The 72,089-nt window shown below is 39.2% G+C and overlaps 1 long non-coding RNA gene across 1 annotated transcript; it reads right to left on the reverse strand.

Moving 5' to 3' along the window:
* Window positions 1–10,975: 10,975 nt before the first annotated feature.
* Window positions 10,976–47,810, reverse strand: LOC115344207. Its single transcript, XR_003924481.1, has 7 exons — window positions 47,694–47,810; window positions 44,754–44,849; window positions 37,861–37,952; window positions 36,765–36,857; window positions 16,528–16,600; window positions 12,742–12,803; window positions 10,976–12,546 (listed from the first exon to the last, which is right to left on the reverse strand). It is a non-coding gene; the product is annotated as an uncharacterized LOC115344207 (long non-coding RNA).
* Window positions 47,811–72,089: the final 24,279 nt, after the last annotated feature.

A 72,089-nucleotide genomic window follows, 5' to 3' on the forward strand; every position in this document is an offset into this window, starting at 1 on the left:
CAACAAAACAATTTTCCTGGATTTGTTTGTAAACAAGCCTGAGGGACTGAGGGGGGTCATTTCATACCACCGTGTGAAAGCAGGGTAAAGAGGCCCTAAGGCAGAATGCTCCAATATCAAGCCAGTAGCTATGCCTCTAATCACTTCAGAAATCTGTTTTCCCATAAGTAAACCTGTCAGCATCCCTCCACCTATGGGTCTATGTCAGAAAACAGACAATAGGACAGGGGGACCTCAGGCTGGATCAGTATGGCAGCTGTTATGTCCTCCTTCCAAGTGGACAGAAAAGTCAAACTTCCTTTTTCTTTTGATTTGACAAGTTAGATGATGCCTGAGGTCCAAAATGAGACTGAACAGATAATTTTTTCTACATTCGCTTGCACTCCAGCATAGGTTTCACAGGCAATATTCTTACAGGAAAGCCAGTCAGATATTAACACTTTGTACAGTTTGACTTCTGAAACAACAAGCTTAAGATCGAGTATTGCATATTCCTGATTCTAGCCCTGACAGCTCCCCCTCATAGCAATGATTGAAAGAGACTGAAATTAAGTGAATGTGAATGCAAACAGCAAAGTGACAACTGTGGTGGTACCATTTCTGATTAGATACCTGATGAAACACTGAAGGTAGTGGGCCAAGCAATGCCATACATTACTAAGTAACTCCCCAGGCTTTCCCACAAATCATAGTACTAGGTTGTATTTCTGGCAGTTTACAAGATATCATACTATAAATGGCCACTAGTGAAATATACAAGTCAAATATACAATCCCTGCACCAAGGAGGCTAGGATACTTATCATCTGCCATGAATTCTGGACTAGTCAGTATTTGCTTCAGAGCTACTTAACAGCTGTCCATTATCGCACGTCACATTTTGTTACTCTGCACCTAAAGAATCATACTCTGATTAAGAAGGATAGAAAAATAAGTTGTTATTATGAGACACCTAAAGGATCCTGTTCACATCATGAAGCAATGGTTTTGAACTTTCCAAAGCAGTTGACATATAAATCTTCCAACAGGTATAGGAATTCCATTGAAAAAGAGTAACAAGAATGCAAGCAGCACATAGGCATCCAAGAAGACAGAAACTCATTACACTGCCCTTTCAAATAGCCAACTGTGGTTGATTTGGGCTTTGTATTTGTTTTAATTTTATGACTAGCTGTTTATTTGTTTCCCAAATTCCAAGTCAAAATCTGAAGAAATAAGAGGAAAATGATAAATATTAAACCATTAACACTTACGGAAATGCAGTCAGCTTTCCAAATTCACACAAGTTTCTCAAGCTTCAGCTTTGAGTGGATTCCTGTAGGTCAATTATTGACCGGGGGTGGGTGGGGAGGTGGAGAGGAGAAAAAAAAAAAAAAAAAGGAAAAAAGAAAAGAGAGAAAGGAAAGAACAAAGAGAGAAACATAAGCTGAAAAAAAAATCCTCCTTCTCTAGCAGAGGCTGCTGCAGTAGTATGGCATGGAAAGACTAATGGGGACAGCTGAACCAGCGCATGAGATTGTTCTGAAATTAAAAATAATGTGTATTTTGTTTAACACTTTCCATGTTATTTTTTCCTTATGTTAAAAAAAAGGAAAAGAAAAAGAAAAAGAAATAAAAATAGGAAGAAAAATTCCAGCTGGGATGGAACCTACAGAGCCCCTTGAGCAATTTGAATAATTATAGACTCGGATAAATTGTAGTTAAACCATTTGTTTCAAATGTGTTACAACCAATAACTAAACCAGCAACAGCCATCCAGTATAAGAGATCTGTTGCTGGCTTCAGGATAAAGTACAATGAGCTGCAGATAGTCATTGGCCAGCCATACAGCCATACACTATGTAATGAAAAAAAACCTTTCCACCATAAAGGCTGTGATTTCCACATTTCAGATACCAGCAAAAATAATCATATGCATTTGCTTGCCATATGTACTCAGAAAACAGTAAAGGTATTTTCCTGAAATGACAAAGGCATACTTGGTTTTTTTCTGTTAGATGCTTTGATTTCCAGAATGAGAGTTGCCTCAGTAATAAACTAATCCTCATTCTTAAGAAACTATAAAGCAGAGACAGGAAGAAGTCTTATTTTTGTGTTAACAATGGCCAGGACATCCTTCACATTCTTGTTTAAAATTTTGCCTCCTGACCTATTCTTACTGAATTTGCACCAGTTGGTGACAGCAGCTACCATCCCAAATGTTTGAGCCTTTGCCTTTTCCACAGATGTAAGTGGTGATATAAGGCAAAGGTTCATCTTGAGGGTACCATGGGAATTATTGTGAAGTTTGTTTTATCATTCTTATATGGACAAGACTCCTGTAAAAATCCATGATTTTGCACTGAGCTCAGTGCCATGAGATTTCTCTGTCCAGCTAGGTCCTACAGGGCTCAGTGCAGCTCAGTTTTGCCACAGGGTCTGCCAAACACTCCTCTTAGGGAAAGAAGACATGAGGATTTGATCCACTCCAGGGCTGGGAAGAGGCTTGCATGTGCCACATGTGCTAAGGAGACCAAATTGCATAGTTTGGTTAAGCTTAAGGAGACTGGGGGAAAACAATGGTACTTCAGTCAAGCTTGTACACCATGTACTGGCTCCCTGTGCTACAAACAAACCACAGGTATGTTACAGAAATCACATTGCCACAGTTACAAGATGAGCCACAGGTGATCTTCCAACAGTAGTCCCACTTACCTTTGCCACTCACAAGGACAGTGTCCTCACAAGGACACAAGTCATTTATTTTCTTTCTGTGACTCCTTTGCATACACAAACAGAAGCGTGCACACAGCTAATGCATCTAACCAGCGTGTTCAACCCTTTCTCGCTGCACATGCAGTCAATTCGGTATTCGCCTGCGGCTGCCAGGATCATAGCTGAAGTTTGGCTGCCCTCCCTGAAGTCCTGCTGCTTTGGACATCTCCACTGTAGTATGTAAGACAGTTAGGGCAAAGGAACAGATGCTTCTGCAAGGTCCTTTTTTCTAGCAAAACGGAAATGTTGCACTAGTAAATAGGTACCTGTGAGAGCACACTGAAATTGGGACAAAGGTAAAATGCATTTATTTTGAATTTCATAGTGAAATTTCTTCTTCTTTGAGGAAAAAAAAGAATGATTGGGTAAAAATTAAACAGGAACTAATAAAATTAAGAGATTGCGAAACTTGATGGAGGATCTAGTTCGATAGAAGTAGAATGTGCCAGTACAGGAAAAATTTAAACTCCATGCATAGGCTGATGGCTTCTACTGACATCTCAGATTGGACATTTGTATGTCAGTGAGGAACTCTGTTTTGTTTTCAGTAGTGATCAGAACAGCAAAGTCAACTGCTTAAACTGCTTGACTGTAAAAGATGGGTGTTGAGAAGTCTTGTGAGACTAGAGAAAAGCAAAACAGCCTCAGTTCCAGGGTTGGGGGAAGGAGGCTGAACCAGATGATCATAGCACTCCCCATCTTTATTCCTCTCCTGGAAAGATGGATGGCATCCTTACATGCAAAAATGGCAGCAGACCCATGACCTCTAAGTAATGGAGCATTCTGTGACTTTTGCCACAATCCTGAAATGAAGCTGTCAATGAGGCATGGAGAGATTTGCAAAATTTGTAAAAAAAAGGCCAAAAAAACCATAGTAGAAAGAAGGAGAAGTTGTGATGTATTTGAGTTTGAACAGGTTTGGATTTCTTGTGCAGTAGAAGAAGGCTGAGAAGTTTATCGACATCTCAGTAGTAGTATCCAAGCCTCTAAGATGCTAGGAATAACTGAGCTGCTAACAACAGTGTGAACCAGAGGGTAGCTTTGGGTGGGAGCTGGACTAGCGCATGGGGCTTGCCTCCCCTCACCTGAGAGACTGCCATGTCTCCACAGTACCTCAGCAACTGCAAAACTCAGAGACACTAAAGGGAGTAGACATCCATTTGTACACACTTGGTATAGCCAGTGAAAATAACTTCTGGAATTAATTTTCTGCACAGATTTCCCTTGCTCACACTATGCAGGCTTTCACTTGTGCCTCTTTCCCAGGATATACCTAAGGATGATGAGGAAAAGTGCAGTTTATATTATCAGCCTTAAAGCTCTAGTTTACCATGGCAATTCCTCACCTGTTTAAAAGCATGTAATTTTGGATCCAGGCCCAAGTCATTATGTTCAGATCTATATACTATTTATTACCAATAAGATCTATATGTCACTACTATCAATATGATATTGACATATTGGAGGAGCCCAGAAGCTGGACTTTCTGAGAGATATTTTTGACTCTGCTAAAGAGAATCATTTAAGATGATGAGTGTGTAGTATGGTTAAGAAAGGCATAAGGAAGGAAGATTGGAGCAGCAAAACCTGAAGTTTCTTTAATTTTAAGATATGGGGTACAACAAAAAGTAGAGTAGATAAACAGAAGACCAGTAGAAAGAAATAGCATGCCTGTCAATGAAACGTATTTAAATTACAGGCTAATCTCAGAAAGCCTAGACAAAAATATGTAATCTTCGTGAATAAGAATCTGAAACAGAATAAGAATCAATGGCAGCAGCCAGAACAGGTGATTAAACAGACCTCTTCGGTCCTCAACTTCTATGACTCCATGAATACCTTATAATGTTATTAACTGACGGAACTGTCTCATCGTCAGTCCTGAGCATTCCTATTAGGTACACCAGACAGGATGAAGCAGAGTAATACTGACAAAAATCACATACCATAGGCACCTCTGAACGCTCTGTGGGAAGGGAGGAAAAAGTAACAGCTGAGACATCACTGATTATGAACTGAATCTTAGGCATCAGACCAATACACATCTCTCAGCAAGAAATAGACAGCAGAGGCAGAAAAGAAAATAGAAATTAGAGTCAGTGAAAAAGAAAAAGATGGACCACTATCATGCTCCTAAGTGAAATTTTCTTCTCTAAAAGGGATATCATCATAGTGATGAATGAGGTATTAAAATAGAGATTTGATAGTTTTCCAATGTTTTGTCCAATTCACTTTTAATTATTTGAGCTACTTTTTCTTTTGTGAACCTGTTCTTCTCTACCTTTATAGGGCATTTCTACTCATACCCAGCCAGTATTTTCTACTGTGCTTACTTTCATCCTGATATTTCCAGTGATAGCTCTCTGAAAACCCCTAAATAATGTGTCTGTCCTTGCTGTTCACAATCTTAAAGTGTTTATTCATCATGATTTGAGATTTAAGTTGGACAAGCTAGATAAATTTGATTCTTTTAATCTTCTGTCATAAACCAATTCTTCTTGTCTCTTCATGATGCTCCATCTTTGATTTATCTGCATTTCCACTGACTTTATGAGGTTTCCAGAAAACAGTGCATGATTCTATGTATGCTTCTACCCATGCCAAAAGTTGTATGGGGTCTCTGAATAAAGCTGAACACTACAAAAGAATACTGCTGCTTTTCAAGAGGGGGCTACGACAAGGTCCTCTTCTCCTCCAAAAGTCAAAATTTCAATTACTTCCCACGTTTCCAAAGCATAAAAAATATTGCACTTCACTGCAATAATTTATGAGACTTTTGAGCTTCACTGATGGTGCTGACTTGTTTCCCAAGTGTTGGATTTGATACTTCTTGTCCTACATCCAGCAGGTGGTTGCCATATAAGGACAACTTACTAATTAAGGGTAAATCTCCACAAAATTTTCACAGTCTTGCTAGAAACTGGGCCCGTTCCTCACTGGGCACACTGAATTTTCAGGCAGAGCAGTAAGTAGGACTTTCTAATGTTCAATAAATGGAGAGAGCTGGGGCAGAGGCTCCCGCTTCCTCTGTAGACAGCTCTGACTTTTTTTGAAAACCTTCCTCTGCATCGTGTACCTAGGAAAAATTCTCTAACACCTGCTTGGCTTTCAATATGTGAACAGAGTAGTGACTCTGATGGGAAAATCCAGATGCTTACATATGAGTATGTTTTAAAGTGTTTTGTTAAGTCAGCCTAAGGACAAAGGAAACAGTTCAGAAAGTGCATCAACAGTAGAGAGCCATTGCCTATAACCTGAAATGAACTCAAAACATTTTAGCTTGGCTATTTATTTACTTTAATATTCACACATAACTGTCATTCCTGCAGTGAGAATTAGTGCAATGATGTGATAGGCAAGAACAGTCTCATGATACTTTCTGCACTTGTAAAAGTGGAAATCTCACAAGGGAATTTGATCTTGAAAGATCTTTAGCCTGATTTCTAAACGAAAATGCTTTGTTGTGCTTTTGGATTAGCTTCAAAAATTTTTGATACCTCCTTCTGAGGTTCACCAACCAGTGCTAATGCAACAATCACAGTTTCAGTTTTAAGCGTTTACTAAAAAAGAAAAAGAAGAGGACAGAAGACTTTCCTCGGGGGTGGGGACAACAGCAAATCCACTGATTCACCAGCATCAGTTAGTCTGCATCGAGGAAAACTGAATATTTTTCCTGTTGCCCTTAATTTCTCAGCCACCACTGCCATTTCCCTACCACTCCCCATCAGTTTCACACTGAGGATGTGTTATGAGGCTGAGTGGGGACATGCAAATCATGCACACCTCCCTGGAAAAATGCTTGGCAAATCTGGCTTTTCAGTTTTGCATTCACTTGCCAAAAAATATTCCCTCATCCCCCAAGCCTTCCCTCTGCCATGCCTAATTTAATTTCAAAAGTCAGAAGCTTAACAGGGACATAAGCTTCCTAAACATGCTGTCATCTAACAAGGAATGTGAATTAAAAGCTTATAATTATGATTTTCTTTAGGTGCAGAAAAGACTGTGCAATCTTCTAGATATTCTTGTCCACAAGCGCTAATACAATGACAGGCTTCACATGGCTGGTGGGGATTTTTTCCCCCAAAAAAACAGATATCAGGGTTTTTCACAACCCTGCCTTGCCAACGAGACATGAGGCTTTTGTCTCTGATGCCAGCGGTTCTGAGTTGTATAAATATTCCACATTTCAGTGCAACAAGAAGCTGAATGACTCTGTAGAGAGCTCAGGGCAAATGAGAGTTACTGACCTGCTATTTCTATAACTCTGTTATTTTATCTTTCAAAGGGGACTTGCATACACTGAATTTTCAGGTTTTAAGTAAAAATAAATCACTCTGATAGACATGCCCTCTGCACCTTCCTTTTCTTCAAGTCCTTAGGACCTCAAGGACACACAAGAGTGTGAATACATCTTTGCACGTTTGGGAGAGAAAAAGGGAAATGATAGAGATATCATTCATTTGAATCACTAATTTTGAAACAGCTGTTGAGACCGAACTATCTTCTTTAAGCACAACTATTTTGTGCGTTTTTTTAACTCGGGCGAGGAATTCTTGCTTAAAGTGAGACTTAAGTATTTGCCAATAGCCCACAGTAAATACTTTTTTTGTCTTTTTGCACTCCTATGATGACTGGCCTTCTTTCCCCTTCAGTAATCACTGTCTAAAAAAAGAAAACCTCCAGGCGCACTTCACTTCTGTCCCTTCCCCCTGGCAGAATGCCCAGCCCCAGTATGATGCTTTTAAACCCTTCCCCCCACAGACACAAGGTTTCCACCACATGATTATCCTGCCCAGCGGAGGGGGGGGCGGGGCTGGGCGATATGATACCGTTCAAGCAGAGATAGACGGAGACAGCTCTTTAGAGCACCTAACGCTTTCCGTTCTCTGTGTGCGCACGTATCCTTACGCGTAGGCACAGAGGCACACGTACCCGTGCGAGAGAAATCCTCGGGTGTAACGTATTTCATCGTTGTCCTGGTTAAGAGGACTCTGCCACGAGGAAAACGTAATGAATATACAATGAGTTCAGATTGCCAGGCAGCCTAAAGTGCATGTGTATGTGGCATGTGCACATGCAAGTGTGCTGGTTTAATGAAAATTCAGCAGTAGTTCCACCAGGCTGAGAATAACAGCCAAAAAAAAAAAAAAAAAAAGAGAGAGAGCCTTTCTATTGTTGTGCAATGGGCAAGCTCTCAGATAGTCATTGTAGATGTGATATAACATTTTTCACACAAGGAAGCTACTGGGAATTGTGATGATGCAGGACAACTCGGGATCCTATCCTGGATAAACAGGGCTATCATCATCTTAAACAGTGCTGCAGATAGGTGACCAGCAGACAAAGGCTGCATTATTCAAGGCATTTGGATGGAAAAATTAAACTCGGATTTACTGCGAGGAATCCTTTCAGTGCTGTAGCTTTATCAGTCACCCAGAGAATCAATATGTTTTTGCTATATCACTTTTACTGCTGCAGTAAGGCAAAGATCTTTTGTGATAAACTGTAGTTTATTTTTTTCATTCTTGTTCCCAAGTGAGCAGTCCACACAGGTCATTCAAAGCTAAGTGTCTTGCTTGCTTCCTTGCAGCCCAGTTCTAGTTTTCTGGGTATTAGCTCAAAGAAATTGTCCAGAAAAGCTAAGACTGTGTTCTCCTTGAGCTGGTGGTAATAGCATAAAACAATTGAGTGTGATACCTTTATTTTAACTTGCTCATAGCACAGTTTCAATAGAGACCAAAATAAATATAGAGACAAGTGTATCTAACTAGAATTAAGATAACCTGTGAAATGTCACTAGATGAGAAGGTATCGTTCTACTGTTTATCCAGGGAAACACTGAGGCTGTGCTCAATGACACCAAACGTTCAAAAGCAGCACTGGCTTAAACTATCCCTCCCCCCTGCTCCCAGCTGCTTGTTCCTGTTTCCATCACCACAGCCATTTGCAGGGTTGCACCGTGAACAAAATAGGGAAATTGATCCAATTAAAAAAACCCCACCAAACCCAAACCAAAAACCAAACAATAAAACAATAGAGATGGGAGCAGAGAGACAAAATCAACTGCTGAGGCCAGAACTGCCACTAATTATTTTTTATCATCAAATCACAGTCTTAGGCTACATTTCCACGTGACTTTTAAATGCTGTGTAAGATACTGTCATGCTACACAATGGGTCCCCTTCCACGAACAGCTACAACTCCTCCATTTGTGCCACCTCAGCTGTTTGTATGGTTGTACTCTAAGCTGCATCTGAGAAAGGATCTTCCTTGAAAGGTTGGGGTTTTAAGGGTTTGGGTATATTTTTCCTGGAAAGAGGGCGGTGGGTTTGTTTTTTAAGTAGATGATTTGGGATGCCTGGTTGAGTGTGCGGCCGCACCAGTGAAAGGAGTATCTGCTGATGGGGGGAAGGAAAGCGAGCAGTGTGCTGGGGACAAGGTAAGAGAAAGACCTGCCACCAGTGGAAGCTTCCTGAGCATCCCCAGCCCCAACATGCAGTTTCACACACACAAATTCAGCTGCAGGCACTGTGCTCACCCTGAAGTTCAATGCAACCGTTTCACTGCTCAGGCGAGCCAAGCCCTTAGGAGACCTTTTACACAGGCGAATCTACTCCTGAATTCAATTCCCACCTATATTAAGACAAGATCAATAGCAAAACTAAGGCTTGAACTTCAGGAGAGCTGGGATACTGCTTGATGCTGCTTGATGCTGTATAAGGACAGCATTTCCCAAATCTTGGGGCTGAGCCAGGTAGCGAACCAGGTGAAAAACCTGAGCACATCTTTTGCATTTGGAGCTGCCTGCATTCAGACGATTAGCTTGTGTTAGGTAAGGATAGAAAGCTAAATGTTGACACTGCACTCAGTCAATCAAATCTTGCAGCTAAATAAGAAGGATGCCTTGGGCAAGACCTAGTCGACCCAGATTTCAAGACTGTGTAAATACTCTAATCCTGTTTATCTGCTACCTCTCTCAGGGAAAAGCAAATCCTCAGTGGACTCTCAAAGCCCCTCTCCTGTTTGTTAGAGTTACATTTGGCCAGTTAAGGAACAGAGACAGAGCCACTTCTGTGGCCGGTCACCAACAGCTTGAGTCCCAAATATCGAATGCTTGCAGCAAGCTGCTTGCAAAAGGGTATGAGAGAGGAGACTGTGGCAGGTAATTTTAATAATGAATGCATTGGGGGGGGGTAAGAAGGTCTGCTCTCACACGTCCCGAGCACAAAGGAAAAAATAAATTCCCTGTGTCAGTGACCAGAGGGCCCGAAGACGGTGTTAAAAAGCATTTAATGCTAGTTGGAGATCCCATTCCCTCTAAAGCAGATGTAAACCAGCCAGATTACAATTACAGGGACTCAGATGTCCACAGAAGCATCTAGTCACAAGCAGCACCCATGATCCTCACTGTAAATTTAGTATTTATTTAAACATACAGTTTTTCATTATAACTACTACTGCTATTGCAGATCCTAAGCAACTGTGTGGAACAGCATTGACTTAGAGAAAGGAGGGGCTGTGAAATTAAGACCAGCAACAAAATGACCCACATACTAGTAAAATGCAAAAAAGCTGGACCCTTTTGCAAGAGAACTGCATTTAGAACGTGAAATAAAGGTTGTCCCTCATCTGCAGTAAAATTTCGCTCTTGTAGCCTGCCTGCCATGAAGCACCCTGCACGGGGCTGGGGGAGTGAGCCAACAGCTCTCCTCTGGTGGGAAGGAGTGCAGGTTTAGCAGCCCTTCAGGCAAGGAGGGAAGGGAGACAGGAGGCCCAGAAATTCAAGCCAGTTCCTTTCAGTTCAAAATCCCAAGCATTGTCCCCCTCTTCCATAACAAACACTGCTTGTAGCTGCTCCAGTAAAATGCAGATGTCAAATATCCTCTTTTTTTCTTCCAGGACTCGAAAGGGTCCGGCAAACCAGTGTAACACTACCCTGTTTTAGATTGTGCAAAGTATGTTTACCAAGGCTGAAAGGAATTTAGTACGTACTCCCTCCCCCAGGATCTGCAGGGCTTGAGAAGGGCTGAACCAGGCAGGGGAAGAACTAGAGAATTAAGAAAAAGAACTACGAAGCAAGGAATTTTGGTTAACTTATGCCCTTTTATTTATTCTTTAATGCCTCGACTAAAGCACACAAGACACAGCAAAAGCACATTTTTTATTTAAATTAGTTCCCTGGATAGATTGCCGTTGCTGTTTTAAAAACACTTGATTTTGTTAAAATTCTACACCCTCACCCCAAAAGGTACAGGCAGGGAATAGATTTCCCTTTTAACCAGTAGTGGGGGGGGGGGGGGGGCGGTTTGGTTTTTTTTTTTAAACCCAAACAATTTAAGCTACTTGATTAATGCCACAGCCACAAACAGCAACCAAAAGTTGCCGTGAAGTGAGGCAGGGGTGCCAACAAATAGCCGGGAGCAAGAGATAGGAAATGTGTGATTCACAGTCTCCACAGACCAGATGAATCTCCCCTCAGAAGTGCTTGTCTCCATCAATTATAGATGGAGCCTGGCCAATCAGCCAAGCTTAGACACCTGACTCTTTGCTTTCTGGCAGCTGGAAGCAGTAGTGGAGGGTAAGTGATAGTTTTAGGAGGCATTTCAAAATTTTACACACCTAAGGAACATAGCAATTCAGATACAGACATTCTACATGGTGCAAGGCCTTGATCTCACAAGGCATCGTGTCCTTCAAAGTAGTCAGGGAACTGAGCGTCCAGAAAATGTTCTGCATCTCTGCAAAATCAAATCCTAAATCTCAACAGTGGAAAAAAAAGAAAATCTGAATTTACAGCCACACCAAAATTGTTCTTAACTTAATACGAACTTCACAGATGCAACCTTACATTTTTTGCATGGGGAGGGTTAATTCCTGACAGACTGGAATACTATGTTCTGTGTTGTATAAATTTGACTACACATTTGAGCATGATTATGACTGATTCATCAGATGAGCTACTTCTGCTGCAGCTGAAAGAGAATTTGTTCGACAGTCAGACACTATCACTTTGTGTTTGACTATACTGGTGGCAGGGTGCTAAGACATGAACCGTGTTTGCTTGCAGGTGGTCATACTGTTTTTACTACTGGGCCTGCTTGTTACAATGCAATTCAGCCTAGAAGTTCTTCTGTGGAGAGAAATAGGCTCTTCCATCTGCCTTATTTTAGACATCTAAACCCGAGATGAATCACTTCCTGAAAGTGTCTGTATCTCTCCATGGAATGTACAGAGTGTCTTGGACAAGGGTTACATACATAAGTCAGAAGAAAAAAATCCTTTCTCTACCATTGCTTTTTCCTATTGTGGCAAACTATCATGAACAATCCATCTAAATATTTGCATTTATGCAATAACTACAAATTGCTATAACTCATATTACAAACCCATCACAGTTCTCCCAAGTGAATCATCATCATGTCAAGATTAACTTCTGCACCCAAGTCTAGTGGTAATTTGTGCTTTAGCCAAGCAAGACCTTTATCATATTCTCACCAGATTCCTTTCTGCAGGTGCACATTTACCAGCCATAGTTAGTGAGCATCATATATTTAACTATGGAGGAATAAATAATGCATAAAAAGCCTTTTTGTGAATACTCAAGCCACATTTTCAACAGATTTACATAAAGTCACATTCACCTTGTCCTTCTTTCTTCACTTTCAATGTAACATGCATGAAATACTCAAGGGAAGCAAAATTTGAGGTTATACACTGAAATTCCCTCAGATCTTAATTTTGCTGCCTGCTGCAGTTACAGGAATAACGCTGTTGTGAGTTATCTTCATCCAACCTAGAAAACAGAAACAATAACGTATATATGAAGAATTACGGTTGGCAGACCCAAATAAAACACAACACAAGTCACAGACCTTTAAATATGATCAGCTTGAGTCACTTCAGGCCAGCAGGCCCACAAATCACATGTCCAAAAAGTACTTAGCCCAGCAGGACAATAATGTTAGTTGGGATCCCAAGATTCTCTCACCATCTACGAAACACAAATGACAACAACAGCCAGAAGGATGGGAAATTTTGCTGGCAGGTATTCTGTTAATGAAAACCAAGGCATATTATGGGTACAAATTATTTGCTCAGTGCTATTTATAGACTAACACTTTGAGGATCTCCTAAGTCCCCTCATTTTTGAAAATAAAAGCACTTTGTTTCCTTTTAAGTCAATGAATGTTTTCTGGCTCACTATATTACCTTTTAATCTGAAAACTTTTTTCCCAGCCATCACAGCCTAAATGTGCAAAGACAGAAAACAAGTGACTCTTTCGCAATGGTCCTAGAACAACAAACAAAAAACATGAACCAGGGGAGGTTGCCGCCTCAGTAATAACCATGTGCAACCTTTTGTTCTGTTAATAATAGTCAAACATGTAAAACCTGTCAAAAAAAAAGCTGAAGGTCTCTTCTCTGAGACACTCTGAGGTCTTGGAGGTTTGTACTCTTTCTGTTTCAGCATGACATGCATTGTCTTTTTGGCACTGTGATTATCTTTGCCTCATTGTCTGCCTCAGGAAAAGATATCATTTACGGTGCCAGGTGCCACCTTTGTGACTCTTTAGGTGTCAGATAACCTACTTAATGCTGGCTCTCTAGATGTTGAGAAATTTGGACTTCGCTGCCATGTGGGACCTTCATGGCAATGCATCCACTGTCAGAAAGGATTTTTTTTTTCCCTTCCTCTCTCATAGTAGATAAGCTTTATAGAAAAACATGCCAGTAAGACATGAGGCAGGCAAAAGCAGCACAATCACTACTGCACTGTTACTGTTCTTTTTTCCTCTCCCTCTCTCCAGAGATCCCCTGCCTTAGTTTTTCTCCATCATTGCACTAGATTTATTGCTCCAGTAAATTTCTGCAAAAGGAGAAAAAGAAGGTACTTGAAGACCCTGGGGACTACCAGCACGGATCCCCTGGCCCCTCAGCCCTGCATCGCAACAAAAGCATTCCGGAGGGTTCAATTGTTTCGCCAGCCCTAAGCCAGAGCAACTGGGATGAGCAATGGAGGGGGTGGGGGACAGACGAGAAGGAAGAGGCTGCGTGTTTGGAAGAGCAAGATGGAAGAACCCTCTGGAAAGAGATGGGAAGCAGGGCTGGGGATATTCCTGGCCCCAAGGGACATGTGGATAACAGGAGGAGGAGCAAAGGAGGAGTGAGGCAAAGGCTCACATCACTGCTAGTGAACAGTGTGCCCATAAGAGGCCTGCTCACCTTCGGGGAATGAAATGGTGATGCCCTGTCTGTTACATCTTTTGTTTGACTTTGAATTCAAGTGAAACATTATCTCTCTCTTTTCAGATATTATTTAGCTTGGCTGTGTGCTGTAGTGGAATACAGCGCATGACTGTTTTACCTCTTTCACTATAGTAATTTGCACACTGAAAGAAGGAGATGTGTAGCGATCCTGTGAGATGGGCCATGGAAATGTCATACCATGTTCAAAACTTTACTTAGCACCACTGCGTGCTTCGTTTAAAATCTGACAATCCCCATTCTCACATTGCACTTCATTTAGATCTGACTTTCCAGTTACCTGGAGCAAGTGCTTTGATGAAGAGAAACTTGGAGGGTAATCCACCAGGACACATTAAACTGTTACAAGTCATAAAACATCTGCACCCAATGGCAAGCTATAAAGCTGAATGGATAAAGCTATTAAATGCATAGCATTGCTGGGCTGAATTCTTCCCCCTGTGAGCACACTCAGCTGGTTCACACACAAAAGTTTTTCCCATGATTGTATCATGAGCAGCTCATATGATTATAATTTCCAGTAAGGAACATTGCTAGCAAGAGCTGAGTTAGGACAAATTTGCATGCTTCTGGTGAACGCAAAACAGAAAGCATATAAGATTCCTCCAGTATTTACTGAGCATATGATATGAGATGTCTTTTCCCATCACATCTGCTATACATCTTTATAAAATGATGAAAACACCAAGACTAAGCTAAAATGAAATAATACTCAAGGAGAATGGAAAAAGCCACCAATGCAAGAAAACTGTGTATTCGAGAAAGCCATGGTACTTCTGAGTATCAACCCTTTTTATTCCATTCCTACTTCTGTGCACAGAATGAACAGGGGAGAAGTGGTGACACCCGGTTCCAGCTCTGCTCTGAAGCTCAGCAGAGCCACCAGCGACCTGCCTGAGCTCAAGAAAAGCTCCTACACATACCCTGGTTAGCAAAGACCAGGCAGAACACAGCACGAAAGGGTCTTGCCCTCTTTGTATCCAATCACTGTTACTGTCTTTGCTGGCTGAGACTAGAGGTTTGTGTAGGTTTCTGTGTAACAGCCTTACGCAGACATAAGGTCACCCACCCAAGTATGATTCCAAGGGACCATATTTAGTTTTTAGTTTTCAGGAGCTGAAAGCAGTCCTCAAAGGGGAAGGAGCAGAAGTATTATCTCTATGGTCTCATAGAGTCCTGCTGATTTTGTCCAAGCGAGGTGACATTGTCTTCGATCCAGTCATCTCTTCCTAGCACTGCCACCCAACTCAGAATCTACTCAGTAGAAACCACACTCATTAAAATCTGTAATAATCTCTTTCTGGTCCAACAACCACCACCACTTCCATATTTTCCATATATTGACTGCCATTTTCAACACAGGAAACAACTTCTTGTGGGTTCACAGAGTCCAGTCTAGATAAGAATCAGGATTTCTGCTTCATTGGTATGTTCACCATTTTCTTCCACTCAGAAGTAGAATGAAGAAGAAATACATTTCTTGCCAGACAGATTCTCCAAACAAAATCCTGGTGAGTCAATTGAAATTCTGTTCCCATAAATCAAAATTCCTTTCATCTTTACCAGTGACAAATTCTTGACACTGAAGATTAATTTCCTCTACAAAACTTCGCACTTTTTACAAGGTAGCATTTTCCAAAAGTAAAATGTTAAACTGAAAAATGGCCATCCTACTACACCTACCGTATTTCTGGGTAATCTTGTCTACAAAAATTAACTTAGCTACCACCTCTAGCCTGGGTAATCCCTTAAGCAAACATTCATTCAGTTACTATCTCTGAACAGGCAACTGACAAAGCTGTCTTCTTGCTATATGTCTATCTTCTTTAGATCAAGCAGAAATCCAAGGCTCACGTTCACTCAAGCAGTTTCCTTCATGCATACTGGACCACCATTTTGCCTGTATGAGATATTTACACTTTGGATTTTCATCTACCACTCAGACCACCCCTTAGGTTTTCATTTGCAGGGTATATTTAAATTTTGCAGATTCTAGCTGCATACCATCTCCAGGGCAAGTTTTACACTGCAGACATCTGCTCACACAGGTAAAGCAAGCACACGAGATAGATTGTGTGACAGTATTCCTATACTGGAAGCAGTATAGAAATTTAAACAGTATAACATTGCCTAAAGACAGTATTCCCATATTCCTGTCTTTCATTCCTTCCCATACCACAACTAGTAGTATTCATTAAAATGTACATTAAATTCATTACAATGTACATAATAAATGTACATAAATGTACATAAAATTCATTAAAATTTCAAATAAGCATCTTCATGTTTTCTCTCATGTTTTCCTTTCTGTTTGGAAGAAGTTTCTAGTTAACAAATACATTTCATTATTTAAAATTCTTTCTTAGTAACCTCTCTTGCCAATTAGTCTGCAGAAAGATTTGGCAATGGTTTAGGTACCGGTGTGATGAAGCCACTGTCTGTTGTATAGACCTGCCTTACTGCTTCTTTAGATTCTACTATTTGTCTCTAGCAATTTGCTTTCACTTACTTATACTGTAGGCGCTTTGCAGCAAGTCTTCCCTTGGGGTCTGAGTCACACTGCAAAGCAACTGGTACTGCTCCTGAAAAAAGAATTATTATTTGAATAGAGAAGAGAATCAGAACCATTGTATCTGGATATTCCAACACAGCATCACTCTTTTCACACAGACCCGTGATCCCAAGCAATGTTTCTCACACTCCTGTAGTACCATGCAAGCATGATGAAACATTTGTCCTTTGAGCATGGCACAAACTAACTATTCACTTATGAAAGCCCACTCTCTTGGAATGAACATATTTTGGAGAGTCACAGATAATGTCATTCACTGTTAACCCTCCAAGAAAGGAATGCATAGTATGTGTTGCAATGAAGCCATGAGCTTCAGTTACTCTGGGAGCCACAGCAAGAAAGTTCTTCAAATAAAAATAACTTGAACATGTATACCATAAATTTTAAAAAGTATGTACATCATATCTATGAAAAATACCTGCATTTTTTCTAAGATTAAAAAAATTACATTATTATTATTAAAAAGATACACATTTTTTCTATTGCCAGGTCCATCTGATGATACCTGTGCAGTAATTCTAGGCTAGAGAGATATTAGTATATTTTGATTGGTTTCAAATGATTATCCAGACTTAAAGAAGAATGTGACACATAAATCACTCATCCAAAATCAAAAGGTAAGGAACTTGCAGAAAAAAATGTTGGCATTTGGAATACTTACTTTCCTTAACAGTAACATTGTTTTCATAAGATTGCCCTGTTCTATGTACACCTGTCAGACATTTGTCATTTTGTGTAAGGATTATTCTTTTGTACATCAACTTAGGGTGGCATCACAGATCTCTGCAACATATATCTCACTGGAAATTCTATAGCTTAAATTTTCTCAGCAGGTTGGAATAATATATCCTTGATCCCTGAACCTTGATAGCATTTTGCCTAAAAATTGCCTAAGTATACCATATCATTTTAGGGAATAGCATGATTTTACCAGTCTGGAAATCATTTCAAATATTTCTATTAGAGTGTCTGCCAGACAGGGCTAATTTTGTTATACAGTAATCTGGAAAGATGCATTAGGCTCTATTTTACCTTTCTCCCATGCCATTGTATAGTTTAAAGGTATGTTATAAGAAGCATTCCTGTACCTTTTCTATTATCTTTTTCTGCAAAAATAGTAGCCCTCCTTGTAAAACCATCTATTAAAATTATTTTAATGAAATCATGTACCCAGCCTGAACAACGGCTTTACTGGCAAAACTTGACAAAAAAGTGTGATCTGCTATTCTATTAAAGGAAACGGGGTCCATTTTCATGTTCTAGGACCAATGTGATTTTAGCTTCAGCAGACCATTGCTTCAGTTTCCTGAAATGTAAAAGGAGATGAGGTAAACCATCCATTCTAGTGGCTGTGAGTGAATTAAATTTAGCAGCATGTAAAATGTCAGTTTTGCTGGTGTCACAGATCTTTTACTAGATGTGTCCTAATAAGCAAAGATCCAGAAGAGATGACTCAGACCACCTCTAACTCAGTTTGAGACCTTGACATCAGCTTAAAAATTCAGTCTATTTTTATGTGTCCAATGGAAAATCTTTGAATCAATAATTTGCTTTTTGTCTTGGACTAACATTGGTTGGATAATAAAGAAAACTAATTCCTAGTATGGAGTCTAACATGGCTTACCTTTCTTTTATGTCTTTAGGAAGCAAACATATTCCAATACAGGTTTTTAAACAAAAGGCCTCCTTTTCAGGGGTTCTGAGCATGAGTAGTTTCTCGGAATCAGAGACACTGAGCTGGGAAGGGACCTCTGGAGATCACCTAGTCTACACACCCTGCTCAGAGCAGGATCAACAAGCACAGGTTGCCCAAGACTGTGTCCGGCAGGATTTTGAATATCTCAAAGGATGGCACATCCACAGCCTCTCTGGGTTTGTTCCAGTGTTTGACCACCATCACAGTAAAATGTTTTTATGTTGAAATGGAATTTCCTGTATTTCAGTCTATGCCCATTGCCTGCCCTGTCACTGAGCACCACTGAAAAGAGTCTGGCTCCCTCTTCTTCATTCCCCCTCAATCAGGTATTTATATAACTTCATAAGATCTTCAGTTGAAGTAGCTTTATGAATTTAGCAAAATATGTGAAAATGTCATCCATATCCACATTATATGACAAAAAAATTTCACCCATCTATACTAAGTACATCCAGGGAGGTTTTTTATCTATTCCATGTTTGAAACTAACTTGATGTATCCTACCCTTTCCATCCCTGATTCTGAAATTGCTGGGGCCAAAATAAACTTGCCTGTTGGAACACCAGAGTGGAAATTTAGTCTAATTCTAATTTTAATTCTAAATCTTTGTGTACTTTTAAAAAAATCTAAGGTATTAATAATAGTACTCTGATATGCATTTTTCAAAATATATGATCCTGGCAAAGCCCATGGAATCCCTTTTAAATAAGCTTAAATACTAATCAGTATATAGAGTCTGTAAATCTTATGAACCTCCACTTCAATTCATTGTAAATCTTTTTGTTTTCCAATGTACATTTTACAAAAAGGTAATACATCAAGGACCACCACTTTTTTAAAAAAGACTGGCCAAATACATACCTCAAACTAAGCCTAAACTGGTCCCCTTCAATTCTGTCAAAGCCATGGATTTCAGAGAGGCTTTGTCAGAAATAAAAAGGGGATTGAGAATGTGTATAAAGGAGCTTTCAGATGAAGGGCCATATACTTAGCTTCGTTTATAGCTTTACCTTCACTTAGGTTTATATATATCTCCTATCTCTCCCTGTGAAAAATAGGTCCTGCATGTATTTCATTGCACAATCAGTGACAGAATTATTACTTCTGTTAAAATATGAGTACAGTACCTGCAATCTTTATGACGATTTCCTATTCAAATTAATATACTGGAGTTTGCTTGAAGTTCTATTGAGAGGACCAGTTGCACATCCTGAATTACATATGGAAGAATGTGACAAAATAGAAACTACCCAAATGATGCCATCTTGACATCAAATCCTTATGTATTTTTTTAATCTAGCCCTATTTCACACAAGACAGTCCAGACACATAGAGCAAATTAACTAAGAGCTCATATAGATAAGTAAGGGGAAGAACTCGGTGGAAAGGATATTATTCAAACTGGTAGGCTTGTATTTATGGACCAGAGGTGAAAACCAGGGACTTAGTTCTCCCACTTAGCACAATGGAGTTTGTGATGCAAAATCTGGGACCACACCTTCCCTCCCCACTTTTTAGCTTACATTTAGGTCATACCTTCTTGCACATGACTTTGCTCTTCCAGATGCTTAATATATATATAGAAGAAACAAACCAGCTTTTTTGGCTACAACAACCCACAGAAAAAGGAGGTCGCTAGGGAGTAATCTTCCGGTTTAATTTCTATTTTCCTTTGGCCACTTCTTTGTGTAGTGCTATATACTTTCATTGGTGGTACTGAAAGATGTGTCCCCTTTTCACTTCATCTAACTGCAAATAATAATGCAAGTTAGGTCATGAACTACGGTCAAGAAATTTCTCTAGTTGGTGAATGAGCAGGTTGATTATTCACTATTGTTTCTTCAAAGATTTGCAATGGAATAAGATTTTGCTTGGACCACTATTGAAAACCATGGGTATTTGTGTCAAGTCCTTCTGTAGGAAAACTAAGCTTTCCAGTTTTACATACAACACAGACCACAGCTGTTTGAATGCACATCAACTCATTGCAAATAGGTATTGATAAATACAAAGTTGTGCACTTGCTCATTTGCAACACCAGTTACCACTCCTAAGTTAAATATCCCAACAGACTGGGGTTTTTTTCTCGCAACCTATTCAAGCTTTAGAACTTCATTACTCTAGAAGTGTGGTGACATCCCTGAAAGCAGAGACCTTCCAAAAGACCGTAGAGCCTACACTGGATAAGCAACTCCACATGAATCCCAGTGCTCCAGCAAAGCAGTTAATTCAGCTGTTGTATGTATAACCAGAAGAGTAATGCAGAAAAGCAGAGCGGAGTAGTTAAGCTCAATATAGGATACTGATAGGAGTAATGCTTATTTTTCACTTCTGGTGCTCACATTTTATTGTTGATGCATTGGCATGCATTGGTACAAGGAAGAGTCACAGAAATGATCTGAGGACTGAAGAAAATACTTTACAGTAAGAGTTAAAGAGCTCATTCTATTTAGTTCATCAGAAAATATGCCACGAGATTAATTAATCACAGTGTATAAGTACTTTCATAAGAAGGAATCACCAATTACTGAAAGCCTTTAATGTAATAAAGAAAAAAAAATCAGAAGCTGAAAAGAGTTCTCAAGAAAATTCAGGTGAGGAATTAAGCACAGAGATTTGATTGTGAAAGTGATTAACCATACGAACACCCAGCCAAGCGAAGAAGAGGACTCCATCTCTTGATGTCTTCAAATCATGATACCTTTCTGGAATAGGTATCTCCCTCTCTGGAAGATGCAAACTCTAAGATGATAAATTATTAGAACAAATTAGCTAACCCTTTCTCAGATAGTTTGGTGTAACTGTGGCTGAATGTCATCTATGATTTTGTATGTGTCTTTGAAATGGAGGCAGAAAAAAACCAGACTAAGAGAGCAGCAGACAAAGCCAGAACACAAACTGGGAACGCAGCCCACAGCCAAGCCAAGAGAAAGCTGTTGGGATAAGTGCTGATTAGAAAAGAGCTCAGAGCTTTGAGGAAAGATAGCATCTCTCCCCATTTGATATTTGTTGTACTGAAGAAAAGAAGCCTTTGTACATTTTTTAAACAATAAATAGGATTTTAGCATCAATTTCTCTTTCCTACTGACTTAAACAACTCAACAGAATCTGGATTTCTGGCTAACTGCTCAAGTCAGAGAAAGATAACACTGAGTTTTACAGGCTCAGTACAGGGAGTAAGAGGCATATTTCAGAGGCCTGTGATCTGACTAGAAACTTTCATGATCTCCTCAGTCCTTTAGTCCTGTGAATCTATGAGTTCTCTGAATATTTGTTGATATGCCTTTACTGCTTAATATACCAGATCTGAATTGATAGCTACAGTTCTACTGCTTTACATTCCTAATGCTTTTCAGTGGAACTTAACAGTGAGAGCATATTAAAAGTAGCTGGAAGACGTTCATGCGGTCAAAGCTGATACGGAGAAAGGTCTTCCAAGTTAATTTCTTTTCACTTCATCTCTAAGTGCGTATCATCATTTCCCAGGCTAATTTGGAATTTTCTTTTCTTTTTGCTATTTTGGTGGCTCCAGGCAGTTTTGCATTACATTTGACCGGGGTTATCTTGGTTATAGGATCCTTGTTCATCTGTTAAAAGTGTGCACAATTGAGAGGCACCATTAGACTGAGCAGATCAGCATTGTATGTTCCCACCGAACTCATCTCACTTCAGCTCTCTCTCAATAGTCCATGAAGCTTGGCTGTTTTGACACATAACAGGATGACACTAATTCATAAAGGCAGAATTCATTGGGTAATATTCCTATGATTTATTTGATTATTTGTATGTTTTTATGCCTTAAATTATTTGACAAATCATTCTTGACAAGATTTGACAAACTCTGTAAAGCTCACCAAACAGTGTTTGATTTGTAAAACATTGTTTTAGATATTAGTTTACTACCTTTATTAAAATGCATAACTGGGGATTTCCATGTACCAAGCAGTGCATATCAAAAGATTCCTGTTATTACTTCTTACCCACAATGCAGATACAGGAAAAATTTGACTGAAGTACCAGTGCTGGTTTGGAAAACTTAAAAGAAGAGGGTTTCTTCTGAAGTTTCCAGCACTTCTGGTCACAGCAGCACACTACAAGATCAGCCTTTTTTTGCCATATTTCAGGTAATTCTAATTCAGTTTCCCAAATTAAAGTATGTTATTCAAAATCTGCAGATGCCATTCTAACTAGATAACTATATCTAATCTGGTGCTGTGTCATCAAAGCCTCTGAACTTCCAAGTCACATTCATTCTCTCTTGATGCAAAAAAAATATAAAATTTTAAACAGCCAGCTCTGCAAACTTAGCCTTGGTTCCAGCTGTCAGGTGTGTCTTTTGGGGCTCTTGCCTCATAGTCCATTGTAAGACTTTGCAGTCAAATTTTGGTCTCTTACACCTGTGCAAGACTATTGCCTTCCTTGGCAGAGCCAAAAGCCAAAATAAATCCATGTTAATTACTCTCTTCATAGGCTTAACAGCAAATGTTCAGGTCTCTCAGTAATAGTTGCGTTGGCTCTGCAGGGCTAAAGAGAGGAAACAGAAATACAGATTTATTTCTATGCCACTAATGTGAATAAAAATGGTGGACTAAATTCAAGGCTCAAATGGGTTGGATAAGAAAATGCCATTTAAATTGTAAAACAGCTCTTGAGATTCTCCAGAATGGAATGTGTGATTTTTAACCAAAAAAAACCAGAAGGAATGAGGGTGACAATAATATGGTTTCCCACCTCTATCCTTCTGCAATGCTGACTTTCACATCACTGATCATGATGCTAGTAAAGGGGTTGCATGAATGAAGCCTGTAATTACATTGTTTAAGCAGTGTTATATTTTATAATATTTTCCTCCCATAATCTTTAATGGAATATAGATTATAGCTGACTCATGCTAAATCTATGACTATCAATAGGTAGAGCCTGGCACAGTAGATACCTATTTCAGCTATGCTTTAGGACTGCATTACATAACAGTACCCGCAGCCTTTTGTTACTTGTATCATCCTTCCTGTTATGTGGCATCTTTCACACTACTCATATTCACATATTGCACAATCTCAAATGCATCGGAGTCCTCTATATCTTCTACAGCCAACATGTAGCTTAGCATCAGAAAAAAAACATTATTAAACTGATTTGCCAGGGCATGTGATTCATGCATATAGGAAGCATTGTGAGAGCTCTCTGGAGATGGGAATTTCCAAACCTTAGAGAATTTAAAATTTGTTTTGAATGAAATCAGAAAATTTATTCACCAGGATTATCTAAATATTCTTTACATTTCAGACAAATCAGAACTGAAAATAAAATAAATACTGGTTCAATTTGACAACTTCACTTTGTTTTAATAATATATATAATGCACATGTTAAAATAAAGTATTTCAAAGTGAAGAAATTACAGTCTTCATTTTGATGCTGTCAAAAACAAGGCAGTTTGAGTCTGTTACAACTTTACTCTTCCCTTTTTCTTCAAAATGGAATTTCAGCAAAAAAGATTGAGTTGTGTGAAGTGGTTGGATTTATATAAAACTGACATTCTCTGATTATTCAGCCAGAGCTCCTCCAGACAGCCCTAGTTAATATACACAGAAAGGAGCCAACAGAACAGGAAGATGGTTAGTGACTTATCACTAGGCATATTGTACTAAATGGCTTTAACACAAGAAGAAACAAATATTCCTGAGTACCATATTGTATTGATTTAGAGACTGATTGAAGGGTTATCTAGCAGGCTGTTAGGGTCTGCAAAATAGAGACAGATATCTCTTGATAGTATCATTTTGGTCTAGTTTGCTTAAGAGTATTGCATAGCAGTTGCTGGAGTTCAAGAATATATTTTAAAATTGTGCTTAGCACTTGAAGTGACGTCCTGCTCTGAAAACCCAATAGGTGAACGTTACAAACATGCTATTCCTCCCAATAGACAGGATCCTGATTTGTTGACATCATCATTATGTCTTTATACATTCTATGCTCATGTGTAATTCATCTGTTCCAATACAAACAGAATCACAGAATCATATAGGTAGGTTGGAAGGGACCTCTTGAGAGTGTCTAGTCCAACCCCTCTTCTCAAACAGTGCCACTGAGAGCTGGTTGCCCAGGACCATGTCCAGTTGGATTTTGAGTATCTCCACAGATGGAGACTCCACAACCTCTCTGGACAACCTGTTCCTGTGTTTAACAACCTTCACAGTAAAAAAGTGTTTTGCTGTATTCAGATGAAATTCCATGTTTTAATTTGTGCCCATTGCCTCTTGTCCTGAGCATCACTGAAAAGAGCCTCACTCCCTAATCTTCATTTCTTCCCATCAGGTATTTATACACATTGATAAGATCCCCTTCAGCCTTCTCTTCTCCTGACAGAAGAGGCTGAACAGTCCCAGCTCTGTCAGCCTCTTATCGTATGACAGATGCTCCAGTCCCTTAGTCATCTTTGTGAGCCTTCACTGGACTCTCTCCACTATGTCCATATCTTTCTTGTACTGGGGAGCCCAGACTCCAGATGTGTCTCACCAGTGCTGAGTAGAGGGTAAGGATCACCTCCCTCAACTTGCTGGCAACACTACTCCTAATGCAGCCCAGGGTGCTGTAGGTAGAGGAAGCTGTCTGTTGTGACTGGTAGGCAGCAGGACCTCCCGTAAAGAATATGACTACCTGAAAAAGCTTACTTAGATATTAGTGGGTAAAAACACACTACAATAGGGCAGACCTGAGTACACGTGATGAACAAGTCCCAAACCCAGCTCTGGCTATTGAGCCACAGTGGTGTGCAGAGCTTCTGGGGTAATTTACCTGTGTGACCATGCAGAACTCTCTAATGCCAGTAATGAAACTAGCTCCTTCTAAGCCACACCAGTTGTTCCTCCTTCTCATGACAGACTGTATGTGGACAAAGCCATAGAACATACCTGCTTCTACAACTGGTAAAACAACTGTACTTTTGTTTTACACATTAGTGCTACAACAACCAGTTAAGCTTTGACTCATGAGCTAGGTTCTAACTTAACTGATGTATTGCAAGTACTTTTTTTTAATGACTTCTTGGAGGAAAATTACTAGTTAAAGCTAATCTGTGGGCCAAGCACCCTGCTGTCTTATATTACTTCTGTTTATTTAAGTGCCTAATAGGCCTGCAATCTTGATCATGGTACATCTAGAACATTTCAAGGATTTTCAGTGGGGTCTCATTGACTCCAAACTACAATTACTTATCAATCAAGTGAAAAGGTGTGTGGTGGCATACGTCATTTGAAGGTGAGAATGATCCACATTATTCTAAGGGGCTCTTCTTTTACTGCTATTTTTTTAATTGTTGCTATCATTATTATTACCCAGCATTACGCAAAAGTCAGTAGATTCATTCAGTGAAGATTTTTTGCTTTTCTAATCTATCGCCAGGTAACATTCTTGAAAACTAAGTAAACAATAGACTAGGTCAGTAACCAGGGTGTTTGAAGTTACCACAGGTAACAGCACATTATATCAGTTTTGTGACTAACACATACATTGGTTAGGCCCTACCTAAACTGATGAGAGACAGTGTTAGTGGCATCTTTCAGAAAACAAATACACACAGGACACTTTTCAGAACAAAAGAACTCTCCTTGAAGATGAACAATCTTTGGTAAACAACCAGCCTGTATTTACATTATTCACCATTTTCACCCAAGCATTTTTTCATGTAAGATATACAAGATCTGACAGTGGATAAATAACTGGGGAAGAGAAACCCCATTTACACTGAGATTTGGAGCCATTTTATGATTTCAGTAAAAGATAATTTTTGAACATGCCTTGCATAGGAAAGTAGCACTACTGTTTACATGGCCTGATACATATTCTGCCTGCATTTCATTTAGGAAATAAACATGTGCTTCTTTACCACCCAAACTTTAATAAATTTCAGGGGAGAATGGCTCTTTTTTCAACTGTGACTCATTCTTTGCTAATTCAATCAAGCTGGAGCTGACAAAACAACGAAGATTTTGGAGGTATTTTTACCATGTTTGTCACTCCACCAAATGACGGTGCAAAGTTCCCTTGTCTGAATTTCGATCAAATACTTACCAGGAATGCTAAGCCTTTCAGAATCCCATTGTACCTGTTTCATGGCATGTGAGTTATTTGCTTTCATCTCCCCTTTACTGTATAAAAGAGGATCTAAGGCTGTAAAAACTTCAATCCAGAGATTCATGCAGCTGTACATAACAGATCCTTCCTCTCTCGTCATTGCAGCACAACATCAAACCAAACAAAATGTCTCAGAAAGCTACAGTATTTGCAGCAAGGCTGTCACAGATCTCCTTTTTCGCTTTTAAAAAAAGTGGCTGAATGCCCAGCACCTGCCTCCATACTGACATTTTCTGAAACACTAAGGTAGAGAAATCAACGTTTGTCAATATCATCTCAGTGATTTGTTAGAAACAATGAAATGAAAAGCCTCAGCCTCTATCCTTGCTTCTGGAATACAGGATTAAAATAAAAGACACATGATTTTATTGATTTAATGAGGGATGGGGGCTTCAGTGGAGCATCCCTTGTGATTAGAGAACAAGCCATGTTTGCAGGTCTCACAACCAGTTCTTCCCCATTGTCTTGGCTTTCCCCATTTCTTGGGAACTTGTTTATGTATTTGGCTGTTACGATGACCCACAGAGTTCACTCCTGTGCTGCATGAAGCATTCAAATGCCTGCAGTGATTTCAGTCTGTTTCTCTCAACAGGGAAAGAAAGAAAGACTGAAGGGATTGCAGCACAGTTCTGCAAACTAAAGAGATGAAGAAGAGCAGATAGGGAGAGAGAGGAAAAAAACTTTTAAAATGTTAGATGAAACACAGCAACAGGAACAGGAATAACACCTCCTACCTATGAAGTAGGCTGTGTGCAGAATGCATTAATCTCTTAGTATATTTTATCAGATAGGAATCCCTCCCCCCAGCTATGAACTGAGAGGTAAGCTAAAGGAGTTCACTCATAGTGTTTTGTGGTAGATTGATCCATGAACAGCAAGTTAATCTCCTCCCTTAGACCTTTTACCTTTGTTCTTATTTTTCTTAAGGTATTCATATGATATAAAATGACATTTTCATATGGTAATCTCTCCTCCTTGTAGCGTTGCTCTTCAAGATTAGCCAGAGGGATGAAACACAATGAACAGTGCCTTCCCAGGAAAACAACAAAAAAAAAACCAACAAAAAGCAAAACCAAATTGAAAACTAAAATTCATTCCTTATTGTCGATTTGGCTGTGTGATAACAGTAACAGAGTTACCGAGGCTTGATGTATGTAAATATAACACAATGGATGTAAGCTTATGTCATAAACACCTACAGTAATAGTTCTGTGTACATAAATACATATCAGTAAACCAGATATACAGCATCTACTTCGCCCACAGGTTAAACTTTATCAGTTCCCTCCAGTGCTACTGTCTCTGGGGTCCAAAAGTTAGAAAGAGCCAGTCCCTGAGCACGCGGTTTCCAAATCCAGCCCTTCCCCCTCCCTATTTTGGTTTCCCCAAACTGAGCTGCTTTCCCTCCCCCCAACTCCTTTTCTCTCAGTAGGCGAGTGAGTCTGAAACCAGGGGGCAAAATAATTTCTTCCCAATTATCTTAAGCCATGCAAAATAACCTCTCTCTCAAGGGCTGATGCTAAAATATGCACACAGTTCTGATGTCTAGACAGTTATGAAATATAGGTGTAGGGCTCTGCATATGCAGAAGAGAAATGCATCCCAAATGAAGTGCTTTTATTAAAGAAGTATAATCACTGGGATAACTAATTACGTCAATACCACATAGTTAATTAAACCCATTATAGTTACTATTCCCATGGAGGGGAGGTCAGACAAAGCAGCCGTCCCCCTGACTCTGCTGTGCTAACAAAAGAGAGAGAAATTAAATATATTAAACAATACTTCTCGTTCAGGAGTTAGCAGGGCTCATTGAAAGAGCTTTAAACTAGATTTGAAGGGGGAAAGGGATAAAACCAGGCTCACTAAAGATAAGCCTGGGGGCAGCACACCAATGTTTGAGGGACGGTGTGCTAGGGAGGTCCTTCGGTCTGCCATCTCAGTGGAGGCAGGGGATGGAGATCCACGCAGCAGCAAAGATGCAAGGGTTATTGACGTGTTAGAAACCACAGAAGCGCCTGAGAATGGTCATGTAGGATTTAGGGCTTCTCCCCCCAAAAAGGTGGTGGGATCAATAGCCCAGCTGAAGTGCATCTGCACCAATGCACGCAGCATGGGCAACAAACAGGAGGAGCTTGTGCAGCAGGAAAACTGTGACATAGTTGCCATCACGGAAACATGGTGGGATGACTCGCACTACTGGAGTGCTGCAATGGGTAGCTATAAACTCTTCAGAAGGGATAGGCAAGGAAGGAGAGGTGGTGGGGTAGCCCTGTATGTTAGGGAGTGTTTTGATTATCTCATTTAATGATGGTGATGATAGGGTTGAGTGTTTATGGGTAAGAATCAGGGGGAAGGCCAACAAGGCAGATATCATGGTGGGACTCTGTTACAGACCACCTAACCAGGATGAAGAGGCAGGCAAAATATTCTATAAGCAGCTGGGAGAAGTCCCACAATCACTAGCCCTTGTTCTCATGTGGGACTTCAACTTACTTACTGGTGAGAATGGTCTCTGGCATGCTTTTTGCCCAGATCACCCAAAACTCTCCCAATCAATTCCTAGGTATGATTCAGAAGCTAACCCAGGAACTATTCCAGGTATGCAGTTAGACATATCTAACTCTTTCCTCCTTTGGAAACCAGCAAAATTTAATCATATGGGTACAGCCAGACCATGCCAACTGGACACAGGGCCAGAGAAATGGCAATGACACTGTTTATTTTACTATACAAAGGTAATTCCATTTGGATATGACTTAACCATTGGTCCCCAGATAGTCAAACATCATGTCTTGCTACTTTACTAATTTAGCCCTTAATTTCCTGAACTTCCATTATTAATACTTGAAAAGAAACCATTTCTATCATGTCAAAATGTTTCAGAGATGTCAGAACAGTTTTTGAACTCATGATTCCTCCAATTTCTTCTTGCTTTTGCTTAAGGTTTGCTGCCATAAAATCATACCTTCCAGCAAGAAAACTGTGTGATCCAAGGAAATAATAAGCAAGTCCTACACGGTTTGTTTGAATTTTTATTTGGCAGCTAGGCAGAATGGGCATTTAAGGAATGAGTTCTTCACTAAAGCGGATGGAGTAACTTTAAGGTTCAAGTTATTGTTTTTATTCTTCTATGAAGTCTAACCATACACTGTCAGAAAAAAGTGACTCTCTGAATGATTTTTTTACTGTTGTCACATAACAGTTTCCTAATCCCAAATAGGACAGCTGTACTTGTCAAATGTTTTCACGGATACAAGAGTTCAGTTCCAATTCAAACCAAAGGCAGACCTGTGTGGTCTCCCTGTCAGAGTGCTAAGACCAATTAGAGAGAGCACCAGACACCTACCAGAGTCAGAACTCACTGTGGAATTAGTGTTAGTTACTGGTGTTTTTAAAATGCTCTTTTGAGAACCCAGGTACACTAAAACTAAGAAATCTGAAATAAAGAACCTTACTCTAAAACTGTAAGGCATTAGGGAGTACCTTTTGCTAAAAAAAAAATTGATCCCACTGTGTACATTCACAATGCTAAGAATCTTCTTCTAGCTTTCTGCCTTGAGGCACCAGGTAAAGACCTGCCAAGACTGCCTCTTTGGAAAAAAATGACCATCTGACTCATTTGTCCCAGAAGGACTTCACTTGTCAGAGAGCCTGCTTTCAGCATATGAAGCAGGAAGATACTAGCATTGAACTCTGTCGGCCTGTTGCAGGAGCTAATAGAGTGAAATAATGTATATAGAAAGGCTATGTTAATTATTGTAGGCCCTGTTGTTTTTCAATACATGTGGTCATTCCTGTTTAGGAAGGATCACTCACCCCTCCACTTGATCATCCTTCGGAAGTAAGAGGAAATTATGTGCTGTTATCCTCTGCGGAAAGTTCACCTATACATGTCAAGGAGAAGCGGTGATCAGTGATTTCCAGTTGCTGGGAATTATTTATATGAAGAAAAACCTACTAACCTTCTAAGCAGCAGATTGAAATTGTTGTCATCACCGCTGAGCATAGAAGATAGTCCAAAACTCGTTTCCCCTACAGCTCCTTCCAGTTAACAAGACAAAAGAACGCATGCAGAGTAGAAGGTGGCTTCATGCCTCGCTATAGCACGCTAAGGGGGCCCGTCTGTAGCAGTAGCACAAATAGCCAAGCCTTCTTCCTTCAACTTTCTGGTTTTTATTCAGGCTGCATTTTCTCACTGCTGGAAACGCTGCTGACCTCTGAGCAAGCCCAAATGCTACGAATAAAAAACAATTGACATTCCTAAAGGTGAGCTTGGAGACAACCTGTCCAGATTCTTCCGTGTGCACCATCCTTCCTCCTTCAGATACAGACGTCAGCTCTGACAGCCTTAGTGATGAATGGGCTGGGTGTTGACAGCTGAAGATGAGGGGCTCAGACAGAAGGAGAAATTGCCGAGACTGATCAAGTCCTGTGATGCTGACTTTACAGTGGTAATAAGCAGAAGAATAAAATGCAGCTAAACACATTTTCTGTGGCTTTCAAATTCACCTCGAGCAGTCATCCAATTTTCCAAGAGGTTGGTGGTCAATCTGTCTTGCATGTAGACAGGAGCGTGACCACACTGTTGCAATGCTATCATTAAAGGTTAAAATGCAGACAAGATGTTTCTAGTTCTAATCAGCCAATAAACTCATCAGCATTATAGAAAAAAATTAGAAAAAGAAACTGAAAAAAAATCAGCTTTCCTATTCCCATTTTCACTACAAAGACTGCCAGTTTGCCATCAGTTGTGCACAAGGAATCTGCACAATCAGAGACCAGAACTAAGCCAGGTGGAGTCAACAGTAAGGTTTCCACTGGTTTTTGTGAACTTTTCATTGGGACCTACTGCCAATATCATCAAGGATGTGAAGCCCTAAACTCCCACAGACGTGTATCAGGGATTAGGCATGCACATAATGGGGTAGGATTTGGCCTAAATGCTTAAATTAAAACTCAAAATTGTTCATCAAAATTCAAGAAACCTAGTCTTTCCACATCTAGACAGCTAACTGGAGATGCCGTATGGATCATTTATAAAAACCATATTTACCTTGGTTAATTCTTTCTGATTGAGGATCACATGCACAACTTGAATTCAAGACTTGCACAACTGATAATGTCAGAGTAGTTCCTTTATATCAACTTCATATGCTAATGATTTGCCGTTGAAAAATTAAAATATACCTACTTAACAAGATACATTCACTGAAAGATGTTTCATAAAGGTGGTTGTCTAATAGCAGTTTCAAACACATCCATACCACAAAAAAAGAAAGAAAAGTGTGTTACTTTTAAAAGGTCAAACAATAGCATCATCAGCTTAATTAGACACAAATTATAATAATTTCTCTCAAGACATGCAACAGCTAAGAGTCCTGAGCCCTGAAACCATTTAGTCTGTATTTCCTTCTCTAAGAATGGACCAAGGATGGTCTGGATAAACCTTTGCTGGTCAGCCATGGGATACCTGGCTCACAAAAATAATTTCTCCTTCCCTATGACAGTGATACAGTTTTATTCCGCGCCCCTCCCCGGGGTGGGAGGACTTGCACAGACATTGTAAAAAGGTGCTTTCATTTTTGTTAATGTCACTGTGAATAAGCTCATTATCCATAACAATGTCTAAGGTTTTTCTGAAACCTACTGAACTTTTGGCTTCTCCTGATGCCTCAAGATCAGAATCACCAAGATGTGGGCACCACACTGAACATAATTTTTTCCATGCAATTGCCACAGATTTGTGTGGAAATAACTGCATGAACAAATGATCAGTTAGGTCACTAATAGACTGTTTGCACCTGCAAAAACCTAATTTGTTTTCATAACCATGGTAACCACATTTTCATGGAATCTCTTTTATTTTTTTAACAAGGCTTTTATGTGTATTTGGGGGGGAAAGCCCTCCATATTTTGTGATACACCTAACCAGACAGGCAAATTGGATATTATTTGAAAACTGCACTATTCATAAAGTGTTAGACATTGCCACTCAAGGGCAGCTGAGACCAAGCTTTATAAATCCCACCCAATAAGCTTATTTTAATCGAGCATTTCTGTGCACAAGCAAAGTTAGTGAAAGGTGCCAAAGTAGAAGTGCACAAAACCAATGTTCCCTATTTAAAGGAGTGGTACAGCAGCTGTGGAAACTTTCCCTACACTTCCATGCCAATTTGTCTCATCTCCAAGCTCATTGCTAAGCTTAACCATGTTGCTGATCTAACCAAACTGATGCATGTCCAAGTGACAATTTGCATGTGCAACTAAGGGATGTGTACACAACCTGCATGGAGTTTCATGTTCATTCATGCACAAGCTTAATTTGAAAAAAAAAAAAAAATTAAACCATTTATTGCAGCCAGTGGGGACCAAGCTTTTAAGTGGTGATTCATCGAGTTCCCATTTAGTTTTATGGGCCTGCATATATTTCCTTTTCATTTGACTATGCTAGGGTTCTGTGTGCCATGGCAAATATTTGACAGCTTGCTCAGCAGGCTCTGTGCTCTGCAGAGCTTGCACAGTGCTACCTATTATTAATTGGTTTCAAAATGCATTGTCCTGTAACCCAAACTAAGATGTGACTATTATACCTGTCATCCCAAAGTATGCAGAAATAAAATATTTGCAATTAGTTCATGAAATCTTTGTAAGTTTGACTGCTTAAGGCTTCCAAGTTTTAAATAAATTGTGTAAAAATACTTATCCATGTAAAAGCAAACCTGATTGTCCCAAGGCACCTGCATGTTATATTCACTTCATTTGCCTAATATAGAGTGGTCTAGAGACTTCTGGAGCACGGTGACAGAATGTTTAGTAGAAAGAACACTTTATGTCTATGCTACTATAAAGAACCCTTTTAACCCATTAATCTTAAGGCATTTTACAAGTACATGTTAAGCTTCACAACTCTCCTAACAAGGAGAAGCCCAAAGGAAGAAGAAAATCAATTCATGCAAGCAACACCAATGGACAATTCTTTCTGATGAAGGTGTCTGAAATGATTGATGGCAATCACTGATGGTGTTAGCTGAATGATCTCATGATGAGGAAATTCAGAGAAGTTGCTTCTGGAAAGCAAATGACTGAGCTCTTGTCAAAAGCATGCATCCAAGCTTTGCACACACAAAAGAACTGGAAGAGGCACAGCTGCCACTAAACTGAGAAGGGAAATCCATGCAAGAAGAGACTTCAGCAAGCTTTGTCCAGATGTTTGACCCAAAATTTGCTGCTATACTCTATAGCCACTGGTAGTAGCCAGCCCTATGCCTGTTATTGAAGAGGTCTTTGTTGAAGATCTGTTTCCAGACTAGAAAATAAAACATTCATCATGCTTTCACTTTATTGGTCATTTAAATACTCATCTAAGGCTTCAAGCTATAACCCATTTTTGAAGTTATTACAATCAGAGCTTCTTTACTAAAGGGCATTTTAGAAAATGAATGTCCAACATGTCTGTGCGACAGAGGCAGTTAAGTGTCATTGTTTATTACATTTAATTCTCAGGTGCACTTTCTTTGGGAATTCCAAAGAATTGCTTTTAAAATGCTTTAGAACATTAAAAATCTGATGTAAGTAACTTCTCCACTGTTCATTTAGTAAAAAAGACAACTGATCTTGACATTTTTTCTTTACAGAGTTTTATAAAGTAGATATTCTTAAAAAAAAAAAAAAGTAATATAGTTCAGTAAATCACTTCTTATTTATAAATACAACCATATGTATGGTCACCCTTTAAAATTTTGCCAGCTGCCTTAGATAACTAACTTAATCACAGTATTTGTGAATTGTAAATAGTCCCTGTAGTAAGTTTGGAGCTATTTAAGAAACACTGCAACTAGGCAGAGATCCAAAGCATACTGAACTCTGTGGGATCCTTTCCACTGAATTCAGGAGAGTTTGCATTGGGCCCGTATTGAATTAGCTCTTTTCCCAAGGCAATGTTTGCAGGTTTCAAACATAGCTCCAAAAGCTTCTTCCCCTGTCCTCAATGCCTGTATTTAAAACCTGACCTCTACCGAAAATCACTGAGTGCACCGTATCAGAATCAGTGGATATTTCAGTGCATTATTCAGCCAAGCTTCCTGAAGACTTGTGAATGGACAGAAGACACCTGATAACACCAGATACTGCACTATGTACATATGTATATGTATATAGTGAGGTAGCTTTACCACTACTGAAGATGTTCCCATTGCATGTTACAGCAAGGTGCATGTTCTAATAGGTAATTCCAGTGGGAGCCAAGCTCTGCAGCTTTGTGTCACAGTTAGCCAATTTATTACTTAATACACAGAAAGAAAGTGAAAGGCAGAGCAAATGAACTGTGTATTTACTATTTTTCATTTTCAGGGCCGGAGAAGAGGAAGACACAGCCAGCAGCACTTGGTGACAAAGGGTGATATTCTGGCGCTGGATATTCTGGGCAAACCCTACTCTGCTCACAGCTCACTGCAAAGTGAACTGTTGCAGTTCCCATGAAGTATATTTAATTTGGTCATGCAGCCCACTGACCTTGCTACCAGTGAGAAAAACAACAGTGCTGTCAGTCATGCTTCAGGCAAGTAAAACAGCTAACACATTCCTAGTTTCTCAATATGTCCCAGTATGGGCACACATACACGTACCCGCACATACTTCAACGTAGCCTGAACCAATACCGTTAAAAGTTCACAAGTCAGTATGTAGTAAATGTGGGTATATAAATATATTTATACACACACACACACACACATGCACATAAAAATTTTTGAAAAGTTAACTGTGCTACTGTAAATATGGAAATACATGTTCATTCCCCCTTCAGACTATTTCCACCAAAAATGCTTTTAAAGAACAAAAATCTGAAAAAGTAAATACTGTTGATTTTTACTGCCATTTTCCTCCTACCAATCATACTGTCTTAACTTCAGCCTATTCTTTTCAGTATCTAGACTCAAATAAAAAAAGATTATAATTATTAAACTTACTTTGGCTGGAGAAATAAAATGAAAAAGACTCTTCAAAACTGAAAAATCAAACAGTGAATTAGATTTAATATTTAAGTTTAACCCTCACTATACTAATGCTTTGCAGACCACCAAGCTAACAACTGCTTCTGAGAACCTTCAGAGAGAGGGAAATAATAATGAGACTTTGCAAGGGTATTACTGGCTAAACTGGGGCTGCAGGGGACCCATCAGAAATCAACATGGAGAAAATCCCCCATGGACATCCCCTCTCATCAGGCTGCACAGTGGTAGTAAAGTAATTGCTATAGAAGCCTATAGGTTCTATAGAAGCCACAGAGAGAGCAAGCTCTGCTTTGTCTGTACCCACCAGTGAGAAACTGCCTGTGTGAACCACATTTGAAGCCAGGTCAATAGCTACGTGCCTATAGAGGCACCCTCAATTAGAGGTCAGGGAACAACCTGTCCTGGCCATGGGAATACACAAGCAAGATGTGAGGTTTCAGCAATTGCAGCAGACCAGGAGGAGGACAGTCAAATTCTGATCTCTGGTAGATTTCTGTGCCAAATCTAACTGGGTTTGTGAGGTTGGGTATGTGTTGATTATGGTCTCCAGACTCCCCACAAATGTCCAAATTAATACCTGAATTTGTGGCTTCATGTGCTGCTTGAGCATTTTATTCGACCTCAGTCAACCTCATTTTCCTCTTTCTCCTACTCCCAGAAAAGAGATTATCATATTCCCTGGGACTCTCAGGTACCTCTGAGTCACAGACATTTCGGTACAATGGTCCTGAAGCCTAGGAGCTGTGAAGTTTTATATGAATACAAAGTTTGTTCCACACAGAAATCCCAAATATCACTGAAGCTGGTAATTGCTACTGCTGGGAAAATGTGGGAAAAGCGTCAGGCTGACATGCTTTACATACTTCATCCTCAAACATACCTGTTTCACCAAATTTGCACTCACAGACGCCCAGGCAAGGGAACAAATTGGGATTAACTGCCGGCTGTGGGTTGTGTTTAATTGCTGCCATTGCTGGTGGTGGCCAGACACAGTTTAGTAAGTTATCAGGTCTCCACATTTCCTGACCCCAAGAGAACCTCAATTAAAGAAAAATATTGATTTTTTGTGTTGCCAGTCAATCAGAACCAGACACCAACACACAGGTAGGAGCAGTTGCCTTTGCACAGCTCCTTCCTAACAGTGTGCTATTTCAAGAGGCCTCCCAAGCTTTATGGATCTCAAATTCCAGATGGAAGCATTTAGATCCTGCAAATTATTGCTTACTGATGAAAAGGGTGCGTATTGAAAAAATAAGTTCATCGTTGCATCAGTAATTCTTTGATTTGGCCAATATTTTACAGATAAAACACCTGCCTTGAGAAACTTACCTTGCTTATTTGACATCCTATTTTCCACTGTGGCGGCATAACAAATGCTGACACATCAGAGAATGAGGGCAGCACAATAAGACACACACACAACTGGATGTAGGGAAGACAATATACTTCATGTCAGATTAGGTACCTGATGGCAAATCTAATGTTCTGTAGCTGGTCCAGCTGTTTCAGATGGCTTACACACCTGATAGAAAGCTATTCATTTATGTTTGTATCAATGGATAATTCATAGCAGGTCTCTTGAATAATTTGTTTTAAGAGTACTTTAATATTTTTTAGCATTTTATTTCCCTTCTATAATGGTGTTTAGAAATATTAAGCATTCAGAATAAGATGAGGGAAAATTCTAAAAATTCCTTATCTCCCCCAACTTCAAAGTAACATTCTGCTGAAGAAATAAAGGTATATGAATGCCAAAAAATACTTTCCCCTTAGAGTATTCACTTCCAAGATGACTTCCATGTCATTTTTACTCAGCACACAAGATTGGAAACATTTTGGACTCCTTTCAACTCTGCTGAGGCCAATCCAGATGTTGAGTGCAATATTTTTATTTTTTACTTTCTATTCACTCAACACTAGGCATCAGCCAAAATCTGCTTCTCTCCTTGTGCAGTCTTTTCCATTAGTACAGGGGAATATGTAAAATGTTTTCAGCTGAAACGTGCAGGAAGAAAAGATAGCCAGTTTATGTGAGAATCACTCATGAAATTATTAAATATTGCCAGCAAGGCACCAAGTATAATTACACCCAGTTGTCTTCCATTCCTCTGTACAAAGATGACATTTTCTCATTCCTGTTTTCATTTCTGATGCTTTTGTCATAGTCACTATCAGTGAGAGAGACCAAGCTCCTATATATTCCAAATAAAAAAGTAAACCTGCATTTTGAGTGAGGATTTAGAAATCTGGAGTGAGGTCTAATTGATGACTTCTAGAGTGCACAAATATCTGTTAAGGAGTTTCCAATTCACACAGACATTCTGCCTGAAATCACTTTGTTTGTCCCCCCTAGATACCATTCTAAATGTGAGGAAGAAGTAAGGGAACAGGGGAGGAGAAGAGGGGAAGAGGTCTTTTGGCTTACCAAAATCCATTTACACATAAGGACCTGCAAGAAATACCACCAGTTGAGACTGAAGGATTTGAACTAAGCCACCCCAGTGCACAGACAGAAGCCTGCAAAGTAGAGGAGAAGGAAATTTTATTTTCTGAGAAAAAAATTTTTCAAGAAAGTAAGAAAAGCACATGCTATAGTGGGGAATGTTTTTAAAAGCCTCTTTCAAATCATCTTGGCAAATAAAGTTTTGTTTGGTTTGGTTAAAAGCAGTGTGGCTTATGCCTTTGGCATTTAAATTTACATGCTAATAAAAGTGTGCTTATAAATTTGAATAACCACACTGCACAGTCCCAAACACTGCACCCCTGAATCTAAAAGCTGCTACTGCCAACATATGTATATTGTCCAGATCTTTCCATCTGCAGTCAATTACTTTCCTTACTATGACCAAAAATCCCAGTCCTTTACAGCATACTCCCAATTATTAAACTGCAGTTCTGCTCTCCAAAAATCCAATTTTTTATCATCTTCCCAATTCCATATCAAATGCATTCAGTCTAATTATGGTTTTTCCATCAATTTGCAAAGCTTTGCAAATCCACCCTGGATTCTCAGAGTGAAGTTGAACTTTCTTCATTTCACTGAACATCCTCAACAAAGAGAGCTGCAGACCAAGGTAACTCCTCATTTACACCTGTGCAGCCCCGTTGGCTTCAAATTATACTTTCTGCTACCCATGTATAACTCAAATTTCAGTGCCTTATTATTGGTGCAGTTGATCGGAACATATTAAACAGTGTCGACAATGCACAATGCACAAGAAGAAATAGATTAGTTTCCTTACATCACACCAAAGGACAAGGATTGTTAAATAAAAAGCTGCTGTTTTCCAGATCACTTTTCACACTACACACGTAATTTAAAGAGCTACCCATTGTGCCTTATGATTGTGTTGTCCTTACTGAAAACAAAAAAGTGCTGTTTTTCCCTACTGCTGCATTTTACCTAATCTGGAAAGCCCTAAAGGATGCTGGAAAACACAAGGTAGAAGTTGCCTTTACTTAGCCAAATCAGAAAGAGAATAGAGATTGATTGGGTCATTGCTAACTGTGATTCCTCCAGACTCAGTCCAAGTTCTTCAGAGTGATAGGTTTCTACAGTGTCAGAGCTTAATGCCCAGTATCTTTCAGAACTCACACTATACTTGTTATATACAGATATATAGAGAAATAAATAGAGAGGAAAAAAAGAAAATTCTGATTACCTTCAAATAACATCCTTTACATCACTGAGAATTTTTTTGAGGCTTAGGCTTCATCATGAGAGCTTATAAATGCCTTTCTATGTGAAGTTCCAGCTGAAGAGACTGATCATCTGAATAGCTTTATTTTCTGGTAGACACATGGATGGCAGAAAGCCTGCTAGTACTCAGAACTGATTTAATCAGTTTTCAGACAACAAAGGAAAAAAACCACAAAACAGACCCAAAAAATCACCCTGAAGAGATACCAGAGCTTGTCATCAAAGTGACACACTTCTGACAAGAACCAGTGGGCAGTGACATGAGCTATACTTGCCTAAGACTGCCTTGGGACTTTTACAAATCCCTGGATGCTGGGCATATAGAGGAAGTCAATGAATTAACACTGGCATAAGAAAATAAGGAATCAGGCCCAATACATTGGAGGCTCCTGGCATTTTTACAACATTTACTACTAATCCTATAGTACATCTGATTCTAAGTGACAGCATGTGGCATTATCATAAATGTCAGTTGCATTATAGTTGCCACTTTCACCCCCTAATCTTAGGGAAAGCAAAGCTGTTAAGATGTTGGAAAAGAGATAGAATATTTTGTCCTGATGTTATGGACATATGATCATTTGTAGCACTCCACTATCATGAAGGGGAAAAGAAGTGCTAAACCTTCTGAGCTGCTCTCATAAGGTTTAGCAAATTACCGGATTCAGAGGTACAAGTGGCAGGATGGGGGAAGAAGGGCTGTTAGCTAAACTTTCCTAGTGCATCTGCTTCAGTGGAGGGGGGGGGGGGGGGGGGCATGTATGTGTGCACTCATACTGATGGGGTAGTTTGAGGGGCTTACAAGAGATTACACATTGTTGTAATGGGATATCAAGGGTTTATCTGCATGTGCTGAGTGAGTTATATGAGTCATTCTAAGAACTCCTGATAAAACCTGACAACCATGCCACCTTGGACTGTACTATATATATACACAACAGTAGTTTACTGAAAAAAAAAATCAGAAAAATCTCTGACACCCTGAAATTTTAATTGAGTTTCTTTCACTTATCCTTTTTTCTCTGAGAAAAAAAAAAATGAATTAATAATGTCTCTGTAAAGAGTGTAGAGTCTTTAAAGGCTTCAGAGAAAGAGGAAAAAAAATGTGGCTAGTAGAACTACAGTATGACAAACATCAGAATGGACCAAGATGCCTGACGGCACTGATGAAACCCTTCAGCCAGACCAACCATATTGAGGGCAGAACACACAAAACTAGTGACAGTTCCACCATTACACCCGATGCCACTCATTGCAGCTCCTAGTTGTTTTCTGGGACCAGCACTAAGGATAACATACCGATCACCCCCTCCCAGATGAACTAGAAAAAAAAAAAAGATTATTTGTGGGAGTAAAAGACTGGTAATCTTTCATTTCTTTTACTCAGAAGGGCCTTTTCTCATTCTCTTGTGCTTACACTCCAGGTAAAAGGAGTTTCATCCTTAAAAGCACAATGCCAGTGGCACACAGTCTTTAGAGAGAATAGCATTAGCCAGTTTCAGTAATTTTAAACTTCAGTTGAGCTTAAAATTAATTTAAGTTAAGCAAATCTAGAGCTTGTAAAGCTACTAAGGATGTGCTCTTGACTGAGACTCTTTGGGATATCACAGACATTGGTTGTAAGTTAACATTTTTTACATTTACCAAACATCCTGTTAAAGCTTCTCAAGATTAAGCAGTTCATGTTACAATCAACTTTGTTTTAAAAAAATAAAATCATTGTTTGAACACCAACCTTTGCCCTGAGGCACATCTGCTGAGGAAGAGACAAAAACAGGTTACATCATCTTGTTAGCTTAAGATGGGGCCCTCAAAATATATACTGAAAACAGAATCTTAAGAAATCACATATTTTTATTATTCCAGGAATACTGAGTTGGCATGCTTATCCTTGAACTTATAGTGCCAAAATTAATACAATTATGCACAAGAGCCTTGTTTTATACTAAATACAGTTTATATTTTCAAAATATTAATACTTGGCACATGCAGAAGACCTTTCACCATGGAAGAATTTCAGCTTGCCTCACAAACAGCTAAACTTACTGAATAACCCTACAAAGGAAAGAACGGTCCCTATCTGAAGTGTGTGTCAAGCAAATATCAAAAAGAATAGAAGGTTGTTCTCCCACTTTCACCCAAAAAGAAACAGAATTGGGAAGGCAGACCCAACTGTCAGGGAAACGTCAGTAGTGGGTCCAATATTAGCACGTTGCTGAACGCTTGGATTCAGATACATGCCTCAGCACCTTGCTGAAGCGAGGTCCTGATCACCATGTCCATGCTCTCACTTCTGCCATTCCAGCTTGACACAGTCATGGCAGAGCACATGACTCTCCCTGCACAAAAGGAGCAGCAGAAGCTGTAGACCACCTTTAATCAACACGCTCATACCTGCCATTAGCATCTACAGCAGAAGCACTACCGATCAAGGGCTGATGTGACCCAATTTTGGTGAAAGTGAGACTTCACCTCCTTGCTAGCCATTGCAGGGACACAAAGGTGCTGCACTCCAGCCTTTCCCCCTGCTGAACACTCCAGCCAGGAGTGCAAGCACGGGCTGCTTCATCTGTCACCAGAACTTGGGAAGCGCAAGCCTAAGGAAGTCAGTGAGCAAGATGAAAGGGAAAGCATGGTCACTCATCTTGAAAGAACTCATTTCCCTTCCCAAATTCATCATCCTCAGTTCATCCATCTTCCTGCCACCTCCCATTTTGAAGTGAGGTGCCTTTCTTTCCTTTTTCTTCCTCCCTATCACATTCAGATTGTCTGACTCTTTCATTCCCCCTTTTCAAGCATAACATAGTGCTATACCCAGGGAACATTTCTTCAAGGGAAGAAAACATACTTCATTGTGCTGCAGGGGTAGTAACACAGCTGTCAGTGCACCTCCTGTGAGGTAAGACACTTGCCTCTTGGATAGATTTTAGCTTTGGAGGAAGTTTACAGGAGATAGTAAAATAACTGCAGGTGAGATTTCCAATGACGAAGACTTCCTTAGACCTGGCTGGCTGATGCAAATTACTGTGTGGCATTCTGGTGACCCTGGTATTGTCTTGAAAAAAATAAATAGCCCATTATTCCTTATTCACAATTTGGTAGGATTTAATACAGAAAATATCCCTGGGAAGTGTATCTCTGCATCCTCAGGCACCCACAGGGAACTGCCAGTGCCCACTTGCCCCAGTTTTCAAAAATTCAGAATTTTAATACCACTTTTATTTCCACGAAATCTTCACCATTTTCAGCTGTTCAAATATCATTGTTCCAATAAAATACAAGCACTGCAATGTTCCACAAGAGCCTTTTAAAACAACTGGATTATAAAGTGCTACACAAAGGGCATTTTGTCTCATTCAAATGGAATAAAAACAAAATTAATCTCAGGAGGAAAAACACATCTCAGACAAGAGCTTTTACAGTGAATTTAATTTTTGTATGTCCAGTTGACATCCGATCTTTTGTGAATTTGGTGAAAGAGCTGGTTCCTCAGAATAGAGTTGCTTTTCTTATGACTATGAGGGAGAACTTTTTGTGTCATGATAAACCGTTGCCAAGTAATAATAGTTAAACATGTAGCCATGATCATTACACATGCCATGGAGCTTATGGTCTGAAAAATTCACATGTCAAAATCTTCAGAATTAGATGCAATAAGTTAATCAGATCAAACCAAAAGACTGGAAAAGAAGACACCCCAAATTGTGTGTCTTCTAGCCATGGTGTTGGCCTAGTTGGCTCCCTCATTCTCACCCAGAGAAGCAGGGAGTGGTTTAGGTGCACAGCCCAGATCTCTTGGCTATCTGGCTGGTGTCAATCTAGAGCTCCATTGAACAATGCAACTTGTCCTCAGGGTGAAAGGGTTTTTTAAAGCTTGCTGTGCTCCCATATGCACTAGTAATTCTGATGGAAAATTAAATATGTCTCTGAGTATGCTTATGGGAGAGCAACCCAAAGGGCATGAAGACCTTATGAAGCCACCCTTGGCATTTTCAAGAATCTTCAGATTGAGTTTTTCTATGAGAGTTAGGTGCTTGAAAATACACATTTCAAAACCTGTTAGAAACTCCCAAAATACTTTCCTGCAACTTCAGGCTCCCAAGCACTATGTGAAACTCTGGCCCTCAATCACAGAAGTCAAACAGTGAGGCATCAAGTAGCTTGACCAGATAACTTAGCTACTTCTTCTGGAATAAGCACTTTATGATAACATCATTCTGTAAGATTGCCAGAAGCTTGCACTCATTCTCAGGATGTTTGGTCCAAGATTTCACTCAAAGCAGCTGCTCCTCCGATTCAATTTACTTTTATTTTGCACTATATCACATGTATTAAAACAGAAATTAGAATTCTGAAAACTTGAAAAAAGTTTGCTAAATAAGGCAGTATTAAAAGAAGAAATTACATCCCCACAAAAGTGCTCCAAATTAATCAAGGAAGAGTTTAAGTAAAGTTGAGTATGGTATTCAGCATTACCTAAATTCTAGTCCTACTTGATACTGATGGAAGCTTGTTGATATGTGATGCCTGTTTAATGACCCATGAGATACAAATATATTGCCTAAGTCCACTTCTTACAGCATATATGTAGGCGTCGCACAGCATGACTATGACAATAGCCATGACTTAATACCCTGGTTGGCAGTATATCTACACAGCCAGCTGATTGAATTACTGTTCAGAAATACTCTAACTAGCCTTAAATAAGAAGCAGAATAAATCAGACTTTGTGGAAGTCCATTCTGTCATGGCTAGGTGCCTTCCAGTACTAAGCAAGGTTATATTAAGCTGCCTTGCGTATTTCTAGTCTAAGATGCAATCTGCAATGTAGATGTAGTAACGAAAATGTTGGCAACATGAAGCCACAGAAAGTCAACCACCTGCATATCCTCAGAGTCAATCCTCTCAAACTAGGGCTAAGGCAAGGGTAGGAAAGTAAGTATAAAAGTTGGTGGAGTTTTCCTTCCTGGCAGCTTTCCAGGGACATTTCACCCACCCACAAGAGACCCTGTGCAAGGGCTTCATCTAACTCTAGACCCTTTTGCCCTAAGTGAGGAGAAGACGTCAATGATGTCCTGCACTGTCAGCCAGGCACTTTTCTCTTACAGCAAAACTCTTGTAAGTCAGTAGTCTCTCAGTCTGATTCTTCCAAACTATCATATACAGGTGCTTATGTAACTCAGTTCATGCTGCTTTACCACTAGACAAACATACTGTCTAAATGAGACTATTATACCAGGCATCTCACTCTAAGTAAAGCATTATAGTTTCAGATACTCCATTGGCTCCCCACATGATAGAGCAGCTTGGCACTACCTGGAGTTTCGGCAAGTAATACAATTTTCAACTCATTTCATCCTGAACTTACATGGTGATGGACAGTCAGCCTGTAAGCCTAGGAAGCAGGAGGGGAGCTTGTTTGCTTAGTCTGAATCTCTAGAGTACGTTCACTGCTGTTCTAATGTAAATGTTTATGAGGGATGCAATAAAATATTAAACTAAATGAATAATTGATATTTACTTTATAGTAATTCGCATCCTTGCTTGTTTGAATAAAATCCATTATTTACAATATTCTACTTAACTAGGAGTGATTTCTCTTTGTTCATGCCACTTACTAATTACTTGTTCCATCTGACACATTTTCCAGAGCCACATTGAGATGGTTATTGCATGTCAGTGTTTAAGGGCTTAGTATCCATTTTCCAGATACTCTGTAACACAAAAAGAGCTTCACAAACATATTTCTTGCATGGTAGATGATCTTTAACTCTAATGGATTTTTGACATACACAATCATTATCAAGATGTAGGTATATTAATTAAAGCTGAATGATGGAAAAAGATCCACAGAACGCTTTATCTAGCACACGGCTTGAACTCAATACACAGGGTTTGTACTTACAATATGCATTATGCACAAATAGTGAAATAATAATCTCTTAAAAAAATGCCCCCAAACTGTAAAAACTTCATACTGAAAGCACGTTATACAGAAAAAATTATTCATTTGTTAAAAGGCTTCAATCATTCAATTAAAGAGCAAAAATTGAACCCCGTGATTAATCTGCAAGCCCTGAAAAGTGAGTAGTTAAAATTGACAGTCTACAAACAGCACATAGCTTGAAAATTATCCATCCAAAATATCTGGAGCAACTTTATGAATTCCAAATACAGGTAATACGAACAATTCACTCCTGTTTTAATTAATTAGGCAATCAGTTCAATTAGTACAGTCCAATCTCACACATCAATTCATGTTACGTATCAACAACCCACTAACATGCCACTAAGCCCAATGCACACTCAAGTTTTGTGCATATTTAGGTAATTACGGAATGCACAGTGAAGAAGGAATCCCATTTCCCTGCTAAACGCAGGCGTGCTCCATGGATCAACTTTTGCGACCTGTCTTTTAACACTGGGATGTGAGAAATGCCAGGAAAAGAGGAGAAACACTAAATCTGAGCTGCTGCCAGAATTTCCACCATCAAATTATGCTGTGAATCTGCCTTGCAAAACTAAAGAAGAATGTTATAATACTGTTGTAATAAACATGACATAATTCAGACAAAATGCTTTTTGCAAATTAAGTGCCAAACATCTCCTCCTTGAGACATAATAAATGCAGTTGTGGCATAGTTGAAAGGCAGGCTGCACACATTTATCCTCTTGAAGAATAGCTTAGAAGAAGGGTTCCCAATGAACACGAGGGTATCCTGCTTGTTAATTCTTATTGATATATTAAAAACTAAGTGAATAATTGCATTTATACTGGCAAAATATCAGTCACCTTCTCTGGCTGACACTTTACGGGTAAGCAAGGGGGACTTGCATGATTTTGTAGTGTTATGCCAGTAAAATCAGTCTGGAAATATAAAGTGCCAGATTGCAATTCATAAAGTTACTTCACCTCTCATTGACCTCTGAAATTTTGCAGGAAGTTACTGGAGAGTTTGTATGCACAAGAGACAGTGGACTGAACTTAGGGAAAAAAATCAACGATTACTTCAGACATCACCTAGAGAAGGACTTCAGACCTGAATCCAGCTTCCCTTTAAGCTGATCTGAACACAAAAATAATTGTAAACATCACCATTGAAGAAAATTTTGATTCCACTATTGACTTTTCAATTTTCAAACCACTACTCTTGGGGTTTAGTCTAGGCCACACCTGAATGTATGTGGTTTTGACTGTGCTCTATCTTTTTATATATGGGATTTTAAGAGACATGTTATATACAATTACATTTAGGTCTTGTCTACAATTTTGCAAAAGAAAATTTCTATTGCTAAGAGCTACGCCCTTTGTAGCTGCAGAGGACCTAACACATAGTGCTCTTGCCTAATTATTACCATATTATCCTTAATAAATACATGGAAAAACTTATTCAAATTCAGCAAAATAATACTGAAACTAACAAAACCCTTATTTCCAATGCTTCACTCCAGTCTTGTGCTGTTTTCCATGCACATAGAGGAGTGTTAAGGTAGGATTGATAGGACTTTAGACATCTATGACTTAGAAGTATGAAGTACCGGTCTGAGTTAGTCATATAGAGTCTTTTACAATCCATTGAAAAAAATAGGAACTTTTAAAGCATGAATCACCTCCCAAAGTAAGCATCTGCACAGGCCAAGTGATTTGCCTTCTGGGAATATCTATTTCTTTCCACAGATTTCAACACATTTGGGGTGTCTACATGGCAAAAGTCTAGGTGCGATAAATACTACTCAGTGGATGTCATTTGTAATTGAAAAGAAAACAAAAGTATTCAAGAAAAAAATGTGGATCCACATATTATGAGCCTCTGTCTAGCAGTTTAACCTAAATATTAAATCAAGATGGACAATCTAAGACATGGTGAGAAATAATGCAAATAAACAGATAGAAAGAAGTACAGTGCCATGAATATTTCAATGCCAGCCCAAAATAACGTGGCTTCTTCAAGCGACCATCTAAACCAGGCAGCACCACACATTATGTTCCTACCTGCATTTTAACTTCAGCAAAGTAAAAGGAAAACATTTCAGATTGAACACAACCCTACCAAAGCCTTTCACACAAAATCCAGACAAATTGCAACTCAAAATCTATCGGTTTTTGCAGGTGCTCCCGAATTTTCCATTTTGGAACAGTGCCAAGATCAAAAGTATCAGACATCCCAAGAAGGGATTCTTCTCATGGTATTTAACAGCCTGGATGACACCAGGAAGTCACAAATAATCTCAACTTCAAGTTGATTGCATATTTTCTTTTTTTTTTTCCTAGAGCCAAAGGATTCTAAGAAATTCTGGCAGTGTCCTAATACAGTGGTGAAACTGGAGTAATTACTTGAAGAAAACTACTCCAGCCATTAGGGTTCCCATATGAATGCAGGCCCAGAAATGAGGAGTTTATTCATCCCTCTTTTCCAGGGAGCATGTATCTCCTTCCAGGCAGCAATACAAAGGGAGGCTATGAGCCTGGAAACACAAATGAACATTGCTTTCTAGAAACATAAAAAAGCTTTCCACCTGCCAAACGTAAAAGACCCCAGCTACACTATACGATGTACCTTTCAAGTCAAAGTGCCTGAAGCTTCTCTGTGTCTGTTTTCAGACCCATTAGATCAAGGTCTGATTGATTTTTGTTGCTTCTTTAAATCCTTGACTTCTTAAATGTCCAGGTATTGCCTTTTTACTCCTATATTTTGCAGTCCACCATCCTTCAGAGAGGCTTGACATGGATTGATCCAGACTGCAGTTAAAAGGGGCGGGCCGCAGTACCACGGATTGTGTGGCCCTGCTATCTTCACAAACCAGCTTTCCTCAAACTGTAAACAAGAGCTTGCTGAGGATTTATTAGTGGATGAGCAGAGTAAACAAAAGCCTACAAGGATCGTGTCAGATTACACTACCTGTGAGCAGTGGTTTGCAAGCCTTTCTGAAGGAACTTACTGCATTTGTGAAATATTGCAAGCCTGGCAAAACCATGCAATGATGAGAGCTTAAGAGGATACTGGGTAAAATCCTGACAAATCATTCGACATCCTCCACAGATATAACATGCTTAGTGATATCTGAATTTGTACATTACAACACTTCAAAATGGCTAGTTGTAAACATGACTAAAACTAAAAGGATTAACATTCCTTAGATATTTCGCCTAAATCAGCTACTCCAAAGGAGGCATTTAGCCCAAGCATTTGTCATGTCTTCAACTTTCCTCTGTGACACAACACTCAGAAAAAAAGAGAGGTACTTTTTAAAATTTGTAGGTGAATTTAGTGCTCGTGAAAATGAAGGATTTACAACCCTAACTAGAGCCAAACACAGTACATTGCAGAAATTTACATTCACGGATGACAGCACAGAGTTCTTTGGCTCTAACTTGAAACACCCTATCTCCCTGGTTCTTCCTCAAATCAATGTTATTGGCTAAAGAATCATTAAAATAGTGCTCACAACACATCATGCCTTGCTCACACTTGGTGAATGCTCAGTGAAGAAGGAACTACCTTTCTCTTTAAACACACCTTCTGAATTAAGGTGTGCCCCATAGATCACCTTTCACAGATGTGTGTATTTGTTCATTTGCTTTCTCAAGGAAATCCATGTTAGGGAACATGTAGAGGGACTGCCCTGAAAATACCAGATAATCCCCTCTCATGCCTCCCCAGCACTGGAGCTGACCTGAATAGAATAATTTCGCAGTATTTTCTGGGAAATGCCTTAAACTGTGACCCATGGCATGGTATTGACATAACCTATGTCTGCTCCATGGGCTCCAGGAGCATTTCCCAGTTTTGGTGACTGTCATTCCCCTTCCCACACACACTCACATATCGTGGTTCCCATGTAGAAATACCAGCCCAAAAAAGAACATGCCAAAGTGAATGTAATTGACTTCCACTGGGAAATGAAGATTAAGGATACTGGTGGATTGGGAAATGAGGACTAGAGAATCAAATGTTATTTATTTATGGATCAAATTATGAAAAGACCAGCACAAAAAATTCCATGTATTTGTACTATGTTTCCTTGAGCTCCAGATATCCATAAATCTAAGGAAATAGTTAAAAATTTGGTCCATTTCTGCTGCTGCTAACAGGGAATCCACTCAGAAACCCTTGTTCATTTTAGACAGGATCTATATGCAATAAAGGAACATTATCAGCCAGAGCAAAAAAGAAATTTTTCCCCTCATTTCTTTTACCTTTGGATAATGAGAATGCTGTCCAAACAGCTGACTGTACAAAACTGCCAATGCTGTGATCCAGACATAATAGTGATGAACAGTTAATCAGAAACTGTCCTATAATAAATCCTGCACAGTATTCTTTAGCCTTAAAAACCTGTCTTGACACTAGTTTTCTTCACTGAAACGTCCATCTTCATACTTAACTAGGAACTTTTCTCATGCAGGGTATGAAAATGCCGAAAGTAAATAAAACATAAGAAGCAGTAACACTCTTCTCTTATTTCTTGGGGAGCTGCTGCAACCTTCCCTAGGGCTGTCCTTCTCTGAAAACTGGTAAGGAACAGAAAAATTGCCACTGGCAGATATGGTTGTTGTGGTATGAGGGACTCCAGGAACCCAATCAGCCGCCCTGCTGGAAGCACAAACTGGCAGGATCCTGGGCACAGGAAAGGATAATGGAGAAGAGGAGGAAGAGAAATCAGACTGCGGAAAGGAGGGTGCCCCTCTATATGGGTGACTAGTGAGATCTTACAGCCCTTCTGTCAATATTTGCCAGGTGTAAGGGTCTGAGGAAGAAACAGACTGCCTGGCTCCGGTGTGTCTGTAGTGCCTTGCCCTGCGGTCACCCTACTCAGTTCAAGGTCTCAGAGAAGGGAGCAAGAAGGACACTCCAGCCAAAACTCATCATTGAAAAGAAGATGCCATTACGTTACCACACGTCCCCTGCAGAGATGGCTGCGGTCTCAGCCGTGGCCCTGGCCCCTCTGCGCTCACTTCAACTCAGCTCCTGAGGTGAGAGCTGGACACCACGTCCATCACAAGCCAGGTGAACTGTGCGGTCTCCAGCCACAGGTCTGACGCAGCTCCCAGACCCCATGCAGCCAAGCTTGCCTTTCCCTCTGAATTTGGCTATATGCTCTGCTAAGTTCATGCTTTTGGGCTGTGATAGATCAATGACTTGCCTCCCGAGGGTCTCTTGGATGACCAGCACCCTTTGGAGGAATGTATAAATGGTGGGTGGCTGTGACCCGAATGGGAGACCGCTCTACACCTCTGCTCCAGGACAACCAGGGGAGACTAATGTGTTTTCATTGGTGAGAGAGATGGGCAAGCATCTATGTATCAGATGTGAAATGATATTGAAATAACAAAGTGTTTACTTAAATTCACATTGTTCAAACGATAGGCAACCTCACCTATTTTCCCTTTTCAGCTAGGATATTGACAGGTCCATTTTTTTATTCAGTTCACTTGAGACTTTAACATAACAGCTAAACTTTATGCTGTTAAATTCCCAGAAATCATTTTTATGTGGCCAAAGAAAGGCATGGACACTAGAGAGTTTAAGAAAACACAGTGGTGTTTATTTGATTTTCTTGTTACATAAATGGATTTTATGTACTGGAAAAGTAGCTAATCTTGATAGATGTGCATGTGGTAATACAGCTGATGGTTACTGAAGCCAGACAATGCGAGCTCTCTCTTTCCAAGCCTCTTATTGAGGAACTGTGCTGATACTTAAGTAAATAAAATGACAAAAAGAAAGGGGGTAGAAACACAGAGCTGATGAAGATCAAATTAAAAATAAGTCAACAGCAAGTCCTACTGAAATGCAAGTCCAGAAGCTGCAGCAGTGTCACAGCATAACACAAATGAAGAAAAATGCATTGATCTCTAGACACAAACATAACAATCATTTCTTCATATACATCATTTAGGCATTTTAAAGGACATTTTTTTGGAATGCCTAAATTGATTCAGCTCATGAGATCATCACACAGCAGTCTCCAAAAAACTGGTGAAGCTTATCAAAGTAGTTGATGGATTACATTGCCCCATATACAACAGAGCAGTGTGAAACATCTTTCTCTACTTTGTCACCCTAAGCTTCAAATATAATCATTCCCTATATGTTTCATTTGGATGTCTATCCAGAACATATAACTTCTTTCCCCACATTTTTATATCTGCATTTTTCCCCAGCACTGAAAAACAACAATTTATTTTAACTCTTGAAGTATGCAGGATGCTATAACCCCAAAGCAAGAAAACACGCTGTGGAGCCAAATTCCCAGCACAACTCAACCTGTACATAAAAAGAAAAAAGGAGGAAAATTGTCTTACACTGTATGCTCTATGTTCAAGACAGAAGCAGAGAGGTCCACACAACTACTATGTTATTTGGGGTTTTTCTTGTACTTTATCCCACGTCATCAGGCAGATCACTGAAAGCCATAGGACATAGCAGTCTAGCCATGTCCCAGATATTCTCTATTATCGTTAGAGGTAGAAAGGGTAGCAATTTGCACAGGAGTAAGAGGTAAGAGCAAAGCTTCCAAGTGGAAAGAGGTAAGAGTAGATATCAGAAAGCCAATGTGAGCACAGACGGTGGAACTCTAATAAAAGCATATGAAAGCTACATCCATGTTATACTTGCTCATGAAGCCTTTTATTCAAGAGGTATTGACAGGAATGCATATCCTGCCAATTCAAAGTCTCTTTTCTCTTCAAGTACTGTTTTAAAGAATGCACTTAAGAGTAAGCTCAGCATCATGCAGCAATTCTGTAGGGAAAAATCAAAATATATTACTTCTTAATTATTTGTTTGCTTGATGATACCAAAGAACCTTGGCCTTAACTGTGCAAATACAGAATTAATAAAGGTCCTATATCCCGAATATCTGCTCCATACCAATGTTGCTGTAAGCCATACTCATGCCACTTGCACTCAACATGAAACCTTGAGCTTGTAATCTTTCAGGTATGTGCTTTACTTAAAGCATCTCAATAGTTCCATGACAGCTCCATGCTCTCAATAGTCCACGAAAGTTGTTCTCTTAACCTGTTCTCTTAAACATCAGCCCACTAGAGCGTTCAGTTAACTTGCTTGGGTAGTGGCAGCTGCCACACAGACCTCAGTGCTGGCTCGTCTCCAGTCCTGGTGCTGTGACTGTAACATAGCTTAAGACACTCAGGTTATCTCCTATTCCTTTTGGAAAATGTAATGGGAACTTGAAGTTCCATCTCAGTGTTACCAGAGATGTTCATTTCATTATAGAAATTGGAGACCAAAATAGTTTCTTAGGTCATCTTAGCCTGCAGAAAGATATTACAACAGCCCAGGCCTCTTAAAGAGCACTGCAAACGTCAGCAACAAGCATAAGTGCAAGCACTTTCCTTGACTACCTGACCATTTTCTCCACTTCTTAATATATTTATTTTAAGCAGTAAAAATGAGTACAGCTGCAGCAGCTAAATTAAATTTCATACAAAGAATGCACTTAATAGGATGGGAGGGTAATAATGTACATGGGCACAAAAATAAATGACAAATTTGTTGCTCCTTCTGCGTTGATTATGAAAGGCATTAAAAGCAAGAAGAAAGATGGGAAGCTTAGATGAAGACCAATGAAGGGCAACTAGTTGAAGAGTGGAGAAAGTAGTGAAACAGTTGTGATAACGGGAAGAGGGGTAGCAATGCCAATAACACAAATTGTTTGACATGGATAGGCCACCTGATGAGAACACTGTCCTGTTGGCACTATTGGAGCAGAGCCTAAGCAAAGGGTCTGTGTTCACATTCACATAGTTGCAGGACTGGTTTCACAGATTATGCTAGTTCTGGAAAGAGATAACGTAGTTAACCAGCTGATGAGTGAGAGCTACAGGCAGACTGGCAGGAAGACACTACTTCATGAACTCCTGTGGAGACATGTTTAACTCATGGCCTGTGAGGCATCTGAAGCCTATCAAGATAGTTCATCAGCCCACCCTCCTCCATGCCTGCAGCTAGGCTGCTGCACAACACAACAGCCTTCACCTTTGCTGAGGGGGCACCCTCCAGTCCTTCCATCATGTGAGGGACTCACATCTAGTCTCAGGACTGTGACATGGGCATGGGAGGAAAGCACGCTTCTGAGAAAGATGTAGACCTGGAGCCAGCTGCTACCAGGAAAGCAATCATCCATACCGCAGCCTTGTGCAAAAATAAGAAACGTCCAGGAAAGAGAGGCCTGCCAAGGGCAGGCATGAAATATTCTGACGACTACCCCAGATTCCCACTACTCTCCTTGCTGGGGCCAACCAGGAGCAGGAATCAGTAAGACACACTGTATGTGCACTGCACAGTGGTGACCCTATGTGTGCTTGGGAAGTGTGTCACAGACTGCAGCGTGCAGCCCTCCCCAGTACAGGAACAGACTTCATGGGCTATCTGGCCATCAGGTTGGGCACCACTTTTATGCATCATGTTTTCTCATTTCTGCATGCCAGTAGATCTATGTTCATCAAGTATGACATTTACTTTTAGTGTGGAATAATGCAGAAGAAATTATCATTGTCTTCAGCTGTGATACAGCTTTCCTTTTTATTGATTTAACTTAATACAATGACTAAAAATTATAGAAGTGCTTTGGCTTTGTGGTATTTACACCAGAGTGCAGTAACATTAACTTGGAAGGTAGGTCTAGTACCTGCTCTGCACATAAAACCACAAAAAATGACTGTATCATCAGTGACACTCAAAGGTATATACACCTGCCAACTACCACTTCCCCAAATGCTTTCAAAATGGTAAGCATAAAATCTCTAAAACCAAAAATGAAAAGTTAAAAGTTTCAACCTTCATAAGTAGCAGGATGCTTTGATCAGATCTTGTTTGTGATTGTGATAATTATATAGGAAAATATGTCAGTGCAAATGTTTGAAAAACAAAGGACATCAAAGCACCTAAGAAGTCCTGTTTGGTTATTTGCTTTAGAAGTGTCCTTGACAATATTCCTGTTGGTAACAGCCTATCTCTCAAATGGCTAACTAACTCTCTGAAATAATTATAACAGAGCCATGGCCAAAGCTATAGCAAAAATATTAAAGGCATAGAATTCAAAGCAAGTAGGCTTATAAGAAACAAACAAAAAACCCTGCTGTTTTGTTATAGACAACTTGATTAACCACTGGTTCAAATGATACACGTGGATCGTCATTATATCATAACTTGTCAGAAAATGTAACTAAAACATATTGAAGGAAATGGAGCAGCTATAGAAACAGAAAGTTAGTCTGAAGCATGTTATCTGCTAATCAGGAAGCATTTTTAAAGGTTTAGTGATCTAAATCTTTCAAATATTTCATAATTGTTGCACGTTGTATTCATAGCACTCAGAAAAAGTCAATTTAAGTAACATAAATTTGTCATAGGGGAGGAAGGGGTATTATATCAAATAAGGGCATGAACTAATTGAGAGTGAGAGAAGGAGATAAAGCTGATAGGTGGGTGGTTTGAAATAGCTTTTGCCTTCAAGCGGACTTCTGAACTTGAGCTTTCAGGAGGTTTTACAAAAGGGTGAGAATCGCAGAGGGTTGGGTTCTTTCAAGATAGAGCACAGAAGAGATGAGACCGATTATACAATTACTCTAATATTATGCAATTCAGAAAAGGTCAAAATGTAGTTATAACAAGAGGGATGCCTTATCTGGTTTGCCATTTAAATATTGCATTTGTCATTTAAATATTGCATGGGTTTTGTGCAGCAGTGTGGGCTAGTGAGATGAGAAGCTGCTCCTTACTCTGGATGACCTGTTTGCAACCTGGACTCCCTGTTTTGCCATTATATGACTGAGAAGGCAGTGTTAACTTTGGCTTCCAGTCTGTGACACTTTGGGAAACGCAGTTTGGCAGAAGACTGATGTTTTGCTTGAAGGGATTATTTCTTTGGGTTTTTTGGATTTTTTTTTTTCCTGTGGCTGGTCAAATTAAATTAAGTTGTTTTCCTGAAGTAAAGGGAATTATTTATTATTATTCTTTGCACTCAAAGTTGGTTAGCTCTGCAGCATATGCAAATCTAATAGGGGGAACAGAAAAGAATTACTTTAATTTTTTAGAGTGGTTGATGATAAGTAATTTCTGCCTTTAGAGCAGCCTCAGTGAACCACCCATGGGTGGTTCCTTCTGTTATATGTTAGGTATGAAAGAAAATATCAGAAAAAGCAAAAGGCTAGATTTAGCATGACAACTTAGGGCGGGAATTCTGTTTCTGCTTTTGGCTAGCAAATAAATTTGTACATACATGGAAATCTTCGCCCCCTGTTTTGCTAATATTTTTTGTTTTTAAGAACAACAATTCTGAGTGTAACCTTTCCTTCTACCCATTTATACCTAAAGCGTTACTTCATGTGACACCATAAACTAAAAGCAACAGAGATCCACCAAATCTAACACAGATCAGAGAAACTGAAGCAATGTTGTCTGTGTAAGGAACCTTTACAGAAAGGGGTTAGGTGGATGAGACCGAGATAAACACTAGCATTTCCTCTCTGGCCATGGCCCTAGGCCATTCCCCTTTATGTGCAGAGACTGGGATGTGCTCCCGGTGTCTGCCCTGCTATCCTGTCTTGAGTCGCAGTCTCACCTACTCCCAGTACTAGCAGTCAGTCCTTTTTTTTCCCCTATTCCTCTTCCATATTAACTCTTACTCCTAGTACTTCTGCTAACTCAAAAAATCAGAGAGATTGGTTGAGGTTAATCCGTAAGTCATTTAGGGAAAAAGGACAAATGACCTTCAGTTGGGATGTGTACATGTTGCTGGGCCAGGTGGCACCTTCACCTTTTGTCTGGATAGAGGCCATCTCCCCATGCTCAGCCTGCAGTGATTCCTCAGTCCTAAATTAAGGGCAGTCTGGGAAAAAAAGGATACTCGGATCCACAGAGAAAGATGGGATTTCTGTAGGAAACAGGTAGCAAGATTTTAGGTGATGAGATTAATGTTTTTACCTTTAAAGCGAGATGGACAAAGAGATTTTGGGGAGGGATAGAACGAATGCTGGGGGACACTATCAAATGAGGACATGATATCATAATTTGCATTTGGAGGAGAAGGTTGGTAAAACCACTGGCAAGTATTTGAGAAGGCCCCTGACACCCTGTGAATGCTTCTTAAAGTCAATGTTCCTTTAAGCAGACATGTATCTGATTGCAGAATCAGAATCTACTCTGTTTGTGTAACTGTGGAGAACTTCAATGACTTTCTGAAGGACATCAGTTTATTATGACTGAACTCATAAGTTCAAATGTTTTTTAAACAAATGGCTTTAGCATAAGTATGTTTTTGTCCAAGTATAGGCTCACTTTTAGCTTCGGGTCTTTCAGTGCTTTCTTAAGTATGATGACATTGGGTCAGATTTATCAGATAAGAATAAAATTAACAAAAAACAATACTTGGGGTGCCAAGTACTAGGCTTTCAGGCAATGCGATTGTTAGTTAATAATTAATCACCCATTTGTTAGCCATACTTAAACAAAACTTATTACAGTTTAAATCAGGAATATGAAGATTAGGCCCTCAGCCATAAAATGGAATAGCAAGAACAAGAAAAACCAAAAGATCAGACATCCACTGTTACTAAATACTATTCAAAGAATACCAAAGTTGCAAATCCTTCCTTTCAGTCTAAGACTGAAATTTGTTCATATAAAACAGCTTAGCAAAGAAAAATATCTTATAAAATATCTCTGCTCATGGAAAGTGTGTGAACAAGAGGCCTTATGAATACATCTAAACGTGTTATTACTGTCAGACGAAAATGTACAAATAGTACTATAATTGGAGGAAAACATATATTCTAAAAATGGGGTGCTAACCAAATACTTTAAGATTTTAATGAATTATAATTTTCCAGACCTATAGGTAAATAAGAAAAGCAATATTCTTATTTCTAGAAGTAGAAATTTTGAATACAGAAACTGGAAGAAATCTTAATAGGCCACATTGTCCATCCTGCTGTTCAAAGATATTAAAATATGTACCATTCCTGTAATACAAAATAATTTCAAGGCAAAATTTTGTTTCTGTATGATGCACTGTTATGAATTATTACTGAAAATTATCTTACAAAACATGGCTCCAATTTATAAGGAAAACATCAACTTTAACTTATTAGTTCACACACGATGAGCTTGTTAGCCCTGATAGAGATTATTAGGTATTCCCTTTGAAATGAATGTGGAGGGCTAAAGATGGAAGACTAGCTGCTGCTGGACTAGTACCAGTGCCACCAGTATAACTGAAACAGTCACAGAGACTTTTCTAGATAGGTACAGAATGAAAAAGTGTCATTGGATGAGATGGCATGAGTAAAGTTTTCCCAACTTCTAAGTAATCCTTTTAGTAATCTTCACAACTAAATTAAAATCTTAATAACACGGCTTCTGTTGAAGACATGGTTGAGACTAGTTCTCTTTTGTCAGCCATTCTTCCAAATCTATTACCTAAACACCTGAAAACAGTACCCCCTATCATCTACGCATGAAACAGACGTGATTGCAGTTCCCTGTATGAAAAGCTGGCCATACGTTACCTCAAGTACATGTCCGAAGTCTTTCCCATTGAAGGAGTTATGTGTGAACTATGAAGGTTTTAAAGACTCTTCCAACATCACATGTCCCACCTCCTGTCTCCTTGCCCTCCCTGCGTCAGGCAAGCAGTCAGGTTTCAAGAAAGCCACTCGAATACCAAGCAGAGGCAACTTCATTTAGTTAAGGCTCTCCTTCGCTTGTTGTTCACATGCAAAGGGAGATCTAATCTGAGATGAGATGCAAACTCTGGGCAATTGATAAGATATGATGAAATGCTTAACAAATGGCCTCATTTGTGCTGTCCACTCAGAAAGCTAAAAAGAGAGTTTGTAGGATAAAATCTTAAATCTGCGAAAGTAATTGCTTCTGACATCTCCAACTAGGCAATAGGCTGCCCAAACAGTGCTGTTCAGTCACAAATTCTGAGGCTATAGAAGTGAGAAGAACATGGTGTAGATACAAATTAAAGCCTACTTATGATGAACAGCCTGGGCTGTTTTCTTAAACTCCTGGGTTTTGTGTGGAGAAGGGAAAAAATAATCTGCTCATAACAGTTACCCTTTTGTTTTCACATTTTTAGAAGTTGTTGTGGTGGTGTGATTAACAGCAAGGAATGGCCGCAGGGTAATTGTAATATGTTAATGAAACCCCACACTCCCGTACAACTTCCTTGAAGATTCTTTTTATAGATTTCACATTGGGGAGGAAATGAACTATAAAAAAATGTGCTACCTAGAAAATGATAAATCATTTACCACTTACATTTTTTTCCTCACCATATCACTCTCCAGCTTATTCAAACATTTAAATATTCACTTGTCCTCCCTGTGTGTATCTTTTCTGAATTTTGTTTCTTCGGGTGAAATATGCAGGCATTATTTTCAAACTTAAGCAACCACATTCTGTCATCTAAATGACCTAATAAAATTCTTTTCAAAGTTGCTTCACATGCTTCCTTAATTTATCTCATTTGTTGTCAGGAATATGAATTATATGTGAACAATTTAGGAACCTTTTCTCTGGGTATCTAGTTTTAGTTATTTGAGCTTGAAAATTTTGGCAAGAGTTCATCACTTGGAATAATGAATCACTGAATAAAGGACAATTTGTCACTGTAGGAAAAATGCCAAAAAATACATCAATCCTCGAGGTTTTCCATCAGCAGTAAATGCCTACACTCCTAGAACTGGTGATTCTATTTGAATGTATACAAACCTGGCCAAGCAATTCCTTTCTTTCAGACATCTTGACGAAAAAATTTAAGGTAGACTCAGTAATCCCCTCAGGGAGGGCTAGATACTGATACAAACACATTACTTAATGGCACTGATAGCCTCATTTGACTGGTGCCTTTTCTATGTTCATGGCCTTTATTTCTTGTTATCTCCTGGTAATTCATTGATGTTTTTTGATTGCATATGCCATGCGCCAAGCTTATATCATCAATAAACTTCTTTCAGTAAATGGACAATAATGAAATATCATAATCAAAGCAAAGTGGAAGTCCTCTTGAACTGAACAAAAAATATGCAGTGTAGTCTCCTGAAAAGCAAAATATTCAATGTAACCTCCTGCGCTGTGGTACTCCTACAGAAGCAAGCACTTCTCTCTGTTATAAAAATCACAAGATACAAGGAACTTGTAGTGCCTTCACTGTAGTGTTATGCATCCAACTAATTGTTTCCATACTACTGTGGGTTCTGCTATCAATCTCATGAAGAAGCACTATGAGCCTTTTTTCAGGCAAGCCATGTCCCGGACTTTCCTTGCAATGTAAATGAAAGTTCAGAAGACGTAAGAACCCGAGATTGTCCATTTCCATTAATTCAAACTAGTAGCCTATGTTACTTAAGCAATTTAATATTTTACTTTATTAATGCTTTATTAAAATTCTTTGAGACACTGAAGGTATAAGTCAACCGACTGTCTTAGCACATAGTAGCTTTTGACACACAGTGGTGTAACTAATGTATGGACAAAAAGCTAAACTTGTTCTTTCTCATGTCTTCTCCTTCTTTCCAAGAACCTCTTGCATCTCCTTTGGTGTGCCCCACAGACCACAAAGGGGGCATCTGTATGAAAGCCAACATCTCATTTTGAAGATAGCGTGGTGTTCACTAAATTAAGATCTGCTGGAAAACAATGATGCACAATCCACTTTTGAAATATACTAACTTCTGAGTTAGGTTCCTAGATGACTTACATGCCTATGCAAATTTAATTTTCTATTTTTTGTTACCTCCCTCACTAGCTCACTCAGCCTGTTCGCTCATATACTCTACCTTCTTTCTTTCATCAGCTTGCTCAGTGTGCTAGGCAGTAAGCTGTTTGTCATAGGGTACCTGTCATTTCTTATATATCTGTAGAATGCCTCAGCTCTGCCAGGGATTGCAGATGGTACTGTAGTATAAGTGTTATAACTCAGAGGAATGTAAAAATAAAATCTGGTACATCTGTGTTATATATAATGATGTTTTATTTTCTTTACATTCTCATTATACTTTAACTAAATATGTCAAAAATTAAGTGAACAGTGCTCAGATCTGCAATGATTATATCAAGGGATGTGACAAAACCTTTAGTTGGTGCAAAATTCAAAATACTTAAGTGCCAGTGGATATTTTAACTGTACTGTGAATTATACCAGAGAAATAAGCCATATATTTATATGCAGAAACTGCTTCTGCCACTACTAGGTAATTACCACCTTCCCCCTACCACCCTCCCACCCCTAATTCTTGGTTATACACTCCAGTTCACCATCTCTGTTTATCACCCCTGTTCTACATCTTCTTGCCATGCTCCACTAAAATCCATTCTTTCTTTCCAGCACAGTAGCCCTTGTTTAGACTTTATTGAAAGAGCTTCCTTCTTTCCTGTTTTGTGAGTGCAAGGATATCCATTGACTGAGCCCCACAGCAGCCGCTGTGCAAGCTCCATCCTATGCAATCTAGGCATTCCTGTCCCTCTCCTCCTCCTCCCGTTACCTGTATTAGCTCATTACTGCTGGACTACCCACACAGAGTGTCTAAAGCATATCTATATCAATAATTTGGAGCTACTGCTCCAAAAGTTATTACTAGTGCATTTTGGGGACGACTTCTAACATGATATGATCTATTAGATGGTCCACTAGACTGGAAGCCAGGACGCTTGTCTTTCTATTGTATGATATTTAGGCAAGCCATTTGATCATTTCTCTGCTTTAATTTCACCATTTTGACAAAAGACTTGAGTTCTCAGGATGAAAAATATTATAAGAGAGCCAATTTCCTTTGGGGCACTTAGAAGTTTATAGTAAGTATGTAACAGAATAATTAAAACAGAGGCTGTCACTATATTCTGCTTTCCTCATGTCCCTTGTTTTCAATACCTATATTAGCTTAGATATGTGTAGATTTTTTTCTCCTCATTTAAAAGCATATTAGAGTAAATATTGATATCTTAGGTGTTGAAATCCCTTTTTTTCCTTGACTATGTACAGCCAGGGCTCTCTGTTGTCAGATTAAGAACCTCAGTTGTCTAAAGGAAGGTAAAATTAATTTTGGCCTCAGTGTGTAGGCCAATCCTACCAGCTCAGCACAAGAGACAGTCACTTATGAATGGTTTAGGTCAGCTAAAGCCTCCTCCTCGCTAGTTTCACTGCCTTATGCCCTAAGCAAGGAACAGATAAGCAAAAATGCACTGTTCTAGCATCCCAGACCATCCCAGCTTCTGCTGGATTTTATTATATTAGTATGAACTTTGATGAAATGTCTACTATTCTAATGAAACCTTGTTTGGGTTTTCTGATGAGAGTTTTAGTTATTACTCCAACAGCAGAGGGAAAAAAGTAAAGATTATACGAGTCATGATTTGACACTTGAAGCAAATGTACTCCAAAGGAGGACTAGCACACATTAAGTGCTCTCCTATAATTTCTGATATCCATGGTGGCTGTCACCCACTAGCTGAAGCTCATAAAAATTTATCAGCACTTGACAATGCACTTGGAAAGACCGAATTCTCTGGAAATATGCTTCACTGAGGAAACACAGGAAAGTTGGATTGCTTACAATGAAGTGATTGAAATGACTGCCAAGAAAAATGCATGCAGGTTTCATTATAACTATTAATCTAATAGGTTCACATTGTACTCTCTATTTAAATCAGAAACATATCTACAATTTCCCACACTTACACTACTATTAGCTTTAGGTGAAGAAAGGAAAAAACAGATGAGGCATCAGGCTTAGGACTGCAAGCACTGTGTGTAACCTAGAAGCAACCATGGCCATTTTTTTCAATCCAAAATAGAAATGGAAACAAACAAAACCTTCCATCCCTCTCCAGCCAATTTGCTTTCCATACAACAGGCTGCACTCAGTGTCCATTCCAAACACTGCTGCACACAAGCAGCCAGCCACCGGATTTCCATCCCCGTTACCCTGGTCTTCCCATTCTTTGCCTGGTTTTCTCTCTACAGAACTGAAGGAAAGATTGGAGCTGGATATGTGGTGCCAGATATCAAGTTCAGTTCCAGCCCATCCCTGATGTGATTGTTTGAAATGCAAGAAAATAGGAACTGAAGGGGTTACATGCACCAGTGTGTCGAGAACTGCAGTCATGGGCTACCGTATTACAAATGTCTTTTTGTCTGTCATCTAGACTGCTCCATAGAATATCTATACCCTAGGCCATGCCTATGGTATGTACAGCCAGGTACCAAAACTTTCCTACACGCTGCAACACACTTGAGTCCTTTCACAAAAAGGTAAGGCACATAAATATAATGTGCCACAAAGGAGAGAGATAAAGGTTCTTGCCAATATTTGGCAGCAAGGGATTTTTCAAGTGAAATTTCTACAAGAGGCTGAAACAAGTGATGTTCCATGGTGCAGGAAAATGTTAAAAAATACCACTTAGGTGGTCAATCTCAGCCACAGGAAAATCGCTTCCTGACCCCAAATCTGATCACTGGTTTAATCCTGAGTGTGTGAGCAATATGTACCAATCAGGTGTGTGAATTTAATGCCACTAAAAATACTGCATACATCTCTGCCTAGCTGTCTCCATTGCCCAGAGGAAGGTGAAAAAAGAACTCACATTATGGATCAAAGAAGGAAAAATTCTTTCTAGCCCCCGAAAGTAATCATCGGAAGCCCTGAAGCATGGGATTAGTATAATATAAATACAGTATATACAATATATATTACACCACCTTTTAAATTCAAGCCTCTATTAACTATCTTGTCACAGATATTAAGCAAATTAAAGACTTAGCAAGTGTATTCAGTCACAGAATATTATCAATGCATTCCTGGAAAGAATTTCAGAAGCACAAGCACTGAAATTCTGCTCTACAAAATAGCACTGCATCTTATGCTTTTAACCCAACATACCAGGGTATAGAAGATTGCTTCATAAACGTACCATCTTCTCCAAGTTATTCATTAAGTTCCTAGTTTCGAGGAGGTGTTAAGTCACAGAAGAATCTGGCTCATAGAAGGATACTATTTTCCAGAAATATGACAAGTTTTTTACTCTTGGAGATTTCGGCTAGGGTTGCTGCGGGGTCCCTGGTATGCAGTACTGGTTCTTCAGTGCCAGATGCATCTTTGCAAATCAGATTATCTGCATTAAAATGGTTTTGGCAATCTGTGTTTTAATAAAGTAATGAGTCACAAGTCTTTCAGCATCCAGAAAATTCAGTACCCAGAATTACCTGGTGTTGGCACTTCTGTGGTTTCTCTTTCTGACAAGCACAGTGGTGAGGACAGGAGCAACTAGAGTCAGCCTAGATAAGATATTGTCAGCAGGAGTCCAACTGGCATGTTGCAAATATGTCTTGTAATGGCCATGAATGTGCAACCTTTCTGCCTGTGAAGGCAGCTTGAGGTTTTGATTATGAGTTATTGGATTAAGACTGAGACCCATTTACCAGTCAGATCATCTCTTGGCTTATCCCAATGAAGGATGAGACTTGCTGTCATACCTTGGCTTATGGTCACCCTGGTCCAATAGTTAAGAGTTTTCAGTACGGCACAAGGCTCTGGCAGTCTGCAAGACTCTACTAGATGTATTAATCACCCTGATTTTCAGTTGACCTCTAGGCCATTTTTAATAACAGAGGCAGAGGTCTAGTTATTGAGACTTTTATTCCCAAGGGAGTCATATTTTCTTAATATACTGTTTTAATTTATGTAAGCTGCCCAGGTGCCAACATGATGGGCAGTATAGCAGATCTTAAAGAACCAATTAAGGAACCACAAGTAATTGAATGGCTTTGCTTAAATCATGATAAAAAAGCACCTGACACAATAACAGACAATTCTATAGCAGTAAGCAATGCAGAATCTCTTTTATCAGACTTGCTTATCACACACAGATCAGCATCTATTTTGAAAGGCTTTATATACAAGACTAACTAAAACCAATATTTAACAGAGAGTTATTTTCTATGTCACCATAAATCATTGTTTAGCTTTATGCACTGAAACAGTGGAATTGTTTGGAGTCGGTTATTTTCTGCTGTTTGGATTTCTACAGTAAAGAATAGATGGAAGAGAACAAAGAGGCCATCTGACAAACACGACAGCCCAAATATTACAGCCAGGAAGGAAAGAAGGAAGACAGACAGAAAGGGAAAGAAATGGCAGAGTTATGCCAATAGTTGAGGGTTTTTTGTAGGGTATATCACAAGGTAATTGGATGTGATGTGAATTATGCTTCCCAAGCCAAATGTGAGAGTGCTTAACAGACACAGAGGTCAATTATCTCTTAGTAGAGCCTGCTACAGAGAAAGAGGCTATTGCAATTAGAATACACTATTAGAAATGGTTAGCCATTTTAGTGTTTTAAATCACTACCCTTCTCAAAAAGCTGTGCATAGTAATTCTTGTCATTGTATGCCTCATGGAATATTCTGTCCTTGGAAGAAAAAAATCACTAAAAATATTATTCCTCTGAGTTTCTTCTGCTATGAGCCTTGGAACTCTGAGGTTACTCAAACAAAGAAACCAAAGCTTTATTTCTAAATACTGTGTATTGCTCACTTCTAAGTACTGTATATGTTTACCTTGTCAATAAAGGGAAATTTAGAGATAAACAGTACCTAGGGGAAAAAGGTTGTAATTTGCAAATGTGATTCCACTTCTCAGTGTTGTCACTCTGTTACAGTGTTGCACATTACAGGGCAGACAACCCAAATCAGGACTGTGTTTCACTTCTTCTCACATTTAATATGACGGGACTTTGAAATCATTTGTCCTCTTGTATTTCTCTGAGGAACGCTATCATTTTTGTAGCCCTTATTAACAAAGTTAGATCTTTTTGTTATAAACTTTTAAATATGAACTCTCTTCAGGTTCATATCAGCTTTCATTCTGGACAGAAGTAGAGTAAGCACTGCCCAAAAACACTGGCAAAAACTGTTTCAAAAGATATGTGATGTAAATCAGATGTACTTCTCTTAGAATAGTCCATTTACTTAAAGCAACAGTTATTTTTTAAGATGTTTGATCCCAACCTCTCTACAAAGGACCTTTGTACAGAAAAGTTCATGCCGTACTATGGTGAGTGAAAAACAAGGTGGGGCTCTGCCACCAGATAAAAACATGATATGATATAAAGCACTGAAAGTGTTGTTTCACATAAATAAAATGTAACCTCTCAGCACTCCATCAAGTAATTGGCTTTCACTTACAGTTGCGCAATAAAAGTAAGAGCTGTGGTAGAAGAAAGAAATACAATGAGCAACACAATGAGCAATGAGCCCCTTTCCCAACTGACACCAATAAACCACAAATTTTTGTTTACAGTGAAGATTCTCAGCAAGACTGAATATGGGATATATTTAGCTATCACTCGAGAAATCTCTTTGTTTGAGAGCTGCTAGTACAAACAGGAAGTGAATATTCAAAGTCACTAATACAAACCTGAAAATATATTCTCTTCAATGAGGAGAAATCTACCGAGCAAATAAACCCTTCTTCTTTTTCTAAGTAAAATCAGTTGAGAGGCAGAAGTTCTCTGAAAAGGGCTCTGTTTCACTTTCTGCAAAATACAAAATATGCTTAACAGTATACTTCCAGTTCAACACTGTATATTTTGTGTACTGTTTTTTGTTTTTTCTTTGCTATGTTCCTCTTCTGAGAGATTAGTTTCACTGATCTTTAGGGAATTTCATAACAGCAAAATCCATTTTTTTACACACAATTTCAAAAAAGGTAGTTCTGAGTTTAAATTTTCCACAGCCCATCCCAATTCAGCTTGTTGAATATGCACTTGTCAGAGTATTTCAGCATGCACAAAGATTCTTTCAAGCACAACTACCTCTGATCTGTGTATGACTGCACAAATACCTCATTCCTTAGCAAAACTATTGTTCTTACAGAGTTTGAAAATTTTACTTTGAAAGACATTTGTTGCCCTCACTTGTTTTGGGGGAGATTTTTTTGCCTTCCTTGAAAGACAACATTACTTTGAAGATTATTCAGTTCTATTCTAATGTAAAGGTAAAATCATACTACCAGAAACAACTTCCTAAACCTAAATTTGTGGTGGAATTTCGGACACTGAAATAGGTTCCATAAAATCCTTTTATTCAGGTATTTATACTTAGAATATACATACTGGTTACTTGCTTGCTTGCTTGTTTGTATAACTAGCTAGGCCTTTGTGATCATTTGCTGTCTAAGAATTTTATATAGTTTCCCATGAGTGTTCAACCAGGCCTTATAAACAGAGAAAAACATATAAACAAACTAGAAAACACCACACGTTGGTCCAGCTCCCTGGATCAACGTCCCAGCCACTCACTGGAATATCGGCTAACTAACTAGTGTAGAATCTCTTTAAACTTCTGAGAAGATTTAGCAGACTGGGTTTTTTTCTAGTTTAGACAGATCTAGAAGAACCATTTTCTACTTTAATGGTTGATCTCATCATCTGCTTTATACACTACCACGTCTCCTGAAATCTAGCAGAGAATTGAAAAGGGTCACAACTTTTTTCCCAGTGTAGCTCAATGGTTGTTCAGGAGTAACATTTTAACAATTGTTGTCTCTGAGAACAAAGCAAAACACTAGGGTTTTTTTCTTCAATTCAACTTTTGTATTTTTAATTCGCCTTGCAGAACACATCTGAAAATGACCCAGGCAGGATTCAAGGATATTATCCTGTCCTAGAGAGGCTGTGTTTATTGCAGTAGCAGAGCGTACACAAACAATCTTACTTACAGTTTTCTCCCCCAGTTTCAAAAAGAGGTTAAATTTGTCAGTGCATTGCATGGTTCACAACAGTCCTGTTAGGCACTAACAATGCTGACTGCAAGGACTTGGATGAAAACAGCAAATGGATGAAGACATCTCTTGAAGGGGCAGATGATTCTGTTGAGGAGACAGAAGGACCCTTAAAACTCTTGATGTCTCTATATCATCCCTTTGCAAGAAGAATACATTGCATATACATAGGTTTAGGGTAAGTACAAGGATATATATAAAGTTAAGAGATCCAAAACTTACTCTGTCTAAAACTTTCCTTCTATTCACAGCTGGCTGTGTAACCCAAACTTTCACGATTCCTTGGCTTATTATTGTAATCCTTTGTAGCACAGCACAACAATATGAAAGAGTCTTCTTCTACCAAAACCCTATACACAGTTCAGAAGAAGCAGTCCACTTGCTTAGCATCACAGACCACAAAGAATATACAGCTCTTGCTGCTCTCGCTCTCTGCTGAACACTGTTAAATCCAAGGTTTCAGAAACCTTCGCAGAATGGTCTGGCTCACCCTGCATGACTCTCCCTGTTCACAGCCCTGCCCTTATTACCCTGGAACAAAGAAACTGTTAACCTTGAGAGAGAAAAACACACTTCCTGAAGACAGGGAACTAGTACATGAAGCTGAGGTTCATGCCTGGAAGAGATCAAGATACAATAAAACCTCAGCCGTTTCTGTGCGAACAGCAAAACTTACTTTTTGAATTACCCTTCCACCTGTGTCCAGCAGGGTTCATGTCCTGCTGATTTTGTAAAGAATCAGGGAACAAGACAAAGAGAAAATATTTATTCATACATATTCTTCCTAGTCTAGGAAGTCATTAGGACACTCTACTCCCTAAGAGCCTCAGGGCATGTGGGTGGAATTTAGTAAGACTGAACACGTTCAGTCTAATAATTGACCTCAAGAGATATTTCTTACAACTGAAGTTGTATCATGCTATTAGTTATATGGTTTGTCTGTTTTGGAAGAGTATGGGAGTTGCTTTTTTTGAAGTGTTAGTTGACCACATAGTGTACAATGAAAGCAGTAGAGTTTGCTAATTTGAAATGAGTACTGAAGACTTTAATATTCCTTGCACTACAGCAATGCAGAAAGTCATTCCTATTTAATTAGTTAGGCCAAAGTATTTGCAAAACAATTAAGAATGTAATTTAATTTTGGTGTTTGGTAAACATCCAGGGATTCATTCATTCTGAACTTATGACCTACATGTTGAGTTTACTTTGCAAAGTATCGTTAAACCAGTCAGTTAGAACTCACAATTAAAATGCATGACATGGCAAGCCTAATAAGTATATATTACAAATTAGAAATATGTGTTAGAAATTTATTTTTAAAAATGCATTGATAGCTTAAAAAATGAACCATGTGGTCAAATCAAAATGGTATCAGTGAGGAAGTCCCTTTGAAACATCTCCATGAAGCCTGAGGCATTTAGCTCTTTAAGAAATTATTTCCCATGTTGTCTCCTCATTCCCGTGGAAAGATTAATTCAGTGTACAGGTTCCAGTAGGGCATTGTGCCTACACAATCAGCTCCCACTAGCAGTGCCCATCAGGGCAGATATAGGCAGGGCTAGCATTACTATGTGTTACAGTCAGCCTGTTTTTGTGAGGAAGCAACCAGAAAATTCAGATGGCAATTGGCAATTCAGCCTAGACACACAGGCACAACAACAGTTCACCAGTCATGTCAGAACTATCATGCGTCGTGCCTACATTATTACACACAAAAAAAGCTATGTAAAAGGATATTATAAAGGCTCCACATTTATTCTTTCAGGGATTAGGAAATGCCAGAATTAAGATTGCCTATGCAACCTTTATTCTCCTTTTCTGCATATGTACTATGATTGTCTTTACTCCCATGTTCATATGCTTTCCTCCCCATGGGACTTCCCCTGGCACAGTCTATGAATGGGTGATTATTCAAAGTTTCATTTCAGCTAAATGCTTCTCAAGCACCGATCTTTACAATGTCCTGAAGGGCAGAATGAGTATTAAAAGTCCATCTTACAGCAGAGAAAAAGAGAGAGTAAGGCCAATATTGTCAAAATTGTCCATTAGTTTTCTGTGCCCAACATGAAACATCAATACATCATGTATTTTACAGTACTTTATATACTCAAATTGTAGTTCCACTCAACTCTAGATGCAACTGTGAGTGCTGAGCAAGAGGCCTCTTCTCTGCCTGCAGTTCTCAACCTCGTTCACTCCTCCCCTTCTTCCTTCTGCAGTCAATGGGACAGATGCTAAAAGAAGGGGAGCACTCCACTCCGAGTACTGTTAGAAGACTCAGTATCTTACTCTCAGCTCCCCTTCTGCACCCTCAGTGGTGAGATCAGACACTTTACAGACAGACCAAGTATGAATACTAAAATCCAAATTATGCTAAAGACTAGGATCAAAGTTACACTTTAAAAACAAAATAAAGTTTCAGTGAGCTATCAAGGTTAAATCAGTCTTGATACTAATAATCCTATAAGGGTTGTATATGACCTCAGCACCAGGGTAGCCTCCTGCAAAATGTCAAGACCCTCATCCAAAGCATAGAGGGTCTGGAGCTGCTGAGCAAAGAGATGTAAGAATTTTTACAAAATGGCTGAAAGTATATTATTTTCCCAATTTAGAAATAGATAAAGTATTTTTACTCATGAGGCTCTCATAATAAACCTCTCTGGAACACTTACTGAAAGCAGCTGCCTGGATGGTTAATTTTGACAAAAAGGTAACTGAAAGCATGATCTTATAAAGGCAAGTCCTGAAAGGCAGTCCCTGTAAGACTCCAACAGATACAGGGAGAAAGAGAAGCTCAGGTCTTTAAAGATATGTAAGCCCCTGGCTTCAGTGGGAGTCATCCCCCTAACGCTGCTTGAGGGTCCGGGCCCCTGCAGTCAGGCGGACTGCAATGCTGTGCTACATTTCCTCTTGCAGATGTCAGTGTGTGCCCATCCTGCCCACACTTGGATCCCCGCAGTTCAAGCCCTGAGATTTCCCTAAGCAGAAACTGCCAGCCATCTAACACATATCAAATTCAAGCTTGTTTTCTGTGATATAGCCAGACATCCATGAGGGACAAGGCTGAAACCACCAAACCCATTTTACATGTGACCTGAGCCAGAATCCATCTCTCCAGAGGCAAAAGGCTAGTAAATTAACCTACAGTGTCACCTAACCCTTCACTATTGATTAGTAATTATTCTTTTCAAATGAAACAAGGATATAGGACATAAGGTCATCTACAGTATATCCTGAGAAAAGCCAATGTTTCCCTACATCCTTCCATCAATCACTGTTGAGCACTGACTTGAAAGAAAAAAGTTCTCATTGAAATACAATTAAAAAAGTAATTTAATTCAGTCTTCATAAACCAGGAAGAGCTCACGGATGTGAGCTAGTTCTGAGGCAGGCATGACAGGCACAACTATGGTCAATATCTCTTCAATCTGATGAAGCCGTTGGATAATTTGATAAAGGAAGTGGTCAATGAATAAATAAAACAACCAGGGACCAGTTGTCCTAGTGATGCTAGTTTACAGCTTGAAATTCTTCCATCCTCGCTCCCTTTGGCCATACTGGCCTCTCTCCTCCCTTTGATCATTTCTCTTTCCTTTGTATCTTTTCCTACTAATTAATTGATAGAAAAACATGCTTCTCATACAAATGCACTGACTGAATTATTTTATTAGCTAAAAAAAACCCCACTCTGCCTTCTTCTGAACTATTAATGTTGCAGGTAAAAGAACCATCAAGAAAAGTAATATATCTATATCTTTAAGGACATAGCACTTACAATCTTTGAGTGAACCAGAGGCCCTATATCCTGTCCCCTACGATAACCAATGCCATATTCTCCAGAAGATTGACCAAGCCTATATAACCAGCAAATAGAACAGGTGGAACCATCCTCTAAGATCTGAAATTCCTACTGAATCTAAATCTAAACTATGTTCCACATTTTTGAAGTTGAGACTTGCAATGGGCTGGATTTAATCTGAGATCCCAGGTCACAGCTGCACTTTCAGACACTAGAAATGTGTTTCCATTTCAACCTATCATAAACCCAAGCTTTTGTGCAGTAGCATAAAGGAAGCACAGGTACAAATTCTGAGCAGACAGAAACATCTTAGTCTTTAGGACATTCTTTCTACAACACAGTTGATTGCTAGCTTCCATGAGGAATTAGCGTTATTGCTTTATTTCAATAAAATAAGAATGGGAGTCAGTTGTAAGTCATCACACAGTTTCCCCAACATGTTGAAGGGTGCTGGTTCAGTTCATGTGAAAATATATGATTAGTTTACAATTTCTTCTTTGATTTCAGAGGACACGTGACAATCTCATACCTAAGTTATATGATTGCATATATAGCATGGGAAATGCAGTACACAGTATTCTCAATCCATTAATGCCATAACTATACAGTAGCAATTATAGCATACAGAGTCAAATGTATATTTGGATTATATCCTGTCAGCCAGTATATTTCTAAGGTAGTGAAACCTGTTCACCATTTCATGGTGGTTTTATGACTGTAATATCTTAAATATGTGTGAAGCGTATTGTATCTGAATTCATGTTTGACATACAAAAAATAGAGGAATCTAAAATTCAGCATTTTGCCTAAAGCCACAATACAAAGGTATTGTAGAGTTAAGGTTATCATACCACTCAGTTTGGTGGAGTTTCTGATTTTTTGACTTTTTGCTAAGTAGAAATCTCAGAACGGGTATTAACCTTATATACTACATGCATTGGATCCAGTTCTCAGATCCAACTTGGCCTGTTGCTAGCAAAGCATTTAACTAAAAAGCAAGCTAAGAACTGACCTAAAAGGAAAGACTGTCCTGAAGTGTAGCCAGGCTCCTATTTTATGTGGAAGAAGAGAGGAGTGTATCACTCCCAAAGGTGAAAGCAGAGAGCAAAGCCATTCAGCACAGCAGTCTGCTTGACTCAAGCCAGAACAGCCTCCCTTTTCTCTCTTTTAATGTGTTCCTTATTTAGCTTTATATTACCTTCAATATATATTTTTCTTTCTAATCCCAAATATTATTGGGTTTTATTCTAGAGAACTATAAGTAAGAAAGATCCATGTCATGCACTTTTCTCTAGATATCCCAATACCATAGTTCCTGTGTAGCATTTCTAAGACCTCTTG

The sequence above is a fragment of the Aquila chrysaetos genome, chromosome 8 (assembly GCF_900496995.4).
Source record: "Aquila chrysaetos chrysaetos chromosome 8, bAquChr1.4, whole genome shotgun sequence".
In the NCBI taxonomy this organism is placed as follows: Eukaryota; Metazoa; Chordata; class Aves; order Accipitriformes; family Accipitridae; genus Aquila; species Aquila chrysaetos.